The sequence below is a fragment of the Patella vulgata genome, chromosome 5 (assembly GCF_932274485.2).
Source record: "Patella vulgata chromosome 5, xgPatVulg1.2, whole genome shotgun sequence".
Classification (NCBI taxonomy): Eukaryota; Metazoa; Mollusca; class Gastropoda; family Patellidae; genus Patella; species Patella vulgata.
In genome coordinates, this window is record NC_065883.2 from 74,152,186 (window position 1) to 74,218,522 (window position 66,337).

A 66,337-nucleotide genomic window follows, 5' to 3' on the forward strand; every position below is an offset into this window, starting at 1 on the left:
ACGGGTAAATCCTCCTCTGTTTGCCAAACAAGCATTGATCCGACGTGGCATACTCCTAATGAGACGTCTAAGGTCATTTTGGTCCAGATTGTCCCATTCCTGTTGCAACGCAGCAGCAAGTTCTTGGACATTGACAGGACGTTGTTGACGTTGACGTAACCTCTGTCCAAGCATGTCCCAGACATGCTCGATGGGGGAGAGGTCGGGACTCAGTGCTGGCCAAGGTAATGTGGTGATGTTCTGTTGTTGGAGGTAACCTGTAACGATCCTGGCCCTGTGACATCTTGCGTTGTCATCCTGGAAGATGAAACGGCGGCCATGACGTCGTGCGAACGGCACAACATGGACTGCCAAGATGTTGTCCCGGTAGTACTGGCCTGTAACACGCCCTGCAACAACATGTAAAGCCGTTCTTCCAGCAACAGTGATGCCTCCCCACACCATAACAGAACCACCCCCAAATCGATCATGTCTGATGACGTTAACGTCTTGGAAGCGCTCGTTTCGACGACGCCACACCCTCCTACGTCTGTCTAAAAAATCAACAGTGAACCTTGACTCATCTGAAAACATCACATTGCTCCAGCGTCGATTATCCCAGTGTTGACGATCCCTACACCAACGACGTCTTGCCTGAATGTGATGATCTCTCAAACAAGGGATCACGCGAGGACGTCGGGCGCGAAGGTGACCCCTATGCAGTCGATTCCGAATCGTCTGGCCACTCACTCTCACACCAGTGTCTGTTTGAAGACGAGCGCTGATCTGATTTGCTGTGATGACACGATTTCTCAAAGCCAAGGTACGGATAAATCGATCCTGGGCTTGAGTTGTCGCCCTTGGTCGACCTGAGGGTGGTCTGTCCTGTACAGATTGTGTATCACGGTATCTGGACCATAGCCTGCTTATGACAGACTGAGAAACATTCATCGTCCGCGCCACAACCGCCTGTGTTGTGCCGATCTGTAGCATGCCAAGGGCACGTAACCTTTCATTTTGGGTAAGCCGACGTATATCAAAATTTGTTTTCTGGTCACTAAAACAATTAAACTGATGTTTCCACCCTGGAATTCAATGCCACAATGACTGTAACATTCAAAGTCAGAGTCGTGCAAATCTTGGGTTGGACCCCCATGATGATCCCAAGCATCACCTGCATTCCATGCGGTAGCTGTTGGTGCGTTTGGGCGTCACATGTAACTGGAAATGTTTCTTCTGTTAGGTTCTATAGTGACTTTTTTCGTAGTCATTTGCATATTTTAGTATTATGCCCCCAAAATCAAATATCCCCTACTTTTTTTGAATAATATATTAATGTGAATATTCAAGACCATGCAGGTAGAACTAGTTTAATCATGGCTGCAATGAAAAACGACGGAGTTCTTACAAGGAAATTACTTCAGACTGGTGACATAGTTAACATGTTAGACTATTCAGGACGATCTGCTCTACAGTATCTTAATATTCATCAGAGTGTGTTTGATTTGACTTGTTTTAAATTACTTTCATCTAATGGTGGCGATAGTCTTCTCAATTTACCCTGTATTGATGGTAGTACGATTATTCAAACGGCCTTATGTTTCCCATTCTTCTGGGAACCATTTCACGCCGTTCGTTTTATTAGATACTTAGTTGCTGAAAACTGTTGTCTTCAGTTGAAAGTAGCTATAATCGATCTTATTGTGCTAAACCTTCAAGAAGGAGATATACTAAGAAAACTGTTATATCTTAGTGGCGCCGAAGGGCACGAAATTATTACTTCTTTAAATTTTGACAAGGAATTATAATGTTCCCTTGCGAGCAAGAGATAAATTTATTAATTTCTGTAGTAATGTATCCCTGAAGTCTCTCTGTAGAAGAATCATCAGACATAATCTTGGATTGGGAATAAATGAAATGAAATGGGGTTTAACGTCCTACTCCTAGACTGGGCTAATGAAGACGGGCATACGCCATACAGTGTGCTATGAGGGAAATTTTGCCCGGGCAGCGGCGCTACGGCCAATATGTACACGGGACCTCGGTTTTTCGTCCCATCCAAACGACTAGACAGTTGTCCTTGTCAGGCCCTCCGTCCTGCATCACTGACAAGGGGAAACCACGCCGGAAAATCTGTATGAACTTTCTCGGCCAATGCAGGGATCGAACACCCGACCTCCAGGCTAGCGAGCAAGCGTCTTACCCACTTAGCCACGTGATCCCCTGGATTGGGAATAAAGGAGGCGGTTCGGGATCTAGAATTGCCCGTAGAATTATATGATTTTCTTCTACTAAAAGATGTTCTTCATCCGCAAGATCATATTGATGATGGTTATGATGTAGATAAAGATAGAGATGGTGATTATAGTCAATATAACTACCAGTATTTTACTCTCAATACGGATCATGAACCAAGACAAGATTTCCTAGAAGCCTTTATATTTCCAAATGGTCAAGAAAGAGATGAAATAAGAAAACTGACTGTTATATCTTGGTAGCTCCAAGTGGTGGGGGCGGGTCTCCTCCTTTAAAATTTGAGGAAGAATATGAACGATGTGAACAAACAGACACTATTCAAGAGACTCTTTCAGTTCTGTAGTAATATATCCCTGAAGTCCCTCCCTTTGAAGAAGAATCATCAGACAGAATTTTGGATTTGGAATACTTGAGAAGGTTCGGGATCTAGAATTACCACCATGAATTATCTGATTTTCTTCTACTAATAGACAGAGATGATGAGTATTTTACTCCCAAAACTTAGATTTAATAATGGTCATTATGCTTGGGCCCTTCTGTTCTGCTCCGAACTGGGCTAATGAAGACGGGCATATGCCATAGAGTGTGCTGTGAGATAAATATAACCCTAATGGAGGGTTATTTCACAAATCGACCGAGGGTATTAGGGTAATATATTTGTCTTACACATCGACAGCAATGTTAAATATATGCTAATTGATTTCACCTATAAGACAATGGTTTGACCCATACCGGCCCTGCGACTGATATGACAAAATTAAGAAAACAAGTCGTAAGTTGCACGTGCATTACATTATAGTAACCACGTGTTCACAAACTGGCATTCATTTTGTGCAATGTTGTCAAACGATTCGGACGACTAACACGGTTGAAAAAGAATTATTCTGACAAAGAATTATTTCAAGTTGGTCAAAGTGCAGAATTTATGCAGAAAATATTTAACAAGGATTTAATGTACTCGGATATTTCGGATTGTGAGATACAAATGATAAACGCTTTTCAATTTCGAGTGACAAGACGTCAGTGAATATGCCAACAATGCCGTGCCCATAAATATCTTACGCAGAAATGAATGGGCTGTGAACTTTTTTAACAGTTGGTCAGTGAGGCGGAATAATAAACACGATATTAGAATTTAATATTGGTTCATTTCAATCAATATTGATGTTGTTAACTTGCCATGAAATAATGTGATTCTAATATCCATTACAGGACAGGGGGTTGGGTGGCCGAATGGTTAGCACGTGCGTGCTGCATCATAAAGCCTGTCATTGAGTCAACTGGCGTGGTTTCGAATCCCCGGTTGTACGTGACAAGGAGTAGGGTCGCCTGTCCAACCTGGTGGGTTTTCTCCGGGTCCTCCGGTTTTCTCCCACTGCTAAAGACCCCTACGCGCAAGCGAATTATTGAAATAAAATTAAAACCATGTTAGTCCCGAAATGACCTAGTTTGTGTCGAGTGGACGTCAAACTCTCTCTCTGACACACCGTGACAATTGTTACAGGTTATTAATAAGAAAGAACAAAACTTTACTTACTGCCTCATGAACTGTGGCGGCGAACCATGATGCAAATCCAACGCCAAGGTAAGCCGTCAGCAACCACATCACCATCATCAACGTGTTCACCAGATTATTATTGCTGTTGATCAGTTGGTAGAGATTAAAACAAGCCAGAAAAATGTATATAGTCAACAAATTCACCAACAGCATTCCCATAGGACGATCTAGAATGTCCACGAGATGACACAACTCCAAATGTTGTCGTCGAAGCTGCTCCAGGTTTGCTGGGAACTTGGTAGGATTGCTTTTGATTGCACAGCTTAGGTTTTTGGAATGGAGATAAAATGCATCCGTGATGCTTTTACTGCAGATCAATACGAGAGGGATGCAGAAAGCCCAAATGGAAGAAAAGTATGCATGCATTACTAAGAGTATACATCGCCATGCTGAGTTATCCGGTAATGGGTTTGTGAAGGATTTGATAAAGTCGGTGTTAAAAATGAAAACCATTAGGAAAATTCCAACAACGTTAAAAATCCAGAATCCCACGCACAAATTATGCATATAACAGAATGTCGACGCAGGTTTTTTTACCAGGAGACCATGACCTACGCAATGTGTTTTGCATGGCTTTGTTCCAGAATTTGTAAAAGTCATTCCATGTTCCACTGTGGCAATTGAACAGTATAATGACAGTGCTGAAGAGGCCTTGAAAAACCCAGCAAAGGTTAATAACTTTCGGCACTGTGTAACCAGGAACAAACGAAGCACCAGTCCAAAATCCGGGAATATATCGCAAAGTACTGACAGTAAGACAACATAGAACAGACCAGCAGTATATCTTCTTGAATTTAATGCCGTGGTTTTTCTTTTCGACATCGCATCCGTTCCCATCTTTGGTTTCCTCTGCATTTATCTTGTTATCGGTTTGATTATAAAACAGACCGAACAGTTCCAAAGATACCAAAACTGGTTTAATTACGTCTTGAATTCTGTTTTTTTTCCTAAAGGTTTGACACATGTATCTGTATCCATCTTCATATTGTGGAAACTGTTTCTGTAGAGCGAAAATTGTCTTGGCTTCTACCGATGTATGGCTCCTGTATCGCAATACAATACCGATTAATAATCAATCAATTAAAGCACCTTGGCTTTTATTCGTAGATCGACTATAAACAGAGAAAGGGCGATAACTAGGTGAAGAGTCAATCATTTATCACATAATATATGTGAAGTAATACAGAGGCGTGAGAAGTAAGGGAATACAGACTTGAAAAAAGGGCGGGACAACTTTGTGTAACCACACCCTCTCGGTGTAAAACATGCCAATTTAATATGCAGTTTTGTTAATACGTCACCATCCCAACCATCCCCTAACACTTGTGGATGTGCAATCAATGAATTGAAATTATAGTTAATAGTTAAATGTGTATCCATTTCTATTGAGATGAAACGGATACTATATTTCAATATAGCTTAATGATTGTAAATAACGTGGACAATTAACCCGAATGACAATGGTGTTTTTAACGTTTGTTTCTCGAAGTGCTGGATAAATATTTGAAACAAGACCACTAATGCCACTTCCTGTGATTAATGGTAAACACTAATGGTTAATATCTAAAGTTGGGTTAATCATCAAACTGGTCAGGAAGTAGTACAAATATTCTTATCTGTATGATGTGTGTTGAGATTAACACTATTATCATCTGGGGTTATTCACCTGCCTTAGACGATGACTGTATGTTCAATCTAGTTGGTGGTGTAACAACATTTATAACAATAATAATATACTGAGCGCCATAGAAAACGCATCACTTTATTTTGCCAAATATTTTATTACTAGGTGTTTTTGTATGTATAATATTATGCAATACTATGAACTTTTGTTTCACACAATGCTCCCAAACACAAAAAATATCGGCCCGTGTGCAAAAACAAAAATTGCACGAGATGCACATGGAAAACCCAATATTCACGTGCAGCATTGTGTGTGAGCCTTTTAAAAGCATGTTTTCAACTTAATGTGCAGTACATGAACTGTGAAACGTCAATATGTCGTAATTTGTTGTTGGACGTGTGAAGGAATCGAGCTAGAGATGCCGAGACTTACTGAAAATCAACGGAATGAAGCCATGGGAATGTCCAGGGCTGGCATGTCTACACGTGCTATTGCCAGACACTTCAATTGTCATCAGTCCACTATTGTAAGGTTGTGGAACGTGTTCGAATTACTGGATCAACACGTGACCGTCAAAGTCCTGGCCCCCCTGGGGTGTAGGGGGTGATAAGAATATACCCTTCGTATGTCCTGCGTGTCGTAAAAGGCGACTAAAAGGATCCCTGTAATGGGGCAACGTGTTTGCCGTGCGTTGCGACCCGTGTCGGTGGAGAGTGGAATCCTGGTAATTGAGTGGGGATTTAGCTTGCGAGCCCTATCTCTGCAACACATTGCTTCGGCCCACAATTCACCTAGACGGGAGGTCCGAGTGGCCCACTCTGATCAATCGGCTTTGGTCGTGTTTAGCTGACGAGTAGGCGCATCTTTCCCATAAATCTGTAATGTATTTATTGCAGTTCTACCTTTGTGTCCTGGGTGCCTACTCTAAAGCAGCGGCTTGGGTCAACTGGATAAGGTAAAAATATTATATCTTTACTTTGTCTAGGTATATCCCTGTCTGTTCTCTTAGGGCGCATGCGCTGGATATCCGCGCAGTAGCCTGCATGGATATTGCAACCCTTTGGTGGTTGGAGAGCAGGCAGGGATGAATCTTTTAAAATACACTCATGGCTTCCCAAATCAAGAAGACTCGTACGTTAAAAAGAACGTCGACCGAGGATTTGGAAACAAATGGTTTACCAAATAAAACATCCCGAACTTGGCCTAGGTTTCTGGTTATACAGAGTACCAATGATATTAATTTAAGTAAAACTTCTCCTTTTCTGATTGCTAAAGGTCTTGCCGGCTTGGCTGGTGAGCCTAAAAGCGTGAAGAAAATGAGAAATGGTACTCTGCTAGTGGAATGTGCTAAAGAATCACATGCTTCATCTTTATTAAAATCTAAGACTTTAGCCAACATTCCCATCAAAGTTGCACCGCATAACTCTCTTAATTCTTCAAGAGGTGTTATTCGGTCTCAGGATTTAGAAGGCAGCAGTGAGGAAGAGATGCTTGAAAATCTCTCCTCACAAGGTGTTACTTACGTCAAACGTATTTCCATCCGACGTAATGGTATCATTATTCAAACAAACACCTATATCCTGACCTTTGATAAGCCAGATCTTCCTAGGATGATCAAAGCTGGTTTTCTTTCCATTCCAGTTACCCCTTATATTCCAAATCCATTGCGTTGTTTTAATTGTCAACGCTTTGGACATAGTAAGAACGTGTGTAAGGGGAAAGCGATGTGTGCTCGATGCGGACAGGATGGTCACGAAAGTACATCTTGTCAGCTCGATCACCATTGCATTAACTGCAAAGGGCCTCATTTTGCATATTCCCGAGAGTGCCCGATATGGAAAAGAGAAAAACAAGTACAACAGGTGAAAACAGAGAAAAACATTTCATATCCAGAAGCAAGGAAGTTGGTTGAGGCTGTAACCCCAACGTTTGCAATGTCCTTTGCAAACGCAGTCAAACCGAAGACCGCTTCCATTGCTTGCCAAACACCTGTTGTCTGGCCAGCTCAGACAGAATCCTCATCACAAGATAAACCTCCAATTCCTCCGAAACCTGCAAATAATTCTCTCAGTACCCAGACTGTTAAAAAGTCTGGAGTGTCTGAGATAGAGGAGATTGTGCCCCCCACTCCTCCAGCAAAAGGTGGAAATCCACCAAAAACAAACAAGGAACGTTCTGGTAAAGGCGTTCCTCAAAATACAAAACTTAATTCCTTCCGAAGTCGGAAGGGTGATGAGGATCCTGTCCAAACCTTTAACAGGTTCGGGATACAGGACAATCTTATGGATGTTGTTGTAGAAATTCACGACCCCAAACAACATCATAGAAGTCCCGTTAAACCTCCCTGAAAATGGCAAATTCCATTATTCAATGGAATTGTCGTGGTCTTAAACCAAATTTTAATGAAGTTCAAATCTTAATTCAAAAATTTAATCCCTTAGCTATTTGTTTACAAGAAACTTTTTTAAAGAATGCAGACGTCTTAACACTCAGACATTTTGTTGCCTATCATCATTTTCCTAACGATGATGGTAGAGCACACGGTGGTGTTTCCATTTTCCTTAATGGAAATACTCCGCAGAGTAAAGTCGCCCTCAACTCACCTTTACAGGCAGTTGCAGTGAGGGTGACTCTACATATTCCTATCACACTCTGCTCTGTATATTTACCACCTAGTTTACATCTGAACCCCAGCGATCTTGATGACCTTGTTGCACAACTTCCCCTCCCGTTTATAATTACGGGAGATTTCAATGGTCATCATTCACTCTGGGGTAGTCCAGATGATAATAACAGAGGTAAACAAATAGCGGACTTCATTAACATTAATAATTTGTGTTTATTAAATGATGACTCGCCTACTTATTTACATCCTGCCACAGCTTCTTTTTCTTCTCTTGATCTCACCATTTGCTCTCCGGTCTTGTTTCAGGATTTTACATGGAGAGTGAATGAAGATCTGTGTGGTAGTGACCATTTCCCCATCTTGATAGATAATAATGGTCCCTCTCCGGTTGAAAGACCGCAGAGGTGGAAATTGCATAAGGCTGATTGGGCTCTTTTTGAATCTTTGTGTCTCTTCTCTTTTGACGCAAAGGAGTTAGAAGATGCAGATGAGCCCATGGCCTTATTCACTTCAATTCTTCAGGATGTAGCTGAGCAGGCGATTCCGAAGACCACGACTAAGCCCAAACGTTTCAATAAACCATGGTACAATAACGATTGCAAATCCGCTCTTAGAGAGCGTGATCGTATCTTAAGAAACCTTGAGAATCACCCTTCCATGGAGAATATTGCAGCATACCAAATGGTCCGGGCGAAAGCCCGTAGAACCATACGCCAAGCAAAGAAGTCTTCATGGCAGGGTTATGTCTCAAGGATAAATTCCCGTACCACTTCCAAATCGGTATGGGATAGGATTCGTAGAATTAAAGGTAAAAGTAGTGCTTTATCAGTTAACCATCTAAATGTTGACAATACCACCTTAACAACATTTCCTGATATTGCTAATTCTCTGGCCAGTACAATTTCATTCAATTCATCATCCAATTTCTCCTCTGATGCCTTTCGGAGCATTAAACATCAACAGGAGAAAAGGCGACTTAATTTCAAGTCCCGTAATGATGAATGTTATAATGACAAGTTTTCTATTGCCGAACTCCGTGATTCTCTTAAGAGGGCTCGGGATACTGCAACTGGTCCAGATGAAATTCATTACCAGATATTAAAACATTTACCTTTTTCTACACTTTTAATATTATTAGATCTTTATAACCGGATTTGGGTTGATGGGAATTTTCCCCCTTCATGGCGTGAAGCCACAATAATTCCCATCCCTAAACCGGGTAAAGATCCTACGAATCCTACCAATTATCGTCCGATCGCTTTGACTAGCTGCATTTGCAAAATCATGGAGAGATTGATCAATCGAAGGCTTGTTTGGTACCTTGAGTCCAACAACCTCATTACAGACCTCCAATGTGGATTTCGGTCCCAAAGAAGCACTCTTGATCATCTCGTTCGATTTGAAACGTTTGTCAGGGATGCTTTCATCCAGAAACAACATTTAGTTGCTATATTTTTTGATCTGGAGAAAGCTTATGATACCACATGGAAATATGGTATCATGCGCGACCTGCATAACCTCGGTCTGCGGGGTCGCTTACCTATCTTCATTAAAAATTTCTTAGAAGATAGGTCGTTTAAGGTACGCTTGGGATCAATATTCTCTGACCCATTTCCCCAGGAAATGGGAGTCCCTCAGGGAAGTATATTATCTCCCACTCTTTTTTCCATTAAGATAAATACCATACCATCGTGCCTTAAACGCGGGGTCGACGGCTCTCTTTATGTTGACGACTTTCAAATGTGTTACGGATCGACAAGTATGCAGACAATCGAACGTCAGTTGCAGCTTTGTTTGAATTCTATTCAACGATGGGCAACTGACAATGGATTTCGATTTTCGAAATCCAAGACTGTTTGTATGCACTTTTGTCAGCGAAGAGGTTTACATCCTGATCCGGAACTTACACTGGATGGAAGCCCCATTCCAGTTGTAGATGAAACAAAATTCTTGGGTTTGATATTTGATAAGAAATTATCATTTATCCCCCACATCAAAACCCTCAAAAAGAAATGTCTGAAAGCCCTCAACATATTGAGAGTCTTATCAAACACTGACTGGGGAGCAGACCGTAAGGTCCTGCTCAGATTATATCGAGCATTAATAAGATCTAAACTCGATTATGGGTGTATTGTGTATGGGTCAGCCCGCGAGTCTTATCTCAAAGAGCTTGACACCATTCACAACCAAGGACTTAGAATCAGTCTAGGAGCATTCCGAACATCTCCAGTGCAGAGTTTATACGTCGAGGCGCACGAGCCCTCATTGCACGACAGACGTGATAAACTTGCACTGCAGTATGCTACAAAAATTGCATCTCTGCCTCATCATATTTCATTTAACACCATATTTAGACCCTATTATGAACATCTATATTTACTGAAAACCAATGTTATTCCATCCTTCGGTATTCGCATTCAACCCCTTTTGTCTCAGGCTGGTATCAGTCAAGACAGTATTGCGAATACCCCTTTCTTCGAGACACCACCATGGTCTATATCTCCCCCCAAGATCGATCTCGATCTTACAAAAAACAAAAAGAAAGATACTAGTTCCACAGTGTTTCAATCTCTCTTCAGAGAGAAAAGGTCTAAATATGGTGATTATGCTCCAATTTATACAGATGGTTCCAAAGATGGCGATCGGGTAGCATCGGCTACTGTCACGCCATCTGAGACCATTTCTGTTCGTCTTCCTCCTGCTGCTTCCATATTTACTGCTGAACTCCAGGCCATCTTTCAGGCTTTGGAGTATATCAAATCCTCTTCATCCTTAAAACACATTATATTTACTGATTCTTTGTCCTCTTTACAGGCAATAAACAATAAGCAGCTTGTACACCCTTTAGTAGCAGACATTTATCGTCTGCTACTATCACACGAGTTTAACGGCAAGGACACTGTCCTTTGCTGGCTCCCCAGTCATGTTGATATAAAAGGGAATGATCAAGCAGACTTAGCTGCCAAGTCTGCTTTAGATCTTCCAATATCACAATTTCTTTTACCTTTCACCGATTTTAAATCGTCCATTAAATTATTTGTATATGACCGCTGGCAACGGTCTTGGGATCTTGCAGACACAAACAAACTTCATCACATTAAGCCTCTCTTAGGAGACTGGCCAAGTTCCTATAGAACCAGCAGGAGAGATGAAGTGGTTTTGTGTCGCTCTCGCATTGGTCATACTTTTTTAACACACATTTTCATCTTAAAGCGAGAGCCTCAACCACAATGTGTTCACTGTCATGTTCCTTTGACAGTGAAACACATCTTGATTGAGTGCAATCATCTCAAACATATTAGATCTAAATATTACCGTTGCCAGTCAGTACGTCAGCTATTTGCTCAACCGGAGCTTTATGATGAATTGCTAGCATTTTTAAAAGAGACAAACTTTTATTCAAAATTTTAATTGTATATATTTATCATATATTGTTTTTTAAATATTTATATATGTAAAGGAATTGATATATTTATTTTTAAGTATATTTTCTGTGATATTTGTTTTTATTTACATATATGAATACATTCCTGTGATATTGTTTTAATTTGTCTCGTTAAATTCACCATATGTTTGGCGCAATATAGCCCGGTTGGAGCTGACGTGCCATTAAACAACATTTCATTTCATTTTTTCAAAGTCCTGGTTCACAACGCGTTACAACCCAGGCTCAAGACCGCGACATCCGGGTCACTCATCTGCGTGACAGATTCCGCCCAGCGACTCGAACAGGTGCAGCAGTCGTACCCTTGATTACAGATTAAACATCCATAAGTGTACAAATGTGTTGTTATTGATGTGTTCCCATTTGAATATTGTTCACAATAAGAAGCAAAATAAATAAGATGTTTACAGGATCATTTTGTTATACGAAAAACTAAGTGATGCGTTTTCAATGGCGCTCAGTATATATAAAGGGGCGCCGGAACCCGGGTACACAAATGGTAACCTGCCCTTTTCTGGGGTATACATGTATACCCATGCCCTAATGATGAAAGTTTTCAATACTTTCACTTGTCTATTAAATTTTAAATGATAGATATGTAATTACTCTCTGGTCGGTCGCGAACCGGCTCTCGCACTCTCATTATCAGCTATCAGTGCATGTCTTAAGCCAGATGTCTATAAGTGGTTAATCGGGTTCAAAATTTTCTAGAGGTCGGGGGGGGGGGGAAGAGACCCCCCCCCCCACACACACACACACACAAATCTTTTGGTACCCTGGCCCTTGCGCCTTTCCGGCGCCCCTGAATATATATATATATATATATATATATATATATATATATACAATAATGACGAACAGGCTTTGTGACTTAATAGGAACAACGTCTAAAACAAGACGTATCAGAGACCTATTCTTGAGTATATCTTCGTGCCTGCCTGTGGTCAACTGCCTTTTCTAATATACAATTCTCCGGCCTTATATACCTTTTTAGCTTTGGTTCTAGCTTTATAATCCTTAATACATTAGACAATAGATAATAATTATGTCTCTCTGTAATGTAATTACAGAGTTGACCTTGATTAAGCTTCAGGCTAATCTGTAATAGTTAGGTACTACCGTTGCCAGACAGTACGTCAGCTATTTGCTCAACCGGAGCTATATGACAAAGTGCTAACATTTTTAAAAGAGACAAACTTTTATTATCAATTTTAATTGTATATATTTAATAATGTATATCTTTTTAAATATTTGTATATGTAAAAGATTTGTTATATTTATTCTTAATTAATATATTTTCTGTGATATTTGTTTTTATTTACATATATAAATTCCTTTATGTGATATCGATTTAATTTGTCTCGTTAGATTCACCATATTCTTGGCGCAATATAGCCCGGTTGGAGCTGACGTGCCATAAAACCATATTTCATTCATTCATTCTGTAATAGTTGGGACCCCAGTTTAACTATGTCCTAACTCTACCTGGTCATATATGGTCACCTTCCCGCTACATTAAAAGTAATTAAATGTATTGTAGATTAAAAGAAGAGAACTTACATGTATTGTGTTATCATATAAAATACCAATAATATACTGGATATAAGAGGTAAATTTTCAAAACATGGTATTTCTTTTTAATATAACTATTTCTATAAAATCACATAAAATTCTTAATATAATACATATAGAGAGAGAGATTGAGTTTAACATCCACTCGACATAAACTAGGTCATTTCGGGACTAAAAATAAAGTATATCTTCTAACTAATTATAATACATGTGTGGCGTCATCCTTTGATGTTGGAGTACCATTATAAATAACATATACTTGGCAATGCATGTACAGAATTCTTGACGCAATCAATCAATCTGTTTCACAGAGAATTACGAGTCTCGTATAATTCACAGAGAATAACAAGTCTCGTATAATATCTCTGTCATAGATGACTGCCTTAACACGTGCTGTCACAGCACGCGGTGTGAATCATTGGCTGAATGGCGCGTGCATTGTTTACATAAGACATAACTGCTTCGGAGAGAATGCTGCATTTTAGTCAATTTAATACCCATTTACACTAAATCGGAAATAATTTTTACCTACAAATACGTCAAACGCCTTTATTTATTTTTCCAATATATACAAAAAATGTTTTAGAATTTAATTTGTCGCAGGAAAATAAGTTAATATTTCTGGCTCATTAAGCCGCATCAATGTCATCCTTATCAGTGATTGTCGCGGCCAAGCAAATATTCACTGCGGATCAGTGTGACAATCAATACCTACTCATAAATAAACATCTAACTGACATAATACTTACACTACTTACAATTTATTCTGTTTCTTTATAAAAATAATCATATTTTAAGAAAAAGATTGTTACTATTTCATATTAAATTGATTTCGCGATATATCTTGATTGAATTCATGAGTGATAATATACTATTCAAAAAAAGTAGGGGATATTTGATTTTTAAGTGTTATTAAAGTCACCTAATGAAACTGACGAAGAAACAAATGACAAAATGAAATGAAGTTCACATTCATCGATTTATTCCAAATGATCGTTAGACTAAGTAAGGCACAGACTGACCATTATAAGGGTAAAATGATACCCGGGGTCAAACAGCAAAGTTACCACTGCATCACAACCAAGTCAGTAACGGGTAAATCCTCATCTGTTTGCCAAACAAGCATTGATCCGACGTGGCATACTCCTAATGAGACGTCTAAGGTCATTTTGGTCCAGATTGTCCCATTCCTGTTGCAACGCAGCAGCAAGTTCTTGGACATTGGCAGGACGTTGTTGACGTAACCTCTGTCCAAGCATGTCCCAGACATGCTCGATGGGGGAGAGGTCGGGACTCAATGCTGGCCAAGGTAATGTGGTGATGTTCTGTTGTTGGAGGTAACCTGTAACGATCCTGGCCCTGTGACATCTTGCGTTGTCATCCTGGAAGATGAAACGGCGGCCATGACGTCGTGCGAACGGCACAACATGGACTGCCAAGATGTTGTCCCGGTAGTACTGGCCTGTAACACGCCTTGCAGCAACAGTGATGCCCCCCCCCCCACACCATAACAGAACCACCCCCAAATCGATCATGTCTGATGACGTTAACGTCTTGGAAGCGCTCGTTTCGACAACGCCACACCCTCCTACGTCTGTCCAAAAAATCAACAGTGAACCTTGACTCATCTGAAAACATCACATTGCTCCAGCGTCGATTATCCCAGTGTTGACATCCCTACACCAACGACGTCTTGCCTGAATGTGATGATCTCTCAAACAAGGGATCACGCGAGGACGTCGGGCGCGAAGGTGACCCCTATGCAGTCGATTCCGAATCGTCTGGCCACTCACTCTCACACCAGTGTCTGTTTGAAGACGAGCGCTGATCTGATTTGCTGTGATGACACGATTTCTCAAGGCCAAGGTACGGATAAATCGATCCTGGGCTTGAGTTGTCGACCTGAGCGTGGTCTGTCCTGTACAGATTGTGTATCACGGTATCTGGACCATAGCCTGCTTATGACAGACTGAGAAACATTCATCGTCCGCGCCACAACCGCCTGTGTTGTGCCGATCTGTAGCATGCCAAGGGCACGTAACCTTTCATTTTGGGTAAGCCGACGCATATCAAAATTTGTTTTCTGGTCACTAAAACAATTAAACTGATGTTTCCACCCTGGAATTCAATGCCACAATGACTGTAACATTCAAAGTCAGAGTCGTGCAAATCTTGGGTTGGACCCCCATGATGATCCCAAGCATCACCTGCATTCCATGCGGTAGCTATTGATGCGTTTGGGCGTCACATTTAACTGGAAATGTTTCTTCTGTTAGGTTCTATAGTGACTTTTTTCGTAGTCATTTGCATATTTTAGTATTATGCCCCCAAAATCAAATATCCCCTACTTTTTTTGAATAGTATATTAAAAAGGTGAACAGCCTTTATTCCAATGTCTTTGAAGGCCAAGTAAAACACTCTCTTAAGCTAAATCTAATTTATGCATTTTAACCTAACATGTGTAATTGCTCTTCATGTATCCAATGTATCTATTTAAAGTCGGGTCATAGGTTTATGAAATACCTTATGTGAATTTGATAACACTGCATGGTTTAGAAATCAGATGGTTTCCCTTTGTTTGATTTTTCACTTTGCCAATTTTGCTTTTAGTCTGATTTTCATGCCTTTTCTCAATCTAACTTCCTTGTTTTGTTGAATTTACACCCTGTTTTCCAAATATTCACAAGTAGTTTGAGAATTCGTCACAAAATATTTGAAGTTTCTCAAAATATTTTTTTTAGTTGACACTTTCAAAACAGAACTTGTAATTTTTTGGGGAATTTTTCATATTTGATATTTTTTGGGAATTTTTCAATTTTTGCACTCGATTTCAAATCTAAAACCCCTTTGTTACGGTCTTCAATATCTGTATCTGCAGTGTCTTTTTCTAACTGACTATTCTCCATATGTAATGCACCATATTATTGTTTATGCCTCAGTATTATTGCTGTGATGGTATTGGTTACTTCATTAGTCCAAATGTCTCGACACTGCTTTTCTTTCACCGTTTGTTCATTTCTCTCTTCATTTACTAGTACCATAATGAAGCACTTCATCTGGTTTTACATTGACATCGTGATGCTATAGCACCATGTTACCAATTTCATTGTTTTCGTCAGTCTGACCACTGGTTTAATCTTGTTGATTCGTCTAAATCATTAGTAGGTTTTGTAGTTCCGTTATCATTTGATCCATTCAATCAGATATTACCAAATATATTTCAGTAAAATCAGCCAGTTTCTCTAATGCTTGCACGTTTCTGTGTGTATCCTTCCCATTTGATCTTGTAGCCGAGATAACATTCCCGGAGCGAGTTACATTCATCGAACTTTAAATGGCGAATCTATGCAGCCTTTCAGTTTCTCCATTTCATGAATATAATCTGCTACAGTTTCTCCGCATTGCTGTTTCCTTCTACATAGTTCTCGTATATAATCAACAATAGTTTCATGACCAAATTCGACTTTAAAGGCAGTTTCCAGTTCTTTAAGATCCATTTTTATCGTTCTAGGAACTGATTGAAACCACACTGATGCTCTGTTTGCCATCACTAAAGAAAGGAATCAATCTTGCTTTGCTTTGTTACATTTAATATTTCACATGCAATTTCAGACTTCTGTAACCATTCGTTGAATTTTCATGTCCTTCATCTTTAGAAAAACCCATTCGGGGTCTTCAATCGCTCTCGCATTGGTCATACCTTTTTAACTCATATTTTCATTTTGAAGCGAGAGCCTCAACCGGAATGTGTTCACTGTCATGTTCCTTTGACAGTGAGACACATCTTGATTGAGTGCAAACATCTCAAGTACATTAGATCTAAATACTACCGTTGCCAGACAGTGCGTCAGCTATTTCCTCAACCGGAGCTATATGATAAAGTGCTAACATTTTTTAAAAGAGACAAACTTTTATTCTCAATTTTAATTGTTTATATTTAATCATGTATATCTTTTTAAATATTTATATATGTAAAAGATTTGTTATATTTATTTTTAATTAATATATTTTCTGTGATATTTGTTTTTATTTACATATATAAATTCATTTATGTGATATCGTTTTAATTTGTTTCGTTAGATTCACCATATGTTTGGCGCAATATAGCCCGGTTGGAGCTGACGTGCCATAAAACCATATTTCATTCATTCATTCGAGGTCTTCAAACAGGTCTTGTTATTCTGGTTCTTTGTATTATTTCGATCATCTACGTCATCAGCCAGTTGTATATATATATACAATAATGACCAAGAGGCTAAGTTTGTCTGCCATATCACTTATGTGGAAGCAGACGTTAAACACCAAGAACTACTACTAAGAGGCTAAGTGGCTTAATACGGAACAGCATCTAAAACCTAACCTATCGGGAGACCTATCCTTCAGCATATCTTCGTGCCTGCCTGGGGTCAACTGCCTTTTCTAATGTACATTGTACAATTCTCCGGCCTTATATACCTTTAGCTTTGGTTCTAGCTTTATAAGCCTTAATACATTAGATAATAATATATGAAACAATGTCTCTCTAGTATAATTACAGAGTTGACATTATTACGCTTCAGGCTAATCTGTAATGGCTGGGACCTCAATTCAATTATGCTCTAATTCTACCTATTTTACTAAAACCCTCTCTCTCTACTCATATTCTGGTTGAGTGCAAGTTTCCCAAGAACATAAGATCAAAACATTTAAATCAATTGTTTGCTCAACCGGGTCTATATTTTAAATTACTAGACTATTTAAAAGAGACAAATTTTTAAAGACAATTTTAATTGTAAATCTGTATATCATCTTGTTCATTTTTAAATATTTGTACGTGTACATGAAGTTGTGATTTTTATTTTTAATCGTTTAGTATACTTTGATATTTGTTTTTATTTGTGTACATGAATATTTTATGTGATATCTATGGAAGGATATCGCTGCCAATATTAAATGCTCTGCAACAATGTCGTTTCCATTGATTATATGTAAAAAGTACAATGTACAAAGTCCTAATACCGATATTGATAAAGTCAAAATACCTCTAAGGCAAGAGTTAAATGTAAAACGTCAAATGTTAAGTGTTTAATGACAAATGTTTTGTGGGAAAATGCTTTTTTTGACGTGTCTACATTTTACATTTCTCTCATAACATTTTACAGTTGCGCTTTGCCACATCCCATTTGTCCTTCGCGCTTTCTACATCGCAACTTTCGCACAGCATCATCTTGCATATGCAAATGTAGGATATCACGTGTCTTATTAACATATATGGAAACCCGGCACAAGCACACTATAAGGATATTCACCGCACGACAAAAGAAATCAAGCTGGCACACCATAAGAAACTATCTAGACGACCGTGCGTAATTTTGAATGTGCCAGGAAATAATTGATAGATTCAAGCAGCCAAAGAAACATACTTTCCAGTAATTTATAACACAATAACTGGAATTTCGTATTAATACCCGTATTTTTATATTTTAAACACCCCCACTCTTTCCGGTCTCTCTATAAACAGAGTTGAGTAGCCTACTTTGATCCATTAAAAAAACAACAATATAAATAAGCATTGTGCCCAACAAATAAATAATATATTTAAAGAGAGGAATGGCCATACATCTTTTAGTATGGACATAGAGAATTTTTGATTAAGCCCTGTATCTTTATTTTCGTTTAGTTTAGCCCCCCCCCCCCTTCCTTCACTTCAACTTTAATCTTATTTTGTAAAGTTAAGCAAATATGAATGTGCCAGAAAATTATTTGAAAAGTGCAATCAGTGATACTTAACATGGTATCTGGAATTTGGTATTTAGACCAGTATTTTTACTTGAATACCCCTTTAATAGTGTGATATTTATTGGATTGAAATTATGAAAATACGATTGTACCAGAAAACTATTTACATATTTACAAATAGAAATGAATGTGATTTTCACTAATATGTAACATGATACCTGAAATTTCGTATTTGAACATTGCACAGTCCCCCCCCCCCCCGTAATCATCATAAAGTGCCATCCAAAGTGTCAAGGTGAGTAAATTTTTATTGTGTGCTAGGCTGATTTCCTGTTATAGTGTCGTGAATATCCTTGTTCTGGCTTATAGTGTGCCAGGTTTCCGTATATGTTAATAAGTCACGTGATATCCTACATTTGCATATGCAAGTTGATGCTGTGCGAAACATGCTATGTAGAATGCGTGAAGGACAAATGGGATGTGGCAAAGCGCAACTGTAAAATGTAATGAGAGAAATGAAAAAAGTAGATGTTAGGCGCAATCTTCACCCCTCGCGCAGATTGCAATCAGCTTATGAAGCTGGCGCGCAGATTGCCAACTTTGCGCTGATTACCCCACGATGTTTTCAGAGATATTGTAGTGTGTCAGACGCAACTATATATTATATTATATATGACCTGCCTCCTGTGGTCTTTGTAGTGAAATAATTTTCAAAATCACTGCATAATTATCGTGTGTGCTTAGAAAATAAGATTTTTAATTCTAGTCAGCAGTATCTCATAATCGGTGCTGACCACGTGACTAAACGTCAAAAATATTTGCTGTAGTGTAATAATAGTTTGACCGATCGTAGTTACTTTAGTAACGAAGTCTTAGAGACCCGTATGTAGGTTCACAAAGTATGTCATGTAGACCTCTCGACGGAAACTGCTTTATAACTCAAAAGCCCTTCTACTACTTCCTCTTTTCTGGTAGTCAAATGCGGTGATACTTTTCTTTCTGTATCGATTTGCTCGACCAGTAAACTGACGGTCACAAAATTCATTAAAATGTAATCATAAAAATGACTAATACTAACGCACTGATCCATAGTGAATACCGAGTAAGATTAGGCGGAATATCATCGCGGTAATCCATTTTAGTCCGGACAAAGTTCACTTCGCGCGCGCAGATTACTCATCGGAAATTAGACGGAGATTCGCGCATGCGCGGGAGTAATCTGTCCGAGGAGGGTAATCTGCGCTCAACATAGACACGTCCAAAAAAGCATTTTCCCACAAAACATCTGTCATTTAACACTTGACATTTAACTCTTGCCTTAGAGGTATTTTGACTTTATCATTACCGGTATTATGACTTTGTACTTTTTACATATAATCAATAGAAAAGACATTGTAGCATAGCATTTAATATTGGCAGCGATACCCTTCCATAGAATATTACCAACCGAATTCCATATTTAGTTAATGGTAGAGTTTCACATTTACGGATTGCCAAAAAAACCTGATGTGGATATTGTACACAATCCAGAATTTGAGAGTTTTAAACATGTTCTTGATGGTCAGATGAAGAAACTAAATAACATTGGCCTTTCAAAGTTCGTTGACCGCATAGTTTAACTACATTTTACAAAAAAATGAATAAAATGTTAAAAGATCGAATTGGTGTCCTTTTTCATTGCATAATCCGTAAACCTGTTATGACATCAGAGTGGGGATCACGTGGCTAAATGGGTAAAACGCTGGCTCACTAGCCCGGAGGTCGGGTGTTCGATCCCTGCATTGGCCGAGAAAGTTCATCCAGGTTTTCCGGCGTGGTTTCCCCTTGTCAGTGATGCAGGACGGAGGGCCTGACAAGGGCAGCTGTCTAGTCGCTCGGATGGGACGAAAAAAACGAAGCCCCGTGTACACATTGGCGTGCACGTAAAAGATCCCTTGGCAGTTGGAATTCGATGTAAGAGTAGGCCGTAGTGCCGCTGCCCGGGCAAAATTTCCCTCATAGCACAATGTATGGCGTATGCCCGTCTTCATTAGCCCAGTTTAGGTGTAGGACGTTAAACCCCATTTCATTTCAACGTCATCAGAGGGTGATATCTGCATGGGAGATCAAAGGAAATAACATCCCAAGGTGTGTAAGAGGGAAATAAATTGTCCGACAGCGGCACTAATGTACCCAAACGCTTCTCGTTTTCCTTTGTAATTGTGCGGGTCATTTTTAATAAATCTTTATTTACCTACAATATGTATTCTTTTTATAGAGGGTGTTAAATTGTATGCGTACTGCAAGTGGAAACTTGCTATGCCAATTATGCCCTTTAGAGGCGGAAACGCTCGATAAATACTTCTAAAAACCAAGCCGCGTATTCTATTCGGCATGAAAATTGGGCGTGCACGTACAATACCAGTGATAATATTTTCTCACGGCACACTGCGTGTCTTATTTCGGCCCTTATCATTCCAATTGGGCGTGACAAGGAATAGCGAATTATTGAAATATATTAGAACCGAAATGTCGTTAACTCTCTCTCCTCTCACAAAAGCGCGACGTTAAACATTTGATTTCATTTTCTCTAAATAAATATTGTTTAATAAAAGCAAGATATTTGATCGGACAAGAATTAAAGATAGCTGATAAAACAAAGGTAAAACAAATGATAAATCCTTGTTATTGACACACCGGTAGAATTGTTACCGGTTATTAATAAGAAGGAACAAAACTTTACTTACTGCCTCGTGAACTGTGGCAGCGAACCACGATACAAATCCAACGCCAAGGTAAGCCGTCAGCAACCACATCACCATCATCAACGTGTTCACCAGATTATTATTGCTGTTGATCAGTTGGTAGAGGTTAAAACAAGCCAGGAAGATGTATATAGTTAACAAATTCACCAACAGCATTCTCATAGGACGATCTAGAATGTCCACGAGATGACACAACTCCAAATGTTGTCGTCGAAGCTGCTCCAGGTTTGCTGGGAACTTGGTAGGATTGGTTTTGATTGCACAGCTTAAGTTTTTGGAATGGAGATAAAATGCACCCGTGATACTTTTACTACAGATCAACACAAGAGGGATGCAGAAAGCCCAAATGGCAGAAAAGTATGCATGCATAACTAAGAGTATACATCTCCACGCTGAGTTATCCGGTAATGGGTTTGTAAAGGATTTGATAAAGTCGGTGTTAAGAATGAAAACCATTAGGAAAATTCCAACAACGTTAAAAATCCAGAATCCCCACGCACAAATTATGCATATAACAGAATATCGACGCAGGTTTTTTACCAGGAGACCAAGACCTACGCAATGTGTGTTTTGCATGGCTTTGTTCCAGAATTTGTAAAAGTCAGTCCATGTTCCACTGTGGCAGTTGAACACTATAATGGCAGTGCTGAAGAGGCCTTGAAAAAACCAGCAAAGGTTAATAACTTTCGGCACTGTGTAACCAGGGACAAACGAAGCACCTGTCCAAAATCCTGGAATATATCGCAAAGTACTGACAGTAAGACAGCATAAAACAGACCAACAGTATATCTTCTTGAATTTATTAGCGTGGTTTTTCTTTTCGACATCGCATCCGCTCCCATCTGTGGTTTTCTTTGTGCCTATCTTGTTGTCGGTTTGATTATAAAACAGACCGAACAGTTCCAAAGATACCAAAACTGGTTTCATAACGTTTTGAATTCTGCTTATTCCTGAAGACTTAACACATTTATCTGTATCCATCCTCGTATTGTGGAAACTGTATCTGTAGAGGGAAAACCGTCTTCTACCAATGTATGGCTCCTGTATCGCAATACAATACCGATTAATAATCAATCAATTAAAGCACCTTGGCTTTTATTCGTAGATCGACTATAAACAGAGAAAGGGCGATAACTAGGTGAAGAGTCAATCATTTATCACATAATCTTATGTAAAGTAATAAGAGAAGTAAGGGAATACAGACTTGAAAAAAATGGGCGGGGCAACATTCCGTAACCACACCCTCTCGGTGTAAAACATTCCAAGTTTATATGCAGTTTTGTTAATACATCACCAACCCACCCATCCCCTAACACTTATGGATATGCAATCAATAAATTGAAAATGTAGTTAAATGTGTATCCATTTCTATGTAGATGAAACGGATACTATATTTCAATATAACTTAATGATTGTAAATAACATGGACAATTAACCCGAATCACAATGGTGTTTTTAAAGTCTGTTTCTCTAAGTGCTGTACAAATATTTGAACCGAGACCACTTCCTGAGATTAATGGTAAACACTAATGGATAATATCTAAAGTTGGGTTAAACATTAAACTGGTGAGGAAGTAGTACAAATATTCTTATCTGTATAATGCGTGTTCAGATCAACACTATAATCATCCGGGGTTATGGACGATGGATTGTATGTTCAATCTAGATCGAGGTGTAATATCGAACACCAATAATTAATAATTCACTTTTTCGTCGTATACTTCTATATTCTGGTAACAACATTTATAACAATAATAATATATACTGGGGTACCAGGGTATACATATGGTACCCTGCCCTTTTCTGGGGTATACATGTATACCCATGCCCTAATGATGAAAGTTTTCAATCTTTTTACTAGTCTATTCATTTTTAAATGATAGATATGTAATTGATCTCTGGTCGGTCGCGAACCGGCGCTCGCAATCTCATTATCAGCTATCAGTGGTTAATCGGGTTCATGAATGATAAAGGTGCTTAACACCGGCGCGTCGAATTACCCAATAACTCCAAAATAACACCCAATAACTCCAAAATGTTGACTTTGGAAACACAAAATAACAATTTAGTTGAATTTAAGAAGCATCGCTGCTCTGTGTCCAAATCGGAGTTTCACGCTCACTCGCCTGAAGGGAGATAACTCGTGTATGTGATTTTTGTGTACAAGAAATTAATGTATGCTTTCGTTGCAATTCATTTCAACCCCTCCATGGGTATCGTCAGGCGGTAGCAATAACAAAACGTTATTACAGATGTCCCCGCTATAGTTTTTCATGAAATTCAAATTAACTTCCAATAATTTAGCGCAAAAATGCGCTACCCGACGACATAACGATTAGTCTGTAAAGAAATTCTAATTAACTGCCAAACATTCTACGCACAAAGGCGCTACCTGACGAGATACTTGGCTGTTAATTTTAATTCCTTTACAAACCAATGTTTTATAAAAAAAAAAACATACACATATTTAAAAATGTTTCATATGAAAATATTATAAAGATAACAAAATAATTAGTCTGTAAAGGAATTCTAATTAACTGCCAAACATTCTACGCACAAAGGCGCTACCTGACGAGATAACGAGATACCTGGCGGTTAATTTTAATTCCTTTCCAAACCAATATTTTATTAAAACATTTAAACCTGTTTCATATGAAATATTTTATTAAAACTAACATAGCCATTCAATGAGTTTTTTCTGCGCGCCTTCGTTTACGTTACCCTGATTTTTTGCCAGACGTTTCTTTGGGCTTTACGCACCCGAAATGAACATTTTTTGAATTAACAATATTTACATTATATACATTTTTCTTCTTCATTAAATATTTATTCAACATGCGAGTTTTCTTGTCCGCTTCCATACAAGCCCATGTTTCAGGACGGATCTCAGATTTGTGGTCTACAAGATGCCAATTGCCTGTCCCGTGTAAAGCCCGACGTATGTTGAGAATTTGAAATGTTGACACTCTAGCCAATTTTGTAACAAGGTCAGGTAAATTCTGAATATGCCAATCGGTTTCTTGTTTCAGTCTATTATTAATTGATTCTGCGTCATTAGTCCATAAGTCTGTGATCAGTTTATTTTGGAGGGGCTTAATAACATATAATAACAATTTATGTTTTAGATATCTGTCCCAATATTGTTCAAATCTAGGATATTTTTCAAAATAAACAGAAAAATCATCTTTTTTCATTTTAAAATCCATGTCATTTTTCGAATATACAATTCCTTCCTTACCAAAAATTAAATTTCTTATAATTGAGCGTTCTTTTTGTGGTGTTCCCGATTTCTCTAAATATCGATATAAATTTTCCTTAATGTGTTTTGTACAAAGTAAGAAATTAGAATTTTGGAATACTTCATACAAAGATTTAGTCATAGATTTTTCTTCGTCGGTACCAAATATTATTTTATCACTACCTAACTGGGAACGAAAATGTGAAAAGAAATAGTGATAGATTGGTGCTTCGCCATCCCAATGGAGCATCATGGGGCCAAGCATTATGGGGTTTTGATTCGTTTCGCGATTAATAACAGCTTGGTTTTTATAAGACAACTCCCCCTGGTAGGCAGGGAAGTAACCTGGGGGACGACGAGGGGTGAATCAAAAAAAATATTTATGGATTCCCCAATCCCCAATAAATAACAAACAGAAACGTCCGAATACAGAGGACGTTTCTAACTTATTTAACAACCCAAAGAAAAGTTTAAAAGCATGGCCGAGGTTTCTCTTAAAAGAGAGTCCCTCTAAAGACCTTTCAAAAGTTTCACCATTTTTAATATCCAAGGGCATTGCTGGCTTGGCCGGTGAGCCCAAGGCTATTAAAAAAACTAAAAAATGGAACTTTCTTGATAGAATGTTCTAAGGAACAGCATGCTACAATGCTGCTTAAATCCACATCCTTGGCAGACATTCCTATCAAGGTGTCACCACATATGTTATTGAACTCCAGTAGAGGTGCAATTCGCTGTCGGGATCTTGAAGGCAGCAGTGAGGAAGAAATGGTAGAATACCTTTCTTCTCAAGGTGTGTCACATGTAAAAAGAATCAGTGTACGCCGAGGAGAAAAGGTGATTCCTACAAGCACCTATATTCTCACGTTCAATCGTCCCGACATTCCTAAGACTCTCAAGGCAGGTTATCTTAACATACCTGTTGATTCTTACATCAGTAACCCACTTCGATGTTACAAATGTCAGAAATTTGGACGTAGCAAGACCGTCTGTAGAGGTAAGGATACCTGCGCTCGTTGTGGTCATGATGACCACGAGAGCGCTACCTGCCAGGCGGAATTGTGTTGTATCAATTGCAAGGGTAAGCACTTTGCTTACTCTCGCGAATGTCCAATATGGCAAAAAGAAAAAAGAATTCAACAGGTAATGTCTGAGCGCAAAATATCATTATGATGCTAGAAAGCAAGTAGATCTTACTGCGCTATTTCCCGTTCCATCCCAAGGGAAATCTTTTGCAGGCGCAGTAAAAGTATCTACCAGAAGCATCTCTGTTCAGACAGATTTGACCTGGCCTAGAAAAGAGAAAATGCCTAAAACAATATCAGATCATAATAAAGGGGTATCGAGCTCCTCTCAAACAAGTGAGAGCTCGATCAAGATAACTAATTCTTTGCCAGGCGAGGGTTCATCTTCCTTGCCTCCATTTGAAGCTGTTGGGATTATTCCCAACACTTCGTCCCAGAACGGCAAGGGGTCAACCCCCTCGCCTTCTCCTGAAGCTGTCACTGTTGATTCCAGTTCTACTGGTTCGGGATCGCAGCCAAAGGGTATTCCCCCAACACAAGTAATTCTCTCGAAAAGAGAGAAAAAACTGGCAAAGATGCGTGAGAGAGAGAAAAGGGGTTCACAAAACCCTATCTCTCTCTACAATCGATATGGGGATGATCTGATGGACGGTGTTACCGTAGAGGTCCATAAGGACCCCGTCGGTAAACCGCCAAAAATTAAATATCCCTGACAATGGCTAATTCCATTATTCAATGGAATTGTCGTGGTTTAAAACCAAATTTTAATGAAGTTCAATTATTAATTCAAAAATACAATCCTTTAGCTATTTGTTTACAGGAAACTTTCTTAAAGAATTCTGACACTTTGTCTTTTAGACAATTTGTTGGTTACCATCATCACGCAGTTGGTGATGGTAGAGCTCATGGGGGTGTTTCTATTATTCTTAATGGAGATATCCCTCAAAGTCAAGTCACCCTCAACTCGCCTTTACAGGCAGTTGCAGTTAGGGTGACTTTGCATATTCCTATAACACTCTGCTCTGTATATCTTCCACCAAGTTTACATCTTAATCCCAGAGATCTTGATGACCTTGTTGCATAACTTCCTCTCCCGTTTATTATTACGGGAGATTTCAATGGTCATCATTCACTCTGGGGTAGTCCAGATGATAACAACAGAGGTAAACAAATAGCGGACTTCATTAACCTTAATAATTTGTGTTTATTAAATGACGACTCGCCTACTTATCTACATCCTGCCACAGCTTCCTTTTCTTCCCTAGATCTCACCATTTGCTCTCCGGTCCTGTTTCAGGATTTTACATGGAGAGTAAATGAAGATCTATGTGGTAGTGACCACTTTCCTATCTTGATTGATAATAATGATCCCTCTCCGGTCGAAAGACGTCAGAGGTGGAAGGTGCATAAAGCTGATTGGGCTCTGTTTGAATCTTTGTGTCTCTTCTCTTTTGATACAAAGGAGTTAGAAGATGCAGATGAGCCCATGGCCTTATTCACTTCAATTCTTCAAGATGTAGCTGAGCAGGCGATTCCAAAAACCACGACAGAGCCAAAGCGTTTCAACAAACCATGGTTTAACGACGAATGCAAATCTGCTCTAAAAGAGCGTGATCGTATTTTGAGACGACTAAAGAACGATCCTTCCATGGAGAATATTGCGGCATACCAGATGGTACGGGCGAAGGCCCGTAGAACCATACGCCAAGCAAAGAAGTCTTCATGGCAAGGTTACGTCTCTAGGATCAATTCTCGTACCACTTCCAAATCGGTATGGGATAGGATTCGTAGGATTAAAGGTAAAAGTAGTGCATTATCAGTTAACCATCTTAATGTTGATAATACCACCTTAACAACATTTCCTGATATTGCCAATTCTCTGGCCAGTACATTTTCATTCAATTCATCATCCAATTTCTCCTCTGATGCCTTTCGGGGCATTAAGAATCAACAGGAGAAAAGGAGACTTAATTTCAAGTCCCGTAATGATGAATGCTATAATGATCGGTTTTCCATTGCAGAGCTCCGTGATTCGTTAAAGCGAGCTCGGGACAATGCAACTGGTCCAGATGAAATACACTACCAAATTTTAAAACATCTACCTTATCCAACACTTCTTATTTTACTGGATCTTTTTAACCGGATTTGGGTTGACAGGAAGCCACAATAATTCCTATCCCTAAACCGGGTAAAGATCATACGAATCCTACCAACTATCGTCCGATCGCTTTAACTAGCTGTATTTGCAAAACCATGGAGATTTTGATCAATCGAAGGCTTGTTTGGTACCTTGAGTCCAACAACCTTATTACTGACCTCCAATGTGGATTTCGGTCCCAAAGGAGCACTCTTGATCATCAAGTTCGATTTGAAACGTTCGTCATGGACGCTTTCATCCAGAAGCAACATTTAGTTGCAATATTTGTTGATCTGGAGAAAGCTTATGATACTACATGGAAACATGGTATCATGCGCGACCTCCATAACCTCGGCACACGAGGTCGCTTACCTATCTTCATTAAAAATTCCCTGGAAGATAGGTCTTTTAAGGTACGACTGGGATCAATATTCTCTGACCCATTTCCTCAGGAAAGCATATTATCTCCTACTCTCTTTGCGATAAAAATTAACACGATCCCAGCGTGCCTTAAACCAGGTACAAACGGGGCTATCTATGTTGATGACTTTCAGATGTGCTATGGTTCTACAGACATGCGGATAATCGAACGTAAGTTGCAGCTTTGTTTTAATTCACTTCAACAATGGGCAACCGATAATGGATTTCGGTTTTCGAAATCCAAGACTGTATGCATGCATTTCTGTCAGAAACGAGGTTTGCATCCAGATCCAGAACTTTATTTGGATGGCAATCGCCTTCCAGTTGTGGATGAAACCAAATTTCTGGGGCTGATATTTGATAAGAAATTATCATTTATCCCCCACATTAAAAACCTAAAAAAGAAATGTCTGAAAGCCCTCAACATATTGAGAGTCCTATCAAATACTGACTGGGGAGCAGACTGTAAGGTCTTGCTCAGATTATATCGAGCGTTAATACGACCAAAACTCGATTATGGGTGTATTGTGTATGGGTCTGCCCGCGAGTCTTATCTCAAAGAGCTCGACACCATACACAACCAAGGACTTAGAATCAGTTTAGGAGCATTTCGTACATCTCCAGTGGACAGTTTATACGTCGAGGCGCACGAGCCCTCACTGCACAACAGACGTGAAAAACTGGCCCTGCAGTATGCTACGAAAATGGCATCACTACCGAATCACATTTCATTTAACACCATATTTAGACCTCTTCATGAGCATTTGTATCTTGTGAAGACTAATTTTATTCCATCATTCGGTATTCGCATACAACCCCTCTTGTCTGAGGCTGGTATCAGCCTTGACAGTATTGCGGATACCCCTTTCTTTAATACTCCACCGTGGGCTATGTCTCCCCCAAAGATTGATTTCGATCTTTCTCAGCATAAAAAGAGGGATACTAGCTCGACGGTGTTCCAATCTCTCTTTAGAGAGTTAAGGTCTAAGTATGGTGATTATGCTCCTATTTACACAGATGGTTCTAAAGATGGCGACCGGGTAGCTTCGGCTACCGTGACACCATCTGAGACCATTTCTGTGTGTCTTCCACCCGCTGCTTCAATATTTACAGCTGAGCTCCAGGCCATTCTTCAGGCCTTGGAGTTCATACAATCTTCTTCATCTTTAAAACATATCATCTTTACTGATTCTCTGTCCTCGCTTCAAGCAATTAATAATAAACAGCTTGAACACCCATTAGTAGCAGATGTTTATCGTCTGCTACTATCTTATGAGTTTAACAGCAAAGACGTCGTCTTTTGCTGGCTCCCCAGTCACGTTGATATAAGGGGGAATGATCAAGCAGATTTTGCTGCCAAAGCTGCTTTAGATCTTCCCCAATCACCCTTTTTGATACCATATAAAGGTTTTAATTCGTGTATAAATCATTTTATTTATGACCGCTGGCAACGGTCTTGGGATCTTGCAGGCACAAATAAACTTCATCACATTAAGCCTCTCGTAGGAGATTGACCCAACTCCTATAGAACCAACAGGAGGGATGAAGTTGTTTTGTGTCGCTCTCGCATTGGTCATACCTTTTTAACTCATATTTTCATTTTGAAGCGAGAGCCTCAACCGGAATGTGTTCACTGTCATGTTCCTTTGACAGTGAAACACATCTTGATTGAGTGCAAACATCTCAAGTACATTAGATCTAAATACTTCCGTTGCCAGTCAGTACGTCAGCTATTTGCTCAACCGGAGCTATATGACAAAGTGCTAACATTTTTAAAAGAGACAAACTTTTATTATCAATTTTAATTGTATATAGTTAATCATGTATATCTTTTTAAATATTTATATATGTAAAAGATTTGTTATATTTATTCTTAATTAATATATTTTCTGTGATATTTGTTTTTATTTACATATATAAATTCCTTTATGTGATATCGATTTAATTTGTCTCGTTAGATTCACCATATTCTTGGCGCAATATAGCCCGGTTGGAGCTGACGTGCCATAAAACCATATTTCGTTCATTTATAAGACAATGCAGTAACGAAACATTTACCCAAATTGAAGGTTAGATCTATTCCAACACCCCCCCCCCCCCTCACCTAAACAGTTTGATTTCATATCTTGCAATTGTTCTTTAGAATAGATAATAATGTTCGGTAGTTTCCCTTCTGTATGCTCGACTCTCTTAATAACACTTCCGTTTTTCTGCATTTTAAGAATTGTTAATACCTCATCCGCAACGTTGTTAGGTTTACTGGTTATGTCCAAATTACTGTCAGCGCGTTTGTTTACGTTTATCGTTGTATATTTTGTCCCTTATTTGTTTGGTTGATCTGGGTGCCAGTACACTATCATCTGCAACTGCGTTGAAGTAAATGTCCGCTGGGGATTTGTGTTTGCCATTGTCAACACATCTTTGTACGTTTCGCGGGTCTGTTCTAATATAAGCGCGATCACTTTTAGAATTTCCGTGTTGTAAATTCTGTATGGTTCTGGTACCACAATATTCAACGAGTGCCATCTTCTGGTCGCCTTTAAGTTTGCAATAATACCGGTGAAAAATAATGTAGCGCTGAGGCTGGGGAATACACTTTTCATAGGTTGTCTTTCCACACAACTTTTTTGTAACACATCATACCATTTCTAATAAAAACGCTGGACAGTTGTCCCTTTAGTCGAGTCCCACACACCCATGTCATCTGGAAAAACGTCCTTCTGTCCTTCTTTACGTTCCATATTTACAACAACATAGACGTTATCTTTCATTCCCAAAGGGATTCTATCCACGGGTGCAGCATTGGAAAATTCTTTAAACTGTTCCATTGTGGACATCATCATTCCAGCCTCAAGTGATGACTTTAGTGCTGAGCTCGATGGCTGGATCTCCATTGACTCACTTACATCACTATTGGTTATCTCGCGCGAAATATCACTAAAATCATCTCCCTCAACTGAATGATAGGAAGTTGCACCGGGGGAGTAAACAAGCGCTTTTAATGAAGTTTTTGTTGTATCATCGGGCGTAGCTATGGATGTTGAATCGTCACTGATGCAGCTATCGTCACTAAAAACGTCAACGAGATTCCTGGTTTCAAAATCAACACTGTCAATTTGGTGGGTTCGGGTTTTCGTTTTGTCTGGTAATACAGGGATGGGGTTGTCAGAAAGCTTTAGGTTTGTAGGTGATAGGCTAGTATTCGGAGTAGAAGTAGTTGTCGGTGCTTGTAAAACTTTTGATTGTAGGAGCAATGCGACGAAATCGTTGGGAAACCAGGCGCCTTTTCTGGGTTTAGTACAATTGGTGGTGTTTGACCATAATATCTTAACTGGTTCGGTATATGGCAGATGTGTGTCGGGTTGCAAGAAAACATTACATTTTTTGTAAACGATGTCATTAAAATTAGCGTTGCCATTTATGTATGGACACACGGACATTATCGGAATCTGTGTAATATTAGCTAACGCAATCATCGTCCAAATACTGGAATAACACAACCCAAGACCAGCACATTCAAAGCAGGATTCTTCATATTCTGGAGAGTATACACCAAAGTTGGATCTATTTTTTGGTTGAAATATTTGTTGTTTTTTTTTGTCACCATTTCAATACAAGCCATATATCTTAGCTGTGTACTTAATGATTCATTTCCAACCAGGTGTATAGATAAGGCGTTAAATAAACAATTGCCATCCGGAGTTGATTTGATTGGTATTTCTACTTCTGTAGTGAAATATTTAATTAATATTCATGGCTACTTTATCAGTGTTCTTAAATACTTTTGGGTTGATTGTGGTCGGGTAAATATGTAGACGGTTATTCGAAAAAAATACTGATTCGCGTGTAGCTACAGATTTAAGTTCGTAAAAACTATATATATTGGGGGTGGAGGGGGGCAAGTCCCCATAATTTTTTTGAAACAGCGTTCTCGAAATTGACAAATTTCAAAAAATTTTAGATGTCGGGGGGAGAGAACACCCCCCCACACACACACACACACACACCACCACCACCACCACCACCACCACACACACACACACACACACACAAATCTTTTGGTAACCTGGCCCTAGCGTCTTTCCGGTGCCCCTGTATATATATATTCAATAATGACCAACAGGCTAAGTGACTTAATAAAGAACAGCATCTAAAACATAACGTATCTTCTTCCTGCTTGCCTGGGGTCAACTGAAGTTTATACTAATATACAATTCTCTGGCCTTATATACCTTTAGCTTTGGTTCTAACTTTATAATCCTTAATACATTAGACAAAAGATAATAATTTATGAAACAATGTCTCTCTAATATAATTACAGAGTTGACATTGATTAGGCTTCAGGCTATCTGTAATGGCTGGGACCTCAATTCAATTATACTCTAATTCTACCTATTTTACTAACCCCCCCCCCCCTCTCTCTCTCTCTCTTTCGACATTTACTCATATTCTGGTTGAGTGCAAGTTTCCCAAGAACATAAGATCAAAACATTTAAATTGGCGGTCTTTAACTCAACAGGGTCTATATTTTAAATTACCAGACTTTTTAAAAGAGACAAATGAAATGAAATGAAATGAAATGGGGTTTAACGTCCTACTGTTCTGCTCCGAACTGGGCTAATGAAGACAGGCATACGCCATACCGTGTGCTATGAGAGAAATTTTGCCCGGGCAGCGGCACCATCGCATACTCTTATATCGAATTCCAACTGCCAAGAGATCTTTTACGTGCATTCCAATGTATACACGGGACCTCGGGTTTTCGTCTCATCCGAAAGAGACAAATTTTTACAGACAATTTTAATTATAAATCTGTATATTATCATCTTGTTTTATATTTTTTAATATTTGTACGTGTACATGAAGTTGTGATTTTTATTTTTAATCGTTTAGTATACTGTGATATTTGTTTTTATTTGTGTACATGAATATTTTATGTGATATCATATAGTTTGTCTTTTTACCATGTTTGGCCCAATATAACCCGGTTAGAGCTGACGTGCTTAAAAACCTTATTTCACCTCAAGATGGTGAAAAACGCACGATTACTCCTCGATTAAAATCGTGAAAGTGGGAAAATAGCATGACGAACCTCGTATTTATCATTCTAGGTCATTTCGGGACTAACATATGGTTCACTTTAATTTCACACCACCCCCAGAAAACATTTTTGGATCCCCCCCCCCCCAGTCTATAGTGGAGCCGAAAAAAACGGGCTAAGTTTTTATAAGTTTTGCAAATAAATTACCAACCCATCTCCGCCATTTGTGGATACGCACCTGGATGACTTAGGGGCAGAAAAGCTTAATAACTAAAAATGTATATATTTCGCTTGCGTTTAAACAAATACTATATTCAATATATTATTATCTTTGTGCAACATCAATAAAATGATGGTTAAAAACAATAATGATGGTGTTTAACGGGGTTTTATTTAAGTGATGTGCTAATATTTGGTTGCACACATGTCGGCACATGACATTAGTGGTAATTGGTATATGTTACGTCTCAAAATACGAGATCTCTATCATATATCACCTTTAGAGAGAGAGAGAGATGCGGTTTAAGGCCCACTCGACACAAACAAGGTCAACTCGGGACGAACATATGGTTCAATTTTATTACATTAGTTCGCTTGCGGGTAGTAGTCTTTAACAGTACGTGGGAGGGCAAACCAGAGAAAACCCACGAGGATGGACAGGTGACCCAACTTCTTGTCAGGTAGAACGGGAAATTGAAACCACGCCAGTTGACCCAATGATAGACCTTATGATACAACGCGCACGTGCTAACCATTCGCCCCCCCCCCATCACCATTATACCAATTAATATACTTGTTTTTTCCATGTTTTATTACATAAGTGTTAATATTATTTAATTTTAATAGTGTTAAAGGGGCCTTCCCGATTTTATCAGAGTCTCAGGTATAAATGGTCGCGTATGTATGAAATATAGAAGAATGGTGTATATGTTACAGTCAATGTGTAAAATCAGTCAATCTGTAGATTGACTGGAATTTTTAATCATTCTGTAGATTGACTGATTCACTCAGTCATTCTGTAGATTGACTAAAAAAATCAGTCAATGTACAGATTGACTGGAAATTTAGGCGGATTTCTAGACAGATTGACTAAAATGAATTATTCTCACTAATGAGTCAAAAACATTAAAACAAAACAAACAGTTATGTAGATGTTCGTAGTTTTATTCACATATCAGGTATGATTTCAGTTACAGTTGTGAATGGGATGCTTGACATATCATGGAGGACTTCAGTTCTTGTTTGGACATGTGGTGCTGGAGTGACACCTGCTGTTGCATTTAACGCCTGACTTGAACATTTACATCTGTTGGTCTGACATTGCTTGCCACTCGCTACACAGTTGCATTTAGCATATCCTTGGCCACCGCATCGAGATTCACTCTGTACTGCCTGGCGTAGACCAACTTCAACATCCCTGGACATGTCCTCAATGTTAAACAGCTTATTGACTTGAAACATTTACATCTGTTGGTCTGACATTGCTTGCCACTCGCTGCACAGTTGCATTTAGCATATCCCTGGCCACCGCATCGAGATTCACTCTGTACTGCCTGGCGTAGACCAACTTCAACATCCCTGGACATGTCCTCAATGTTAAACAGCTTATTGGTGCACAGGTCGAACTGAGTTCTGCTATAGTGTCCCTTAAGAATCCCAGCCTTGACAGCAACACGATACAGGTCATTCTCGTTCCTGTCTACAATGACATCCATTATGTTGCGAGGGTCACCCTTACCACGATCAACTAATGGAATAGGGATGGTCACATTGTCACCCGGATTGCCAGCGACATGCTCTAATCGACTACGTTTGACCATGCGTCCAGCTTGTGAAAGCTGACCATCCACTGCTCTTTTCCTCTGGACCTCGATGTTCTGTTGATTCACTTTTAGCTCTGAATCTTCAGGGTCTGCTCCCCCCTGGGGTGTAGGGGGTGACAAGAATATACCCTTCGTACTTCCTGCGTGTCGTAAAAGGCGACTAAAAGGATCCCCTGTAATGGGGCAACGTGTTTGCCGTGCGTTGCGACCCGTGTCGGTGGAGAGTGGAATCCTGGTAATTGAGTGGGGATTGGGCTTGCGAGCCCTTTCTCTGCAACACATTACTTTGGCCCATGGTTCACCTAGACGGGAGGTCAGAGTGGCCCACTCTGATCAATCGGCTCTGGTCGTTTTTAGCTCTGTAGAATGTACCCTTTCCAGTTTAATGCTCTGTTGTTTATTCACTCAGCATAATACCTACCTTTGTGTCCTTAGTACATTCTACAGAGCGGCGGCTTGGGTCAATCGGGTTGGAAAGTATTTTTTTTTTACTTCTGGCTTGAGTATACCCCTCGTCGAGCCCTGAGGCAATGCACTGGTTATCCGTGCTAGTCCTCCCCCTGGTAGGCAGGGAAGTAACCTGGGGGACGACGAGGGGTGAATAATAAAAAATATTACTCCATGGATTCCCCAATCCCCCCAACCCCAATAAATAAGAATCAAAATAAGAAACGTCCTAATTCAGAGGACGTTTCGAATATATTTAATGTTACAAGTAAGGTATTAAAATCTTGGCCGAGGTTTCTCTTGATTGAGAGTCCCTCTACGGATTTAGCGAAAGTTTCACCGTTCTTGATAGCAAAGGGCATTACCGGCTTGGCCGGTGAGCCCAAGGCTATTAAAAAATTGAAAAATGGAACACTCTTGATAGAATGTGTTAAGGAGCAGCATGCTACCATGCTTCTTAAGTCAACAACATTGGCAGACATTCCTATTAAGGTGTCTCCACATAGATCATTAAATTTTAGTAGAGGCGTTATTCGCTGTCGGGATCTTGAAGGCAGCAGTGAGGATGAAATGGTAGAATACCTTTCTCCTCAGGGTGTACAACACGTTAAACGAATAAGTATACGTCGAGGAGACAAGGTGATTCCAACAAGCACCTACATTCTCACTTTTAATCGTCCCGACATTCCGAAGACTCTCAAGGCAGGTTATCTCAATATTCCTGTTGATACTTACATAGCCAACCCTCTTCGCTGCTATAAGTGCCAGAAGTTTGGACATAGCAAAACCGTCTGTAGAGGCAAAGAAACCTGTGCTCGCTGTGGCCATGATGGTCATGAGAGCAATGCCTGTCAGACTGAGTTTTGCTGTGTAAATTGCAAGGGTAAGCATTTTGCTTATTCTCGCGAATGTCCAGTATGGCAGAAAGAGAAAAGAATTCAACAGGTAATATCTGAACGGAAAATTCCATACTATGATGCTAAGAAGCAAGTAGAGCTTTCTTCACTCTTTCCCACTGCACCACAAGGGAAATCTTTTTCGAGTGTTGTTAAAGCATCTACTAGATCCATATCTGTTCAGACAGACCTAACCTGGCCACGTAAAGAGAAAAAACCTAAAAATATTACATCGGAGCATAGTAAAGGGGTGTCGAGTTCCTCTAATACATCTGAGAGCTCGACTCAAAGCACTGCTTTGATACCCGGTGAGGATGAATCCTCCTTGCCTCCTTCTGGAGTTATTGAGACTATTCCCAATACTCATATTCAAAATGGCAAGGGGGCTCCACCATTGTGTACTTCTCAAACTGATACTGCTGATCCCAGGTCCACTGGGTCAGGGGTGCAGTTTAAGGGTACTTCATCCTTAGAGGAGAGAACAGTGCTTACAAAGAAGCAACAAAAATGGTTAAAGTTGCGAGAGAGGGATAAAAAGGGTTCACAAAACCCTATCCATCTCTTTAATAAATATGGGGATGCTTCGATGGGCGACATTACCGTAGTGGATGTCCATATGGACCCCGTCGGTAAGCCGCCAAAAATTAATTATCCCTGACAATGGTAAATTCCATTCTTCAATGGAATTGTCGTGGTTTAAAACCAAATTTTAATGAAGTTCAATTATTAATTCAAAAGTACAATCCTTTAGCTATTTGTTTACAGGAAACTTTCTTAAGGAATTCTGACACTTTGTCTTTTAGACATTTTGTTAGTTATCATCATCATGCAATTGGTGATGGTAGAGCTCATGGGGGTGTTTCTATTATTCTTAATGGAGATATCCCTCAGAGTCAAGTCATCCTCAACTCGCCTTTACAGACAGTTGCAGTTAGGGTGACTTTCCACATTCCTATAACACTCTGTTCTATATATCTTCCTCCCAGTTTGCATCTGAGCCCCAATGATCTTGATGACCTTGTTGCCCAACTTCCTCTCCCGTTTATAATTACGGGAGATTTCAATGGTCATCATTCACTTTGGGGCAGTCCAGATGATAACAACAGAGGTAAACAAATAGCGGACTTCATTAACATTAATAATTTGTGTTTATTAAATGATGACTCGCCTACTTATCTACATCCTGCCACAGCTTCTTTTTCTTCACTAGATCTCACCATTTGCTCTCCGGTCCTTTTTCAGGATTTTACATGGAGAGTAAATGAAGATCTATGTGGTAGTGACCACTTTCCTATCTTGATTGATAATAATGGTCCCTCTCCGGTCGAAAGGCCCCAGAGGTGGAAGTTGCATAAGGCTGATTGGGCTCTATTTGAATCTTTGTGTCTCTTCTCTTTTGATGCAAAGGAGTTAGAAGATGCAGATGAACCCATGGCCTTATTCACTTCAATTCTACAAGATGTAGCTGAGCAGGCGATTCCAAAAACCACGACTGAACCGAAACGTTTCAATAAACCATGGTATAATGATGATTGCAAATTCGCTCTTAAAGAGCGTGATCGTATACTGAGACGATTAAAGAACCATCCTTCCATGGAGAATATTGCGTCATACCAAATGGTCCGGGCGAAGGCCCGTAGAACCATACGCCAAGCAAAGAAATCTTCATGGCAAGGTTATGTCTCAAAGATCAATTCCCGTACCACATCTAAATCGGTATGGGATAGGATTCGTAGGATTAAAGGTAAAAGTAGTGCATTATCAGTAAACCATCTAAATGTTGATAATACCACCTTAACAACATTTCCTGATATTGCTAATTCTCTGGCCAGTACTTTTTCATACAATTCATCATCCAATTTCTCCTCCAATGCCTTTCTAGGCATTAAACAACAGCAGGAGAAAAGGAGACTTAATTTCAAGTCCCGTAATGATGAATGCTATAATGATACTTTTTCCATTGCAGAGCTTCGGGATTCGCTAAAGCGAGCTCGGGACACTGCAACTGGTCCAGATGAAATACACTACCAAATTCTAAAACATCTACCTTTTTCCACTCTATTAATTTTACTGGATCTTTTTAACCGGATTTGGGTTGATGGGAAATTCCCCCCTTCGTGGCATGAAGCCACAATAATTCCCATCCCTAAACCCGGTAAAGATCATACGAATCCTACCAATTATCGTCCGATCGCTTTAACAAGCTGTATTTGCAAAACCATGGAGAGATTGATCAATCGAAGGCTTGTTTGGTACCTTGAGTCCAACAACCTCATTACAGACCTCCAATGTGGATTTCGGTCCCAAAGGAGCACTCTTGATCATCTCGTTAGATTTGAAACGTTTGTCAGGGACGCTTTCATCCAGAAGCAACATTTAGTTGCAATATTTTTTGATCTGGAGAAAGCATATGATACAACGTGGAAACACGGTATCATGCGCGACCTCCATAACCTCGGCCTACGAGGTCGCTTACCTATCTTCATTAAAAATTTCCTGGAAGATAGGTCATTTAAGGTACGACTGGGATCAATATTCTCTGACCCATTTTCTCAGGAAATGGGGGTTCCTCAGGGAAGTATTTTGTCTCCAACTCTTTTTGCGATAAAAATTAATACTATCCCAGCGTGCCTTAAACCAGGTACAAACGGCGCTCTTTATGTTGATGACTTTCAGATGTGCTATGGTTCTACAGACATGCGGATAGTCGAACGTAAGTTGCAGCTTTGTTTGAATTCACTTCAACAATGGGCAACCGAAAATGGATTTCGTTTTTCGAAATCCAAGACTGTCTGCATGCATTTCTGTCAGAAACGAGGTTTGCATCCAGATCCAGAACTTTATTTGGATGGCAACCGCCTTCCAGTTGTGGATGAAACCAAATTTCTGGGGCTGATATTTGATAAGAAATTGTCATTTATCCCCCACATTAAAAACCTAAAAAAGAAATGTCTGAAAGCCCTCAACATATTGAGAGTCTTATCAAATACTGACTGGGGAGCAGACCGTAAGGTCTTGCTCAGATTATATCGAGCATTAATAAGATCAAAACTCGATTATGGGTGTATTGTGTATGGGTCTGCCCGCGAGTCTTATCTCAAAGAGCTGGACACCATACACAACCAGGGACTTAGAATCAGTTTAGGAGCATTTCGTACATCTCCAGTGGAAAGTTTATACGTCGAGGCGCACGAGCTCTCATTGCACAACAGACGTGATAAGCTTGCCCTGCAGTATGCTACGAAAATTGCATCACTTCCAAATCATATTTCATATAATACCATATTTAGACCTTATCATGAGCATTTATATCTGCGAAAGACTAAGGTTATTCCATCATTCGGTATTCGCATACAACCCCTCATGTCGGAGGCTGGTATCAGCCTTGACAGTATTGCGAATACCCCTTTCTTTAGGTCTCCGCCGTGGGCTACATCTCTCCCAAAGATCGATTTCGATCTTACTCAACATAAGAAGAGAGATACTAGCTCGACGGTGTTCCAATCTCTTTTTAGAGAGCTAAGGTCTAAATATGGTGATTATGCTCCTATTTACACAGATGGCTCTAAAGATGGTGATCGGGTGGCTTCGGCTACAGTGACGCCAACTGAGACCATTTCTGTGTGTCTTCCACCTGCTGCTTCAATATTTACAGCTGAGCTCCAGGCCATTCTTCAGGCTTTGGAGTTCATTCAATCATCACATTTACTACAGCACATCATCTTTACTGATTCTCTGTCCTCGCTTCAAGCAATTAACAATAAACAGCTTGAACACCCATTAGTAGCAGATGTTTATCGTCTGCTACTATCTTACGAGTTGAGCAGCAAGGACATTGTCTTTTGCTGGCTCCCCAGTCACGTTGATATAAGGGGGAATGATCAAGCAGATTTTGCTGCCAAAGCTGCTTTAGATCTTCCCCAATCACCTTTTTTAATACCATATAAAGATTTTAAAGCATGTATAAATCATTTTATTTATGACCGCTGGCAACGGTCTTGGGATCTTGCAGGCACAAATAAACTTCATCATATCAAGCCTCTCTTAGGAGACTGGCCAAGCTCCTATAGAACCAACAGGAGGGATGAAGTTGTTTTGTGTCGCTCTCGCATTGGTCATACTTTTTTAACTCACTTTTTCATCTTGAAACGAGAGCCTCAACCAGAATGTGAACACTGTCATGTTCCTTTGACAGTGAAGCACATTTTGATCGAGTGCAAGTATCTTGGAAATATTAGATCTAAATTTTACCGTTGCCAGACATTACATCATTTATTTGCTCAACCGGAGCTATATTGTGAGATACTAAACTTTTTAAAAGAGACAAAATTTTATTATAAGTTTTAACTATATATATATATATATATGTATCCTATCTTCTTTCATTTTAATTGTTTATATTCATAAAGTATTTGATATTTATTTTTAACTTTATATATTATCTGTGATATTTGTTTTTATTTATGGATATAAATATATTTCTGTGATTTCCTTTATTTTGTCTTGCATTTTTCACCATATGTTTGGCGCAATATAGCCCGGTTGGAGCTGACGTGCCATAAAACCACATTTCATTCATTCATTCATTCAGGGTCTGCTGCATTAGGTTGCATGGTACCAGTAGCTTCACTCACATCTTGATGTTATACATGGCTAGTAGCTTCTCTCTCTGATGATGGGGCTGAGTATGCTGCAAGAAGGTCTTCTTCAGAGACCATTCGTTCAAGTATTTCTGTTGGAAGGGTGTTCGAGCGCAATCCAACATTGGCTTCACTTCCAAACAGGGCTTTGTATGGTGATTGCTTTATTCCAGAGTGGAGTGGTAGCTGCTGTTCTTTTGGAATTGCACAAAGCGAAGTCCCATAGGCCAGTCTGTTGAGTCGTTGTCCCCTAGCCATGCAGTGAGCATGTCCTTCACGTCACAGTTCAAACGTTCTACTGAACCTTGACTCTGGGGATGTCTTGGCTTACCATGCACCATGAGAAGATCAGGCCATAGAAGTTTCAGCTCTGTGATAACGGATGCCGTGAACTCAGATCCATTATCGCTTTGCAAAATCTGAGGTGCTCCGAGTAATAGGAAAATGTCCATCAACTGAAAGGCAACTTCTGCAGCATGTTTGGATGTTAATGGACGTAGTACACAGTATTTAGTGAGATGATCTTGGTAGACCATTATCCATCGGGATGAGCCACTTGCCATTGACTGCATGTCAATTAGGTCTACTTGGCCTCGTGATCCAAAGTCCTTTGATAGAATGGGCTTAACCACTACTCCTTTGGTTGTCATGCGTTTACGTTTCTTCTGGCATTCTACGCAAAGTGACTTGTACAATTCTACTGCATCGCGGGTCACATTGGCATATTTCTTCAAAAATTGCTTCATTTTATCTCGGCCACCATGACCAGTTGAAATATGACCTCTCTTAACAATGTCAAACATATCATCGATATGTGTAAAGTAAATGGGCTCATCATCATTGGTATTGCGTTTCCTGATTAACTTTTCCACGTCACCACACTGCAATATCTCATAGCGACCAAGGATGTAATACTGACGAGGTGTTTTACTTTTGGCAGAACCAGCTTCTTTCAGCTCTTCAAGTAGAGAGCAATACTCTGTTTTCGTCAACAATAAGGACTTGTCATGCTTGTCAGCTTCTCTCTTCATCAAAAGTTCCTCTTTAAAGGAATCTTCCATTGACTTCTCCATTGCAAAAGTTGAAAGAGCAATGATACAGTCTGTTATTGTTCACTTTCTTTTATACATATATGAATTGTTACTTGAACTGGCTTCCTATCTGTTGTTAATTATGGGATTAAGGAGGACTCTAACTGTGGCTTCCAATTTGTTATTCAAACAATCAACTATACCTGATACCTTAAGATATTAAGGATTAAGAAAGAGTTAAAACTTTGGCTTCCAATCTATTATCAAAACAGATCATATGATAGACTTTAAATAATCTGATAGACTTTAAATAATCTGATAGCCTTATGTGATTCCATTAGTGAGAATAATTCATTTTAGTCAATCTGTCTAGAAATCCGCCTAAATTTCCAGTCAATCTGTACATTGACTGATTTTTTTAGTCAATCTACAGAATGACTAAAAATTCCAGTCAATCTACAGATTGACTGATTTTATACATTGACTGTAACATATATACCTTGTCTGAAAGTTTCAGCTCGAAATACTGAGTCGTTTGGACATGAACGTCAAAACCGCTTTTAAGATTTTGGGTCATTTTCTTCGTTGGGTGAACAAGTAATCTATTACCGTTCCTTTAGAGGTCAAAACAGTGCATGATGCATTTGCTGTACTTGATAACGAACGGTAAATTTCTCCGACACGTTATTTTTACAATATAAAAGCCTGGTTTTATCCAGACACCGTATAATACAGTTTGCGGCATCGGTCTCCATTTCCAGATGAAGATTGACGGGTTTAAGTTGTTTGAAAACGTATCACGTATATTAAATTAGTTGCTCGGACTTAAGGTAGTGGATTTTTAAGGGTTTTTCACACAACAATAAGCTGTTTTATTCTCCAAAATATAATCGAGATTGGCCCTTTAACTGTGATACTTGTTTTTATTTATGTATATTAATTCTCTGGGTCCTCCGGTTTCCTCCCACTGCTAAAGACCCATACGCGCAAGCGAATGATTGAAATAAAAACATTAAACCATATGTTAGTCCCGAAATGACCTAGTTTGTGGCGAGTGGACGTTAAAGCCCATTTTTCTCTCTCTCTCATTTGAACATATAAAACCCAGAATCATCTTTAATATCTGAGAGAGAGAGAGAGATGTGGTTTAACGTCGTCTCGACATAGGACATTTCGGGACGAACATGGTACCATTTTATTTCGCGGGAGGAAACCATATAAAAATTGTGCTGCATCTTCGATTCTCTTGCACACGTACTGCGAAGTCTCCCAGAACGTTGACATCATTCGGCTGTTGAAGTTTTCACAATACCCAATTGTCCTAAAATCTTATCTTATTGACATACTCATGCCAATAACTTGCCATATTTTCCCTGTAGCGAGTTGTACAGGTCCCATTGTGAAATCCAGACATTGAACACAAAGAATTTAAAACTTCCTCAATGCAATATGGCTGATTTCCTAAACATGCTTTTCATTATATAAGGGGTTCCAGTGTCAAGGTATGTGGGGGCTATACAGGAGAGAGTCTTTACATTTAAAAAAGTTGGACAGGGGAGAGTAAAAAAATTTTCAGTGCTGCTGGTAACAGTGCATCAGCCAACACCCGAAGCGAATTTTACACCCCCTGGTTAGCAAGATAGCTTCTTAGTCACTAAGCCACTGCAGGTCCCACAGAAAAAGAGGGCAAAGTGCTTTTAACCATAAGCGAGAGAGAAATAGGGTTTCACTTCCACTCGACACAAACTAGGTCATATTGGGACTAACATAGGGTTCCATTTTATTTCAATAATTCGCTTGCGCGCAGGGGTCTTTAGCAGTGGGAGGACCCAGAGGAAATCCACAAGGATGGACAGGCAATCCTTCTCCTTGTCACGTACAACAGTTGAATCAAACCCATGCCAGTTGACTCAACGACAGACCTTTTAATACAGCGCGCAGCTTTCAACCATAAGGTGCTGGTAACAGTGACAAAGCAAAAAAATAAATTGACCAGATCCTAGTCCCTATTTCAGTTACACAAATTATATCAAGATAAATTGCAATGGATATTTCTTATTCAATCAATGATAATTTAAACATTATTAATAAATATCACAGTTAGATAATTTATAACAAAATAAACCTAGTTGAGATAATATTCAATATCTCATATCACATTACAGCAGATCAATATATTCATTATAATTCACACAGACACAGAGTCCATTAGTTCTGAGAGAGATAGGGAGAGAGGTGGTGGAGGTGGGGCAAGCAAGAGGAGGAGGGAGAGAGGAGGAGAAAGATGACTGACCACTCAACACAAACCAGGCATAACGGCAAGGGTGGAATGGGGGCCCAGAGTCCATTAGTTTTGAGAGCTGATGGTGGGGGCAAGATAGAGAGGGGGGAGGGGGTATGCTGACCACTTAACACAAACAATACTTAACAGCAAGGATGGAATGGGGGCCAAGAGGCCATTTGTTTTAAGAGAGAGGAAAAGAGGTGATGGGGGGAGAGAGGTGGTGCAAGAGGAAGGGAGGGGGGTGCAGGGAGGAGGGTGCAAGAGAGAGGGAGGAGGGTGCAAGAGAAAGGGAGGGGGTGCAAGAGAGAGGGAGGCGGATGCAAGAGAGAGGGAGAGTGGGAGTGCAAGAGAAATTAATGCTGTCCACTCAACACAAACCAGATTATTTGGGACTAACATATATCAGTATCAACATCTGGGCTGGTAATAGATCTGACTAGAAAATAAAAGTTGGACATACCAAAGGGCACAGGTGAACCTAATGTCTGTTAATATTTCTGTTATCACATATTTCTTTTCAAAATTTCCATATTATACTAAATATGTATAAAAACTAACAACATTCAAATGTATTCCAAAAACTGAGTGAAATTTGTTTCCATGGTAACACAAAAACTATAAAATCATAGGAGTTTCTAATTGGTAGATGACTCAACAACTAAACAGGTTGATATGTGTTCAAAGATTCATCATTATAACAAGCAGTTGCCATTCAAGATACGCCCACATTTTGCAACAGATGGGCAGAGAACAAGCTAGGAATAAAATATGTAATTTTTTTGTACAATCAGGGGCCATAATCCAGGAAGTTACAGTCCGATATGCACATATATAAAAAAAAACAGAGATATCGAATAAAAATTTTGACCCCTAGAGGGTTCACAACAATTGATAGGCCCTGTTACATGTATATACTTTAATGAAAATGTGGGCTTATAAAAAGACAATTTCTGCACATAAACATTTTACCCCAGATGTAATATATAAAAATTGGAATGAACCCAGAGATGTGGCGTTGGATCATTTATCAACTACACAACTGTACAACATAATTAGATAAATATAGTGCCTTGAATCTCAGAGTGATCTTTTGAAAGAGAGAAATGGAGTTTAACGTCCACTCGACACAAACTAGGTCATTTCGGGACTAACATATGGTTCAGTTTTATTTCAAAAATTCACTTGAACGTAGGGGTCTTTATTTAGCAGTGGGACAAAACCGGATACCCACAAGGTTGGACAGGCGACCCTACTCCTTGTCACGTACAACCGGGGAATCTTTTTGAAAAAAGACAAAAAGTAACAACCACCCACCCGCATCAGAGAGCCAGTATATTTTTTTTGTATGGCTTAAGGGGTTTTGGGGGCATAATTTTAACCATGAGCAATTAAATGATGTAATTCCTCAAAGACACATGAGTATCGTTTTTTAAATATTTCTATAAATTCTGGTAGAGCCATCTTCTTCTGTAGTTTTGTCTGTTTATCTTCTATTGATGGTAAATCTATTCTACGGGATAACCTGAAAGATTATAAAAATCAAAATTAACCAAATCATGTTTAAAGGGTACAACTGGGGATTCGAAACCACACCAGTTGACTCAATGACAGGCCTTATGATACAGCATGCACGTGCATTAGTTAAGATTAAAGAGCTGACAGTTCTCGCTATGATAGTTAACAAACGGTTGCCATGAAAGATATGCCCACATTTTGCAAGAGATGGACAGAGAACATAATCCAAGAGGTGACACACAAATTTCGAAAGGAACCTAGATCTTTGGGTTACACACATAAATTTTAAGTTTCATGAAAATTTGATAAAAATTGTGACCTCTAGAGTGTCCACAAGCTAAAAGCGTAATTTTTTGTACAATCACGGGCCACAATTGATGAAGTTAGTACATGTACCTTCCGATATCGAAGGGAACCAGAAATTGCAGACCAGTCTAGCACCATCTAGATGTTGTAAAACTCGCGGTCGTTGTTTCATGTGTTATCTAGTGCATGGAGACAAGACTTCCCGTAAGCCATTACATGAACTGAATCCTCAATCAGCCAGACAACCCATCACCCATTATCCCACCATCAACACATGTTAAAAACTTACTCAGAAGGATCCAAATTACTGAAACCAAAATCAGCTGCGGTTAACCTAACATTGTCTGCTAACTGATTTCTGTCAGATTCTTCTAGTATCACCATATTTACACATTCTAACATTTCACTGGTTGTTAAACCAACAACAGACGACATATTTACGCAAGCACACACCATCATCTCCGCTAATCTCGGGTTACAAAATACCACATTATCTAAAAAACAAAGAGAGAAATTGTTAATATAAATTGATCCATATTATTATTCAAATGTAAGTACGGTATCCCAAATTTCAGCATGTTCAAACCAATAGTGTATGGAAGACCAAACAGGTCTTTATTCTTCACTATCATTGGTAACTTCTGTTAAATTACTTATTAAAGATACATTATGGACCATTAGATAAAGAACTGGCAGTTCTCACTATAATAGTTAAAAACTAGATAATGTAAAGGGAATATGCTGACAATTTTAGTCAAATTGATCCACTCTGAACCTAGATATTGGCAATAGAATTTTAGACCTAGCCTCGGTCATCATTACTAAAGTCGCTACGATAAAAAAACGTAGTCTCGATTATTTATTTATGGATTTAATCATCAATGAGCGTTGAGCAGATCGGATTCATATCCAGTGACGATCTGACATGTAAGATGGCATCGAGAGTTGATCAATGTCTTTTCATGGCAATAAATGTCTAATTAATAATTTAGATAAAATTTCAGGCCTAAAGAAAGACCGGCGATAGGCAGATTTAGCTCTTGCATAACACCGATCCTTTTACTTTTTATAATTCAGAATTTCATTTTACTTGTCTTTACTGCACAAGGATCTTGAAAACTTGTTATATTACTGGCGTCTTAGTTGAAGTGAAGGATTAGCCAATGAAACAGTCTGTTATGGCAAACTCTTGCTGTGTGATGCACAGAACCACTAGAAACATCAATGCTGATTGATTAATCAATGTATAACGTCATAGGGTCAAAAGCCACTAGTATGACCCCTCACGCGACCTTCCAGTACAACCGCTCAGATCTTCATGTGGTGTAGGCCATCAAAAGTATAAAACAACGAAACGAAATATAGATCTGTATTTTATTCAGATTGTTACACATAAAAACAAATGTATGAAATATAAAATGTATAGACCAAGAACTTCTACAACATTGTTGACCATAACATTTCAGTTTTCATTATTCATTAATTTAACAATGAAGATTACTGACTCGTCAAGAACTGGCTTGTATTTACAGTTTTGATATTTTGATTTGACTTTTTTCGATTCTAGAATGCTGCAATATGTTTTCAATACCGCTAAATTGAACTTAGTTCCTTTAGGAATAGTCTCTGGTCGAATCGGTATGTTTGCTGGCCATTTATACATGTACATGTATCTGTCCCTATAGTATATAGCTGCAATATGAAAACACTGTTCTTTCCCACCTCTGTTCTAAGGCTATTTTGGAAGCCTAAGAACAGAGGATAGGAACGGCTAGCAAACAGCATCCAGTCAGAGACTGTACCTGAAGGAACTACATGTACACTGCACTGCACTTTAGAAGGATTCATTCAATTATGCTTCATCTCAACTGGACGGCTTATCATCATTCTATAGGTGTAGGGGTTTCAAAAACATGTTTGACTATTGGTAGTAAAAATAGAAATGAAATGGGGTTTAACGTCCTACTGTTGTGCTCCAACTGGGCTAATGAAGATGGGCTTACGCCATACAGTGTGCTATAAATAAGGGAAATTTTGTCCGGACAGCATCACTATGGCCTACTCTTATATCGAATTCCAACTGCCAAGGGTTCTTTACATGCACGCCAATATGTACATGGGACCTCAGATTTCCGTTCCATCCGAAAAACTTAACAGCTGTCCTGTCCGGCCCTCCGTCTTGCACCACTGACAAGGGGAAACCACACTGGAAAATCCTGAAGAACTGCGAACCCGCAACCTCCTGGTTATCAAGCCAGTGTCTTACTTACTTATCCACTGTAGAAACAGACTTGTGAAACTGGTGACTAGGGTGATAAGTAATGGGAGAGTTAACAAGAATATGAATCAAACCTACTATAATTGTCTGAGATGGCCCAATTAAAACAAAACTCCATAAAAAATGTTATTAACACATAAAATCTCACAAATTGCTTACCTGGTCTATTTTGAAAGATTGGATTTGTCATATTAACCACATCTCGTTTTTCAAGCGACGTTTTTATATTTACGTTATAATCCCATTCATTACGACTGCTTTCTTCTGTCCAATGAAACTCTGATTTGAGAATATTGCTTGTTCGTAAAAGTTGTTTGAGTTTTTTTAACGGCATACTAGAGGACGGACAATAAACCACAGTCGAGGGTGATAAATATCCTTTAATTTCATCTGCGATTCCTGGTAACTGAGACGGAAGAACACAGATATACAACAGATCTACAGATGACACTAATCTCTTGTTGCCATAGTAACAATCAACTCCTTTATGCTGTAAATATTCTGAAAGAAGATTGTTAGGAACATACATAAAATAAAAATCGAAAGCAGAATCAATCCTTACTATTCCTATTCCGTAAAAAAGAAACTGCACATCAGAACGAATTTGACAAAATTGAATACCTCTACATCAATTGGCCTTGTCACATGAGTAAAATCTTATAATGGCAAGTGGTACGAAATGTCCTCATACCGAAACCACCTAATTGCAATCATGTTAAAACGTATAGTCGTTAGGATGGGATGAAAACCGGAGGTCCGGTGTAAAACGACCCTCATAGAATACTGTATGCCCGTCTTCATACAGTCCCGTCATAGCAGAACATGTTTCATTTTACTTTTTTAGGTTTAACCCTTTTAACCCAAGCTGAAAGCACTGTAGTGGCCACAATAGGAGCAGCCAAAATGTTCTCCTCTGAACTGGGCTAATGAAGACGGGCATACGCCATACAGTGTGCTATGAAGGAAATTTTGCCCAGACAGCAGCACTACAGCCTACTCTTATATCAAATTCCTACTATCAAGGGATCTTTTATGTGCATGCCAATGGTTTTTCATCCCTTCTGAATGACGATTCGTCCTGCATCACTGACAAGGGGGGACCACGCCGGGAAATCAGGATCAACTTTCTCAGTCAATACAGGGATCGAACACCCGACCTCCAGGCTAGCGAGCCAGTATCTGACCCACTTAGTCACCATGACCGCCGCCCCCTTAACCAAGGGGCAGCCAACTGGCATCATTATCATAAACAGAGATATATTTTGTACGCCCAGTACAAAGGGTGAGTTCTGTTTTCTTGTTTACGTCCAGCTGTCAGACATCAAGGTACATGTAACAACTACGACTCATTTATGGAACCATAATTATTATCCAGTAACATTATTGACAATAGTATTTAAGAGTCGATTCAAAACGTTTTATGAACTAACCGACATAAATGTCATGAGAAACCAATTAGAGTTACCTAATGTTTCAGGTCTTCTAGTTGATATTTGTAAGTTTTGTAGATTCATTCGACCGAACGTAATCAAACAATGAGCAATCTGACTTCCTAATCTTCCGCCACCCAATATACCAACTTTAACACTGTCTTTTGTTTCATTGATATCATGTAAAATCATCGCAGTTTTTCTTGAAGTACTTTGCAGTTGAGCTCTCAATTGCCTAAAAATTGAAATAAAAGAGACATTAGCACATAAATGAGACATGGCAGGATTGAACTTTCAATCAAATTACAATACAAATATATATTTTGTTTTGTTTTTTAATACTTCCAATTGCCTCTACTACATGAAGATCTGAACAGTTGTAGTGGGAGGTTGTGTCAGAGGTCTTTAACAGTGGGACAAAACTGGAGGATCCGGGGAAAAAAACCCACGAGGTGGGACAAGCGACCCTACTCCTTGTCACATACAACCGGGGAATCTAAACTATGCCAGTTGACTCAATGACAGACCTTATGATACAACACGCTAACCATTCGGCCATCCATTCTAACCCTCAAAATTAGAATTAACCCGTTGAGGTTATATGACGTCCTGGACAACTGCCACTCACTGTGTGTAGGGCGTAATATAACACCTTGGAGGTATTTTCAGCAACCTATTCTTAGAACATAGTACATAGTTCTTCGTCACTTCGTCAAATTAATTACACAATGGGTAGTTAACGTTTTAAAAACGTCACGCTTAACGGGTTAATGAAGTGCAAAAAAAAAAAAACGCACCTGACTTCGCTCAAAATATCGGCTAAATATATGGAATGTGCGCATATTGATACAGTTATCGCGTGCGACCTGGATCTAAGTGATAAAAGTTCTTTTTCTTCATCCGTTAAAGCACTTTCAAACTGTAAAGATGGTAAACGTCTTGTAATATCATAAGAACTGTCAGAAGACGTGTTGTTAAGACGTTGTATCATCGCCATCTTTGTTTCTACGATAAATGACGCATGCGTCAACTTAACTTCCGACAATAACTTCCGATTGTAAGTAAACATGAAAATTATTTCATGTTTCCTATTACTTTTTATATCAGTCCTGCACTCATTAACCACATATCCAGCCACATAAGAAATATCTAATGATAATTAATTGTCATCAAGAGTATTTAATTATGACTGAAAGCAACCATATATCTTAGATAATTGATAGGCCTACCATTCCCCGCACTGCTTTGTTTGCAAGAATTTAATTTCTGCTTTGTTTTGAGACCCTGTGTTATATATGGCTACAGTCAGAAGAGCATTATGACATCCATGATCTATCTGACAACAGTAGAGATCTTACCATATATTATATGGGGATGGTCGATTCACAGTCCATAACGTCCTGATTTGACAGAATTGCAATTGAGTAACGCGGAATTCAGTCCTGTCACAGTTCTGTCAGTCCCGAATACGGAGGTGGTGTGTGTAGAATCGTGACATAATTAAACACAACAAATATGTTTAAGCTGCATAGTTGGTTGAGATATTTACTTATTTAGTCAACACATGCGTTGTAGTCCGGAGTCTGCCTTTTCAGTCGCTTGTCACTATTTTTGTGATTGAGAGATTTCAATTCCGGAATGTTGAATCGAGTACCCCCTATGTTAGTGGGAAAAGGTGACTTTAGGAGGTAGGCCTACATGATATCATATTTAAACATGTAGGCCTACATACATTATGCAAGAGCTAAATCTGCCTATTGCAGGTGTTTCTTTATGCCTTAAATGTTATATAAACTAGATATTTAATAACATAATCAAATCTCAATGCCATTTGATGGGTTCGACCTGATGAGCCCGATTTTCAACAGATTTGAATCCGATCTGCGGTTCATTGACTATTGATGATTAACATTGGTAACGATGACAATCAAGGCTACAGTGTTATTAAAATGAGGATTTCTCAGATCACAATGAAGTAATTTGATTGATTGGAGTGTGGAGTTTAAATGGAGTTGCCTCCCTTGTATGTCTTAGAAATTTCCAGAATTATGTTTACAAATGAAATGATGTTGCACAGCATAAGAAAGAAGATGAAACAAAATTGATTCAGGTTGTTTAAATCAGCTGAGTTCTAATTGATCACAGGTCATGGGTGGATCGATAATAAATTATGCATCCATATTGGAGAGTCAATGTGGCATCAGAAATAACAAAGTCAATTTACTTACTATTCTGGTTCTATTATTGATGGAGGTCCTAATGATAATCAAATATCCTAGTTGTTTGGATGGGACAAAAAGCTGTGGTCCCATGTACACATTCCTTGGTAGTTTGAATTCGGTATAGGCCATAGCGCCACTGTCTCAGCAAAATGTTTCTTATAGCATTCTGTATGGATGGCATATGCCTGTCTTCATTAGTCAAGTCAAGAGCAGAACAGTTATACATTAAACCCCATTTCATTTCATTTGTGATCCAGGATACAATAAAAAAAAGGGTGAATACAAATTCTATTACATTTTATTTTTTTTTCAGAATTATCAATTGAAGAGTTATTTAGAATAAATTAAACTTTGAAAATGACACATTACAAGGGAGCAGCCTCAGAAGGAGGAAGAGCAATGAATCTGATCAAGAAACGACAGAAAGAACAGGATCAGTTGGAGATGAGAAAGAAGAAAATAGAAGATGAATTAAAGGTCGGAAGTATTGATAAAAAATTTGCAGCACATTATGATGCTGTTGAACAGACATTAAAATCCAGTACTGTAGGTAAGATAGCAATCAGTTACCATCAGTAAGTCCCGAAATGACCTAGTTTGTTGAGTGGACATTAAACCCCATTTTGTTCTCTCTGTTTTCAGGTTTAGTAACTTTAGATGAAATGAAAGCTAAACAAGAAAGTGTAATTAAAGAACGAGAGAAACAAATGGCCAAAAAAAATGCTCAAGCTAAATTAGTTGAAAAAGAGAAAGAAGATAGAAAGAGAAAAGAACAAAAAAAGGTAAGATATGAACCAATCTGATTAAAATACAGATCTATATTTCATTTCGTTTTTTTATAATTTCGATGGCCTACACTACATGACGATCTGACCGTCATGTCAGTGGTCGTATGATTGGCTTTTGACCCTATGACATAGTTTACCTACAGTTCCGTGCATCAAACGCCACTCCTCGTAACAGACCGCTTTATTGGCTAATCCCTCACTTCAACTAGAACTCCAGTAATAAAACAACTTTTCCAGATCTTTTGAGCAGAGTTGAGTTTTTATTCGTTGCCCCCAGAGTTATGGCCCTTGTCACTTTGAAAAATCTTGTGGATGCTCTAGAGACAAAAGTTTGACTGAAAACCATACGGTTGAAGGACACGAGAACAAGGTCCCTAATGATTGTCAACAATTTCCAATAATTACTGCCAGAGTTATAGCCCTTGATCACATCACAAAAACCTGGTGAGAGCTCGAGACACCAAAGTGTTAGCATGGGGCAGAACTAGAAGTCAAAAATATCTGAATAATAACTTAACAGGTTGATACAATAAAAAAAATATGTGACAACCCTTGTGGACTGCTTGTACGACTTACCTGCTGTGGGTGGGCATATGTTTTGTTGCCTGGTACACACATCTACCTATTCAAGTAGTTGTGCCTTTAGCTAATTCAGATTTAATCATTTTTGTGTTTCCATAGAAACAGAATTGACTTAGTTTTTGGTAAACATGGAAGATTGATGACTGAGTTTTCTTGTTTTGATTATTGTAGATCACATTATTATCATTTGATGCTGAAGGTGACGACGAGGAAGAAGAAGATGAAGAAATGGAAATTGAAATACCCAACAAGAAAAAACGGCTTGGTTAGTTTGTTTTAATAATATTAGATATATAACCATCTTTGACTTGTTTTACACTATGGTTTCTCTGGGTTTTATTCCTGATTGTTTTCAAATTTGAGTGAAGTTTGTGTCACTACAGACCCGGAACTGTACCGCGCAGTGGGCGCTTACGGCTAGCCCCAGGATCCATGCACTTTATTTGAATTGTGCGTCTGTTTGTGATTTCTGCGTATTATGTCTTGTCCATATATTTGTTTTTGTGTAAATTATGTGTGGTGCAGTCCCCCTGCACTTACTATTACAGCTATATGATTATTACCATTACCACCTATTGACAGTTGAGGACTGTTAGTTGCTTGTGCGTTCCTTGGTATTCTCGAGACTTGATTACTGCAACAGTGCTTTTATTGGAATTCCCCAAAATCTGTGTGTAAAACTCAAAAAAATTCCTCTCCCTTGACTCCCATCTTAAAATCATTACATCGGTTACCCATAGATGCCCGGATAAGGTTCAAGATTCTAACATTGGTTTATATGTGTCAACTGATCTCATTTAGTTGTATCAACCAAATCAATCACTTCGCTCACAAAATAATTCCTCATTGGTTGTGCCGCAAGATAAACTGAAATCCTATGGGGATAAAACCTTTAGTGTCCGTGGTCCACATCTGTGGAGTAACTTACCATTGGAGATACAGAGTTCTCAAACATTAGCTGTGTTTAAATCCAAACTCAAAACTCATTTGTTTGTTACGTATTATCAGGATTAGCTATTTTCAGAGCATGCAATATGGAGTGAAAGCAATCATAAATGTACATTTTTATTATTACCACAAAGTTGATGTTATATTATTAAACACGCACGGTGTACATATTGTACAGAAATATAATATTTTATTATACATAAATAAAATAAAACCAATTCGAACAATCCAAACCATTAGACGAAATTCGAAATTCTAAAAAAAAGCTATCGGCAAAATAGTGTAATCAGCTAATGGACTGTTCATTGTGTATTGTTTATATTTTATACATATTTGTTGGTACCATCTTTATCAAATCATATCACTTTAATTAATAATGGTATGTACAGTAAAATCTGTATTCAGCTGCCACTCAAGGGAATTGTTGTGACTGACCCTTTAACCGGAGTGACCTCTCATAACATGAGATAGTTTATGTATTATTTATATATTGTAGGTATGAATCCAGAAGTAGATACAAGTTTTTTACCGGACAGAGACCGAGATGAAGAGGAAAATAAACTTAGGTATCTAATTCATTTCTATATATTTTGAATTCACGCTGGGTGGCCTTCGGATATAGACTATGGTTGCTTCTACTGTCTGAACTATCCCGCCCATGCTCTATCATATGGTATGGCTGGTCACGATGTCAGGTTGAACTATAGTACGAAAATCCGTGCAACCAGTATGTGGGTTATATAACAACTTTTCAGATCCTAGTGTAGTAAAGACTTATAAAACGAAATTTTGAACTATAAAAAACGAAACGAAATGAAATGAAATGGGGTTTAACGTCCTACTGTTCTGCTCCTAACTGGGCTAATGAAGACGGGCATACGCCATACAGTGTGCTATGAGGGAAATTTTGCCCAGACAGCGGCACTACGGCCTACTCTTATATCGAATTCCAACTGTGCAAAAAAATGAAACGAAATAGGATCTGTGTTTTAATCAGATTGTGTACACAGAGGACCTCAGATTTTGTTCCATCTAAACAACTGGACACTAAATGTCTTATGACTATAATCATGCTATTACAAGAGTTATTCCCCTTTAGTCTTCAGAAAACTCAAATTTATTTACCAGAACTTTGACATGTATTTCAAATAAAATTGCGAGCCATGTGATAAAGAAAGGAGAGGTGGTAACAGGTGTGCTAGAATAAGAAGCATTCCCTGTCTAGAACACTGCATAAATCTATTTGGAGAGACATTTTTAATTTGAACATGAAGTTACATGCAGCAGGAATTTAATAATCAGCAAAATGTTCCCCCCAAGCTTATTTGGGGGGGGGGGGGGTGTTGATGGCCGAATGGTTAGCACGCGCGCGTTGTATCATACGGTCTGTCATTGAGTCAACTGGCGGGGTTTCGAATCCCGGGTTGTACGTGACAAGGAGTAGGGTCGCCTGTCCAACCTCGTGGGTTTTCTCCGGGTCCTCCGGTTTCCTCCCACTGCTAAAGACCCCTACGCGCAAGCGAATTATTGAAATAAAAAAATTAAACCATATGTTTGTCCCGAAATGACCTAGTTTGTGTTGAGTGGACATTAAACCCCATTTCTCTCTCTCTCTCTCTCTCTCTCCCAAGCTTATTTGATAAATAATCCATATCTTAAATTCCCCCTCCACTCCCCAAAGTATTTTTGTGTTGAAGAATCTTCACATATTATGTGAAGTTGTATATGAATAATTACTTCTTACTATGTTGTATGTTATGTGCTTTGTGTTTATCATTGTTTTTTTTTTATTTTAATTAATTTTATTATTTAGATATTTTGTTAACATTATTTACTTATATGTAAAGTACTTTGAAGCACTTCGGTAGAGATTGAGCTGAAATGAAATGAAATTTAATGTCTTGATTTTCTACACGTATCAGGCTAATGGATCTTAACAGATGCACATGACCTCAGTTTTTTTTACTCTCATCCGAGGAACTAGATGCTCGTCCTTGCTATGCCATCAGGGATGCAACACTGATAAGCGGAAACCAGACTCAGTTTTTCATATCAGCCGTATAACTACATGTAGATGCTTTTCCTTGATAGGCCACCTGTCCTACATCAGACTGAAAAATCAGCAGGAATTGTCTTAGCCAAACGGGTGGTTCCAGTATCATACACACCAAGATACCATGACTCGGGAGACAGTACTATGCATTGTAATAGTTATAATGATGTATTAATTATGTATTAACCTTGTTGTATATTTTACAGGGAACAACTACGTCAAGAATGGGAAGAAAAACAGGAACAAATAAAGAAAGAAGAAATCGATATCACCTACAGTTACTGGGATGGATCGGGACACAGACGCACGGTTAGGATGAAGAAAGGCAACAACATGCAACAATTCTTACAAAAATGTCTGGAAAGTTTGCGTAAAGAATTTAATGACTTGAAATCCGTCACTGTAGATCAACTAATGTACGTGAAAGAAGATCTCATCATACCCCATCATTATTCATTTTACGACTTTATCGTAACCAAGGCTCGTGGGAAAAGCGGTTCGTTGTTTAATTTCGACGTCCATGATGACGTGAGAATGGTGAATGATGCTAAAGTCGAAAAGGATGAATCGCACGCGGGTAAAGTGTGTTTACGAAGTTGGTATGAAAGAAATAAACATATTTTCCCTGCTAGTCGATGGGAACCTTACGATCCAGAGAAGAGTTGGGAAGGCTACACTATTTCTGATAAAAACGCTGCTAAGATTACTGTCAAGTGAAAATTGAGACCGTTTCAAGAAAAGAAAGTCATAAATTGGGTCGCATATCTAAAATGATGTGCTTTATGTGGGATGTTTTGTAGCAAACTGAATTGTGCTGCATATCTTAAAAGTTGAAATTAATATGGGTTAAGATATGACAAACTGAATTGTGGTGTATATCTGAAAGTTGATGTTAATGATATAAAATGTGACAAACCAGAATATGATAAATATATTGATTATGATCCACGCTTTATGCTAGAGAGATGCTTCAGACATTTCTATTGATAAAAACTGTCCCCTGTAAAACATGAGGGGACTGTAGATTTCGTCTTCATCAGTCTGTTCGACTGTCTCTTTTATTTTTCCTGATTTTTTTCAAATTAAAATTTAAGATCGTTAAATGAAATTTAGTACACTACCATTCATTTCTGAGGTACAGATCAAGTTTGTTTTTGGCGTTATCCGCTTCTTACAAATGTTATATTGTAAAACTTGTTTCGTCCTGTAGGTGACGTGCATTTTGATTCAGCAATCTGCCCTGGTTATTTTTATGGACACTTCTTACACAAGGAGACAAATAAACATTGTAGTTAAAATCTTTCAATATCAACTTACACCCTGAACATGTAATGGATGCAGGATTTGTTTATTAGTATAAATGTTGATGGATATTGAATAAATTGTTATTTGTAATGAAGCTGCGTTCACAATTTTTTTCTATACTGATTTTGGCTTAAACATGCATTATGCAAGAGCTAAATCTGCCAGTAAATGTTATCTAAATATGCAATTAGACATCAATTAACTTATCCGGACCTTAACCAACTCTCGATGTCATCGCTAGCTTGCGATATTTACTGGATTATAATCCGATCTGCTGCTCAACACTCATTCATGATTAAATCAAAAAATGGATAATCGAGACTATGTTTTTTATTGTACCGACTTTAGTAATAATGATCGAGGCTAGGCCCAAAATTCAATCGCTAAATTCACGGTTCAGAGTGGATCAATTTGACTGAAATTTTCAGCAAATTCCCTTTACATTATCTAGTTTTTAACTATTATAGTGAGAACTGACAGCTCTTTATCTAATCTTCCATAATGTATCTTTAATTACATGAAATATGAAAGATATTATCTTCAATACATGCATGTATGTGACTTGGTTGAATAATAAAAGCCCGAAATATTCCCAGATTGATTGCAATTTGGTACAATTACGACCCAAGTCTTTATGTATATTTTTTCTTATATAAAAATAAAAGTTTGAAATGGTGGGAATTGTATAGCACAGGAGAATCTGATGGAAATTTTGCCAAGACAGCATGTACTTTTCATAAAATAAGATTCCAATTGCCAACATATCCCGGAAATAATGGCCCGAGAAATCCCTCTCTGGCCATTGCTGGATTGACATCTGATACTTGAGCTTTTGAGGAGTGTGTCTATTCTTCCTGTTCTATTAAATCTATCCCAAGTACAGAAACATGACAGCCCTTTGTTTAATCTGGGGTCTTCCCTAAAACTTTGGACAGTGATTAAAAACGACAAAAGTATTGTTCGTCTCCAAGCAGTATTGTTTACATTGTAGCCGTTTTGATAGCCTCGTTTGTCACCCAATTAGTTTTTCTGCAATATTCTGCTATGCACTGGTTAATTGGGCGTAATAAATTTCATGAGTCCTTATGTAAACATATCTGGAGCTCTGTTTAAAGCCAAATAATATTGTTATGCAGTTAGGTATTGGTTGTTGATCGGACTATTGACCAGTCATAATTTGGAACAGAATCTGCTTTCGTTCAAACGAAACACTGCGAGGAGTATGATTGCCAAGGTTTCTATAACGTCCATGGCAACTTGTATACAGGATTTGAGTTTTTTTATTCCATTTGAAGGACTAGACACTGTTCCTTGCCAGGCCCTCTGTCCTACACTGCTGCGTAACTTGGTAATATGTAATCAAACAATTCAGAATTCCGATGGCAGGTTTCCTTTTTAACCCGAATCCTTGCGAAATTTGAAAATAACTCAACCTGTAGACCCAATGAATAATCCCCGATGAAAAAGAACTCAAACCCAGGGAGTTATCAGAAGATATTGTGCATGGACGAAGTTGACAACATTATACATCCACGTAAAATGAAATGGGGTTTAACGTTTAATGTCCTACTGTTCTGCTCCAAATTTTCTGAACTGACTGGGCTTATGAAGATGGGCGCAATCCATACAGTGTGCTACAGGGGAAATTTTTCCCGGACAGCTGTAAATTTCTCAACCTACGTCGGGATTGAACATTGGCAACTCCAGGTTAGCAAGCCTGCACCTTACTCACTGAGTCCCTGTGGCTGCCAAGTCTGTATTAAACATACATTATGCAAGAGCTAAATCTGCCTATTGTAGGTCTTTCTTTAGGCCTGAATGTTATATAAATTATTAATTAAGACATTTATTAACAAAACAAGACCATAATCGACTCTCGATGTCTTATCTGTCCGATTTTCACTGGATTTGAATCCGATCTGCTGTTAAACGTTCAGCACATTCCATTTACATTATCTAGTGTTTAACTATTATAGTGAGAACTGTCAGCTTTTTATCTAATCTCCCATAATGTATCTTTAAGAGTGAGTGAATAAAAGACAGAACCAAAATCGACAGCAAAATATTTATTTCTTTTATAGACAAAAAGCATAAGAAGTTAGTAAGAGATTAATTATTGAGGAACACAATTTTAACATGGAAGACACCTACTATCAATCTACATCCTAAATATTTCACAATCTGTTCTCGTTAAATCTACCATAGTATACAAACATATACAGAACGCATCCTCACTAACAACCAATCATAGATCTTGTACCACATCACCAACGGATACGGCACAACGTGTCGTAGATCTTGTACCAATCACTAAAGAATACAGCACAAATCATATTACTTTTCATAGATTTGCAAAAAAAACATAAGTAATCCTTATACAGAACTTGTCATAGATCTAGTACCAAATCACTAAAGAATACAGCACAAATTATCTTTATTTTTCAGATATTTGAGAGAAAAATGTAGAATAATTATTTTTAAATATAATAATAAAGGGAGGGGGTTGAGATGTGACCAATTTAATGTTTTGACAAAGACTTTCTGAATTCTAAAAGGAACTGGTTAATTTTTTCTAAAACAAAAAGTGGGGTGGGGTGGGGAGTGGGGGGGGGGGGCTATAGCTAAATGTACAAGAAAAAAAACCACTTACATGTTCATATTTAATTACATTTATCTTCAATTGTCAAGTTTATAGATACATTATGTAAGGACTAAATCTGCCTATTGCAGGTCTTTCTTTTGGCTTCAAATGTTATATAAACTAATATTGAAACATTTATGACGAGACGAGCCTATAATCAACTCGCTAGAGCAGGACGTTGAACTCCCATTTCATTTCATTTTCTCTAAAACTACTAAAAAAAACATTAAAGCTTAGCTAGGTAATAAACTAATTACATCACATTTATATGGAAAACAAAATTAAACTGTTTTCTTACTTAAACTCCAATATAAAGTCCCAAGGCACTTTATCTAATAAATAAAATAAATATGCAATTACTAATTTTAAATCTAATAACTGGTCAAGATTTATAATACCCTAATGGCAAGCAATACTTTCAAGAGAGTAGGCCTTCATGCTAATTGTGAACTATATTACATTGACTTGTATTTATTTTATTAAGAGTCCAATGAGAGGCAGAGATTTTCTTTAAAGTTTTGAATTTCTGATAAACCATATGCCCTATAGATCTAATAGAGTTTCATTGACTAAATAAATACATGACATCATGCAACAATTCAAAAGAACAAAAGTGTTGTTCTTTGGTTTGAATAAAAACCATTATGATTTGAAAATCAAATGCAATACAAATGACAATTATGTACAGGTACTCGTTTGACAAATCAATATTAATTTGTGTTCTTAACAAGACCTGAACCATCTGCCTTTACAAAAAACATGAATGATTTTATGAATAAATTTTTCAGGGATTTATAATGCCAGGAAATATTCAGATCATAATGTGAAATTATGAATTTTGTTGTCAAATCCAGTCCAAGGATCGAGTTTATTTTCATTTAAATTTGCTGAAAGTTATTTATATTTTCAATAAAAGATTTTAAGAATTTTCAAATCTGAACTATTTACCCTTTGAGTGACCAGATTTCCGACCTTGACGTGGGATTCAGACCTTTATTTGTTGGCATCCAGACTTTGGACGTCAACTGTTTGTAAGACAAAATGGAACATGGGAAGGCAACTTTGTAGTGCCCCCCATGTTTTTAAGTCCTGGGGCCTGCTTCACGAAATTTTAACTAAGATAAAATCCAAATTTTAGTAATTTGATTGGATAATATTAGATTGATTTTAGTGCTTAGCCAATCAAAATTGAAGTATCTAATAAAATTGGATTTTATCTTTAGTTAAAATTTCGAGAAACTGGGCCCAGACGTCCGATGCACTTATCCACGAACCCATAGTAGAGGCAGTGAAACATTCCGGAACATTGGCAGTCAAAGGGCTAAAGATTAATTTTTCAATACGTGAAAACAAAGAGATGAAGAGCAGATACAAATTTCAGCACAACTGGCAAACAAGGTGATTGGCGCCCGAGTTCTTCGAATTGAAAATGGGCTGGTGTTAACACATTACTGAATGTTAGGTTTATTGCACTTCAAATGAACATTTCTTAATTCACTAGACATAATATCAATATTTGAACTATTCAAATTTAATTAATTGAATATCAAATAAAACGTGTCTAAATTTTTTTGACATAATATCCATATATAAACTATTTGAATCTAATTACTTGAATATCAAATAAAATCCAAGACATATATTTATATATGTGATATAAACAGAACAATTTTAAAACTTATTTCAAACAATTTTTGAAATTAATTAAATAAAATAAAATATTATAATTTGATGACTAATCAAAAATGTCATGCAAATTAAATAAGCACTCTTACAATAAAATTAGGGACATGCAGGTAACAGAACATCGTCAGACAAAAATCGAGAACCCATCCAAATAAAAATGAAGGACGGTTAAATTAAACATCTAACCCATCTTCCTGAAGCAACGACCACATTACCACAAGTTTTACAACATCTAGACGTTGCTAGACTGGTCTGCAATTTTGAAATTTATAGTTACGTTATCTCCCTTTAATGATGATATGTGAACAATAGCATCCAATCAGAGGTTGTGACACAAACACACTCAAATCAACCATGGCGACCTCCATGGAAGCCTCGACATTGAACGAAACTTGAACTTTGCAACTCGATTATCACTGGCATATATTTTAGCTGGAAAGTGCAAGACTTAGTATTCACGATGATCGAGAAATCTGATAGGCCCCCAGCTTGATCAGGAACCAATTGAAATTAGTGCTGAAATACGCAGGGTATTACGTGAAGGGCTTGATAAGATGTAAGGAGTTAAAGCGAGATCAAGCCGTTTATTGAAGATGCATCTAACCAAGATTCCGGCACTAGCAATACATATATTTATTTCTTAAAAGCTGAACTCCATCTGTCATAGATATTTCAAAATTATTTTTGGGGGGCAACATATAAGGCCAATGATATACCACCAGATTGAATTTGACCTGTCTATTGTCAAAGTACCTTTGCCTGCTCACACATTCAAATTCTCATATTTACTCGATTGACACTTTCAAGAGAGCGAGAGAATTCCATTCTGTAATACTCAATCAAGAATTCCCTAAAGATATCTTATAACATCTACACATAGGGAATAGTCTGGTCAGAATTGGAATAAATTCCTGATTTTGTCTGGCAACATTCTGTCCCCTGGAAGCCAAACATAGCTTTGGTTGAAATTTAATACACAATATAATAATAATATAACAAGAATAATATATAATGATGAGATATTCACACAATGAGCACTGACACATATAATAATAATAATAATAATACAGTAACATTATAGTAACTAATAAATGATGAGATTGGAGATAAACATATCTATTACATCAAATAAAGTCAGAGACTCACAGTCATAAAACTTTTATTTTACTCAACCTAAGAATTACGGTACTCAAATATGTAACTGAAAAAGTCAGAAGCAAAGGTCAAAGTTTTTTTGTTGTTTTTTTTTATATTACTCAACTTAAGAATTACTCAAATCTAATAAGTCAGAGGCATAGAGTCATAAACCATGAGTCATAAAACTATTTTTTAACCCAAATTTGTCACTAATAAAGTCCAAGTCATAAAACTCATACTTTACTCGACTAAAGAATATCTCAAATAGTATCTATAAAAGTCAGGGACCCATAGTCATATAACTTTTATTTTTACTCAACTAAAGAATTAGTCAAAAAATGTTTATCTTATTCAAATTAAACATTACTCAATAGTTATAAAACTTATTTTACCCAGCTTAAGAATTACTCAGATCTCGATCTTATAAAGTCAGCCATATAACTTATATTTTACTCAAGAATTACTGAAATGTGTATCTAATAAGTCTGGAGCCCAGAGTCATAAAACTTTTTATTTTACTCAACTTTAGAATTACTCAAATCTGTTACTAATAAAGTCAAGGACCTAAAGTCATCCAAATCATATTTTTTCTATTTTATATATAAGAATTACTCAAATATCTCACTAATAAAGTCAAGGGTTCAAGAAGAACTTTGTAATTCTTAAGATGAGTAATCATGAAGTCTTAATCCATGAATATGTGGCCTTACATATGAATAGTAAAATAATGCGTCGTAATAACTATCTAAACAAAATATTTCTTTCATTAAAATTGTTCACCTTTTAAAGAAAGATGAAAGCAGATATTTTTAAAATATCCAAAAACCATACGAATACCATTAAAAGAGCAGCAATGACACAAAATGATTTGCGTTGCTAATAAATAAGAAAGTTATCTGCAGTTCTAGATAGGAGATGTGTGGCCACATTAATATCAATTTGTTTTTGATCTTAAAAGCCCAATAAATGTACAAACAATGTTTAGCTCTGGGAACAATTATCAATAGAATCTATAACCACTAATAAAACAACTAATTTACTTAAAATATCATAACTATTAATATGTGACAGATGACGACTGTAGTCAAAACATGTAACATAGTAATCAGGGCCGTTTTTGTCCCCAAATTGGGCCCTGCAGTTGAATGGGACCCTGCAGCTCACCAACTTGTAAATGTTTCAAGCAATCTGACAGCAGGGCTGCCAGGTGTGGCTATTTTCAGGTATTTATCAATTACTAAATGTGAAGTAAACCATAGTTGGCCTTAAATATGAATGAATAGAGATCTAGTTAAAGTTATTCATATCTTGCAATGCTTTCATTTCCTGTAACTTCGGGTCTGCCAAATTGGACCCGGCATTTTCTACAACCGGCCCTAATGGTAATATATAGACCAGAACTGGAACCCATCATGATTACATCACCCACATCTTGGAACTGCGACATCAGTCAATCGATGCACAGTTGTCCAAGGAACAAGCCTGTCAAGATTCATGTCAATTGTACTTGAATTGACAGAGCCTTATGCACTTTTCAAGGAGAGCGTCATCTCCAAGAGAGACAAACAAGAAGATGATTAGCACTTGGGCCCCCAGTTCCTGGTATAAATAATGCGAAAACTTTAGTATAATGAGCCATTTTGAAAAATAGGTGTTGGACCTTTTCAGTAAAGGCTAATATATATATCTAATAAGAGCGTACATAAAATCTAACTACTTCCTCAAAACATTAATAAATCACTAGTTTAAAATACGGAAGACTAGCTACATTTTACCTAGAATGTGAGACGCTCGCTTAAAACCGTGAGATTAGCATATTAAACCACTGAGAATTTGCTAGCGGGTGACAGTTCTCAATCGAGTCATATTAACAGGCGAGTGACAGCTTTAAATCGGTTCTAGATGAGTCATATTACTGCGTGAAATTACCGTAGTTAACCACTGACAATTTGCTAAATTGAGTCTTGACAAGTCATATTAACACAGCTTATCGAGTCTTGACTAGTCATATTAACACAGGTTATCGAGTATTGATTAGTCATATTAACACAGCTTATCAAGTCTTGACTAGTCATATTAATACAGCTTATCGAGTCTTGACGAGTCATATCAACACAGCTTATTGACACTCATTGTTCTTTAAAATAACAGCACTTTACTAAACATGAATTTTACACTAGAATCAAGCACAAGTTTTTCTGTTAAAATTTATACATTTTTAAACATTTATATTCTTAGAAATTGAGCTCTTTCAGCCCAGCATTACAAAAATACATGAACAGTGATTTCTATTATATAATGACCTCTAAATGGAATGTACATTGTATTTTCTGTGCTAGAAAAAAGCAAATATAATTCATTCCTATATATAATATCGATTTATGAAATTTATTATTAGATCAAAACAACTAAAATAAAAATAAACAATCATTTTTCGTTATTATAGGGACTAAACGATCATCCAACCCTTTCTTTTTAGATTACAATTTTCCTGGATTACAATTACAATTTTCCTGGATTACAATTACAATTTTCCTACATTACAATTTTCCTACATTACAATTACAATTTTCCTAGATCACAATTTTCCTAGATTACAATTTTCCTAAGGTGTACCGGTACTTAAAATGTTGAGCAACTTATCTCTGAATTCTATTAAAATTCCAGTTTAATATATAATATAGAAGTAATACTGTTTTCAGATTTTTAGACTAAAATTCAAATAGCTAACATACATTGTGTATTGTATAAATAGTTTTAGTTTACACACCTCCAGACTATATCTCCCATAGCAACTATATAGATATTTTAAGGTGGCTATTCCGTGTATCAACCTACTATAAAGTCATTATGCGTATGCGATATTAACCTCCAATAACCACATGCTTTTATTTTCACACGCACATGGTAAGCAAAGGTTGATACTTGGCGATTATCTTACAGTT

At 38.1% G+C, this 66,337-nt stretch overlaps 3 protein-coding genes across 4 annotated transcripts; 1 reads left to right on the forward strand and 2 right to left on the reverse strand.

The window, feature by feature from the left end:
* Positions 1-21,395: 21,395 nt before the first annotated feature.
* LOC130012921 (uncharacterized) lies at positions 21,396-22,284 on the reverse strand (the record flags this gene model as incomplete). The annotated part of the gene is made up of 3 exons (XM_056101069.1): positions 21,396-21,405; positions 21,674-21,777; positions 22,231-22,284. Coding segments are annotated over 3 exons (168 nt in total), but the record flags the coding sequence as incomplete, so codon positions are not given.
* A 21,968-nt stretch (positions 22,285-44,252) lies between these two features.
* LOC126822386 (NADP-dependent oxidoreductase domain-containing protein 1) lies at positions 44,253-51,027 on the reverse strand. Its single transcript, XM_050551276.1, has 5 exons — positions 50,828-51,027; positions 50,066-50,265; positions 48,760-49,101; positions 46,612-46,816; positions 44,253-46,023 (listed from the first exon to the last, which is right to left on the reverse strand). Exons 1-5 carry the CDS (start codon positions 51,025-51,027, stop codon positions 45,876-45,878), a joined length of 1,095 nt encoding a protein of 364 aa, XP_050407233.1. The 3' UTR covers positions 44,253-45,875.
* On the forward strand, positions 51,005-58,548 carry LOC126822390 (protein FAM50A). 2 transcript variants are annotated; one of them, XM_050551286.2, is made up of 6 exons: positions 51,005-51,087; positions 52,566-52,802; positions 52,895-53,034; positions 53,794-53,887; positions 55,067-55,136; positions 56,830-58,548. In XM_050551286.2, exons 2-6 carry the CDS (start codon positions 52,610-52,612, stop codon positions 57,338-57,340), a joined length of 1,008 nt encoding a protein of 335 aa, XP_050407243.1. In that variant the 5' UTR covers positions 51,005-51,087; positions 52,566-52,609; the 3' UTR covers positions 57,341-58,548. The 2 variants fall into 2 exon arrangements, with proteins under 2 accessions (XP_050407243.1, XP_050407242.1); XM_050551285.2 differs by lacking the exon at positions 51,005-51,087 and adding an exon at positions 51,757-52,140.
* The last annotated feature ends 7,789 nt before the right edge of the window (positions 58,549-66,337 follow it).

Excerpts from the sequence above, each read along its gene's own strand:
- LOC126822386 (XM_050551276.1), bottom strand. The coding sequence starts at position 51,027 with ATGGCGATGATACAACGTCTTAACAACACGTCTTCTGACAGTTCTTAT. Across the intron at positions 49,102-50,065 it reads TAGAAGACCTGAAACATTAG|AATATTTACAGCATAAAGGA; the intron begins GTAACTCTAATT and ends ATCTTCTTTCAG. Across the intron at positions 46,024-46,611 it reads AGTAATTTGGATCCTTCTGA|GTTATCCCGTAGAATAGATT; the intron begins GTAAGTTTTTAA and ends ATAATCTTTCAG.
- LOC126822390 (XM_050551286.2), top strand. The coding sequence starts at position 52,610 with ATGACACATTACAAGGGAGCAGCCTCAGAAGGAGGAAGAGCAATGAAT. Across the intron at positions 52,803-52,894 it reads ATTAAAATCCAGTACTGTAG|GTTTAGTAACTTTAGATGAA; the intron begins GTAAGATAGCAA and ends CTCTGTTTTCAG. Across the intron at positions 55,137-56,829 it reads GAAGAGGAAAATAAACTTAG|GGAACAACTACGTCAAGAAT; the intron begins GTATCTAATTCA and ends TATATTTTACAG.